Here is a 72089-nt window from a genome sequence, read left to right on the forward strand (position 1 = left end):
TTTCTTCTCACATAAGGGTAAGTATGTTGTTTGTAAGAAATGCAGCATATGATGGTAAAATAGATATATACTGCACCTTAATTAGCATTAAATAAATCTGACTCTAGTTAATTGATCTTTAAATATTTACCAGAGAAATACTTCAGTAATCCAAATCACTACATAACAAGCAATCTGCCATATGTATAATCCGACACTTTGAAGTAATATAAAAAATGATACAAAGCACGTAAGATGTTCCTAACAGCATGGACAGGGTAGACAACATAATACTATATCATTTTGAAACTAATATATTACATATAATAAGCTGTTAAATGAAACTTACAGTTCAAAGTCAATTACTCAGCTGTTCAGAATGCCAAACCTGAGGTTTCCTGTGCAACATTCTTTCAGACACTAACCTCATTCTTGATAACAGTGGAACCATTTTAGCTAAAAATTTACCCCTGCCCCAATAATAATAATTAATGATGAAATAATAATAATTAATAACCAATAAAGAATTAACACATAATTAATAAATGATAATTAGTCATAAAAATCTGAGCCAAAATAGTTAAAGTTTGGCAAAGTGATAACCAATTGAAACAGTCTTATAATGGGAAATTGTAAGCCTTGCCTACCAGCTGATTGAAAAATGAAATGTCTGTCCCATTGGGAATTCTACATTTTTATTTTATTTTTTTATTTTTTTGCTGAAGCAGGATTAAAAGTCAAAGCAACACTTTTCATGGAACAAAATCTTCAGGAACTTTTGATTCAGACTTCTTTGATCAAAACAACAGAAATCAACATTCTCAAATCAAAACATTTTATTTCATTTTGTTGACTCAAATTGAAACATTTCATCTAGTCAGGTCAACATTAAGCTCAGTCTCTGCCTGAGTTGCCTCAGTGGACTCCCATGAACACTGCAGAGTCTCAGCCACAGGCAGAAATGCAGTTTTCATTTGTTCAAGAAAAAGGATTCGTAGGGAATAATGACAGCATGAGGGACCTGAAACTACAATACTAGTGACTCAGGTGCACTCAGACTAATGTTGACCTGACCAAAAGTTAACATTTCATTGTGATTTTCCTGATGGAAAATTCCACTGAAATTAATATTTTCCAGTGGAAAATTTGATTTCAATGAAACCTCATTTCATGATGGAAAAAATGTTTTACTCAAAATTTTTCACTCAGCTGCATTCTTACCTATAAGTGTAGCTACCATATTCACCTATAATAATACACAACTTCTCAGGCTTATAAAACAATAAAACAACGACAATGATCCTTCGGCTTCAGTTGTGTGTCCCAATTTAGCTACAAACATTTTCTAGCAACATACTGACCTATAACATTTATGATTCTATCATTGATCTCCACTCTTGCCAGCCATATCAAGAGGAATGTCTCATATACCTAGCTTTTCTTATGTGTTTTTGACTTTGAGTAAGCAAGATACTTAATCACATGCTCAACTTTAAGCGTGCTTTTCACTTCATTGAAATCAATGGGATTTAAGAACATGACTGAAGGTTAAGTGAATCCTTGAGTACTTTGCTGAAACAGGTCTCATAGCAATAACTACAAATATAAGTTCTATCCTTATCTGCACACACACACATGAGTGAAATTTATCCATCTTAGGTTTCTTAAGGTTGTTTTTTTTTAACATAGTACCATTCAGCACGTATTCAAAAAGAGTATAAAATACCCAATATGAAAAGAGATTGTTGATATAAATGTTTATGAATATCCCATGTATACCCAAAGTAGAGATGGTCAAATAATACAAAAATTAATTCATTACTTTTTTTGCACATAAAAGCATAAAATATGTGAGTTCAGCTTGCTTTTATTTCACTCATTATTGTGTATTTGGAAAACATTCCGAAATCCAAAAATTTTCATGAATTGTATCCTAAATTAGTGTTTGTCTGAAAATTCATGCTTGAAGACATTCTTTTTTCACTTGTTATTCTACTGTTTAAAATGTTCAGCTGTGCGCTAAGGGCTGCATTCAGCATGGGTGAGTAGTCTGCTTTACAATTAAGCCCTTTATTTAAGATAAATAGTACTACTCTCCTAAAGTGTGAGATTAGCAGGGCTTTTGGGGCTTTTCTATTTAAAGATCTAAAATAAATAAAATATGCTAGGGTGCTCTCAAACTGGTTACCTTTAACTATTAATGGTAAAGTTTTTAAAATTTGACTTGAATTGGTTGTAAGAAATGGCCATCACCTACAGTACATGCTGTAAAGCATGAGAAAATGTACTTTAGAGAAAAAATTTGCACTGATGGGGAATAATCTAGATGAACTATTGCTACTTGTCCATATCTTATTTTATTTGATTCTATATAACTAAGGAAGAAAAGGTCAAAGAGAGTAAATGAGTGGGCACAGCAGTGGGAAGTTATGGAATGTAAAAGCACTTTTCTCTCTTGTTCTGTATGTTGGCATAGTTCTGACTTTACCAAGTATGTTCAGAATTCAGTTCTTATTCATAGTGAAACTGGTCAAAAAAGCAGACAAGTTTGGGGGACTTCTTTTTTGTAAAATATTTCTCATCTGTTGTCCAAAAGATTATGTGATAATATTTTTCTGACCAAATCTTTTCATCAGTGTATCTGAAAAAGGAGAGGTAGGGACCCTAAGAAACAAGACGTACTAAAGCACACATTTTTATTCAGAAGGAAACAGGCTAAAACAGGATATTTAACACAATTGAAACAATTTTTGAAGGCAAACTAAAGCAACCATTTTTATTTGCAATATATTTGCTAACCCTCTCCTAAAAATGTAATGTAATAAGGACTGAAAGGTCAGCAACTGCTCTTTATTTTCAGTCCCCAGTCACATGCTCTGGATCAAAATGAAAAAAGTCAATACCCCAGTCACATGAGAGGGGTCAATATTTACCGACTTCAGCAGTGCTGCTACATTTAACACTCTTTTCATCAGGTAGGCAAAGTCATTCTTTTCCAGAATGTTACAATCTCAACTGAGGCCTCATCAGGTTATTATGTTGACCCTGATCATCAATGGAGCTTGATGTAGGCACTTTACTCTTCCCAGCGTTCATTCAAACACAGCTTTCCTGTGTATATAGCTCACATCCCAACCTTTCCAGAAGAGTCTAACAAATTTCTGTAAGTGACTGTTTTCAGTTTATTGCAATAAAGTTTTTCTCGGTCTCCCAAGTGAGTGTTTCTATGCAATAAAATGTGCTGATTGGAATGTCAATTCATTCATTGGCCATTCAGTCAAGTAATAGTTTGTGGGACCTGTAAAAGCTTTCAGGGAAATAATTTTCAGGGTTACTGATGGCAAGATATGGCCCATAGTTTTTTTAAAAAATACTTGAATGTTTTACATTATTTATTTCTTTTATTTCCATATCACTGTAACAGTGCATTGCCCATCATGGAACAAATAAAGACAGATTACTGGCCTGTAAGAAGTTGCTGGCTAGGGCCCTGATTCTGCAAAGGCTTATGCAAGTACTTATTTTTATGCACTATGAGTAGTCCCATTGAAATCAGCAGACCTACATGAGCTAAATAGTCCCAGTGTGTAAAGTCAAGCACTTGCCTAAGTCTCTGCAGAAGTTGGGCTGAGGTAAAGATTTGGATTGCAGGCAGACAATATAACAAAGGAAGGGGATGCAGAATAGGTGGAACAATGTTGAAGAGGATAAAAGCCAGTGCATATGACCTGGTGGTTGCAAAAAGTTGTGTATTTTGCCTTATTTTTTATAGACTAATAAAAATTGTCCTGATTACATCAGACCTACAGTTTATAAGAAACCTGACAGTAGTGAATTTTGAAAAGGAACATAACTGAGTAAAGGAAGAAGAAATGGAAGACAAGATCAGGAAGACACATTTCATCTGCACAGAGTCTGCTAATCACATGTTCCGACTTCCACTGGGATATACAAATTGAGAGGATTCTATTGTACCAGGACAAATCAGAACAATTATAAAGTTCTTTTTTTTTGTCTTTCTTGTTTTTTCACTAGTAAAGCTTAAGTTAAGCTTTTTGTTTACAAATTGGTAAGCAATTGTGCTTACGAAAGAGACTTTGTATGCTAAGTTCCAGCCCCAAGTGAATTTTATACATGCTAATTATAGTTTCATGAAAAATGAGATAACAAAAGTGCTGACATGCTCTTAATAAAAGTATGTGGAGAACTAAGATGTCTGAGTTTTACAACTTAAGCATTTCTCAAAACTTTGCTCAAGCATGCAAACATTATTAGCTTTGAATAATCACAGGCCCTTTGGGTCTTGGTAATGTCACCAATATATCTAATCCTATTATGATGATGATTTATATTACAATAGCACCTTCTGATCAGGGCCCACTGGACTAGGTATTGTACATGATATAGTAGCAGTCAGCCCTCCCCTGAAGAGATTAAAACTAAATAGACAAGACAGAAAAAAGGACCATTGTCCCCTTTTTACAGATGTGAAAGAGAGGCAGAGAACATACCCAAGGTCACACAATAAATATGTGGTAGAGCAAGAGACTGAACTTAGATCTCCAGAGTGCCTAGCCTGTGTCTTGACCACATAACAGTCCTGCCACTCTTCATCACTTAGCTGCTATTTTTCTCTTTTGGTGTTTGTAAAAAGTTAATTCTTCAAACTAAGTTCCTGATTCTACAACCTTTACTCTTGATGAGTAACATTGACTCAAACAAGTACTCCCATTGGCTTTGGTGGAAAAACTGGGTCCTCGGTGAATTAAAGAAAGCAGTAAATTAGTATTTAATAAAGCATAATTAGTAGTGCTGTTAGTGAAATTATTCAACATTGGGAATGATGAAACACAAGACAGAACAAAGGCCTTTGCATTAATCATAGCAAATATGATTATTTTCATTTTTTTAAGTTGAATTCAAAACAGCTGCTGGGGTCTGCTGCATGGTGAAATAATGATGTAGCTGTAGAAGGCTTCAGCTGTACAGATGAGGAGACCAGACAGATATAATAACTTGGGATAGGAAGGAACCTATGACTAGAATAAGAAGTCCCCAATTCTATACCTGAGAGATCCCTTTTGCTTGGGAGGATGGGAGGAAAGGAAGCTACCAGTGACCATTTGCAATAATATTTGATCCAGATGAAGCAAATGTGCAAGGGTATCACCCTAGCTATCTTACTGATATAAAGAGTAGCCATTTCTACTGAGATTTATGCTACTTGAGAGTAGGGATAAAGGACATCAGTAACTGCCACTGAATAGTCTGCTACCACAAGTGGGAAATTAGCTGCCTGCATATTCTGTTGTGCCGGAGCTGGAGGCTGCTTGTGTGCAGAGTGTATTGTTTGTTTTATGTCATGGAGGAAAATGTGTTTACGTGAATACACCCATCACTTTGCTACAGATGCTTTATCCTTGTAATCTGTGTCTTTGCACTCATGGATAAGATCTGGAATAGATGTAGCCATAAAAGCAGCACATATTTTACTTCCTAACACATACTTATTTCACTGCCTCTTTAGTGACTGGACGTGGCTTTAAGAGTAACAACAAGCCATACAAAACTAAATATTTATGAGAAAGTCTCATTTTCAGAATAGCATCTGCTTTTTTATCATGTATGTTTATGTTAGATAAGAGGGAACATGTTTACAGTTAGATGGAAAAGACTCAAAATGTTCTATTTCCCATAAGGGGAATATATTCTTCCTTTTAAATACAGTAGATGGGAGGCTCTCAATGCCTCCAAGATCACTTAAACAATCACCTTTCTGGCACATCCGCCAGCCCTTACTCAGCTTTGAAAGAAGTGGCTTGCTATTTCTTCCGATGCCTAATCTTTGCTAGTTAGATAGGATGGAGACACATTCAAACATTTTATGCTCTCAAAATACTTTTCTACTTCATTGTGTTTGTAGGCGTATAAATTGGAGGTTCTCCGATCAGCAATATCTTTTTAAACTCCTGGGATTCACCCAAAACAAAAGAAAACCAGAAATAACGTTACATCTGGTAAATGCTAGTCCTTTATTACACATACCGATTTATACTACTTTAGTCAAAGCAAGTGCAGGCTTTACAAATCATTATGTGGTACATACAAATATTGGTCCCAATGCTGCAAATACACATGTGCTAAACTTAGCACACATGACTAATCCCCCTGATGAGAATTGTAAAGTTAAACGTTGTGTGTAAGTGTTTGTGGAATCTGGGGGGAAGGGGATTGTTAACAAACATGTTTCATAACCACCTTTCTAATGTTTGATTTCTGACAATGCTGCTGCTTCTTCTATGTGTGAGGAAAAACGTGAGAGACTCTGAACCTGAATACCTATTCCAACCCTCACCCTTTAAACTTTGTGGAAGTTTACAAATGGGTGGCAAAGAAGTGAAAGGAACAAATGAACATCCACTTATGAAGAGAAATTATTACAGAAAAATCACATTGAAATGACAAATGGCGTCTGTTTGTACTACAGCATTTTTATTCTGAGTTCATGATAACATGTTAATTATAAATAATAGTTATTTCTAAATAATAGCTGCTCCTCACTCTACATAAACACTCACTGACAAGCATTTCAGTTTAAACAAAGACCATAGCTACTTATTTCTTCACATCTTGCTGTAGGCTGCACCATTTACTTAAATCTAACTAAATGTACAAAACAGAAATGCTCCCAGAAAGTGCATTTTAATTAAAAATGGTTAAACAATCACTGCAAGCACACAAGCGAAATGCTTCTGTGTATGATTCTCTTTGTCATTGAAGAGGGTACATCCTGGTATTAATATTCCACACCATGCTTTCAGTGGCATCTTTCTTGTGCTCTACATAAAGTTAGTATTTGGTAGCAGAGAAATGTTGAAATACAAAAGTAGGACAAGAATTTTCTGTCAACACACGCAAATAGTTAATTCCTAGCTACCTAAGGTACACCTCTATCCCGATATAATGCTGTCCTCGTGAGCCAAAAAATCTTACCGCGTTATAGGTGAAAGCATGTTATATCGAACTTGCTTTGATCCGCCTGAGCACACAGCCCTGCTCCCCCCGGAGTGCTGCTTTACCGCGTTATATCTGAATTTGTGTTATATCGGGTCGTGTTATATCGGGGTAGAGGTGTATAGGGAACCTTGAGTTAATGGGCAAGATCGGACTTCCATTAAAGCCATGGAAACATGGATACATGGAAAGAAGGACCAAATGCCAGGGATGTGGTTTAATTAGCCACAACTTTTTTACTTAACTAATCTGAGAACTAACCAGCAATAACTCGTAGAGTGCAGGTTCCTTCCTGAATCATTTCCACATGATGGACAGCTGCTGTCAGTCCCCCAATGTTGCACATTGGTCCCAGGCCATTTCTGGGATCCCACTTTTTTCCCTCTTATGAGGATTAAGTGGCTGTAGAAAGGGGCTTGTCTTCTCACCATACAGACATTAGGAGCGGCAACCCATTCTCTAGCTTCTTTAAGGGATGCCTTCCCCTAAATCCACTTCCAATCCCAGTTTATCAGGGAACCAGACCCCCTATGGAACAAGTAATGGTACTGGGCACCTGTCACAAGGGGGCACCAGCTTGACTGCTTCCTACAGCCATGTTCCCAGATAGCTAACATTCCTTCCCTACCATCAGCCAATATCGAATCTGCTACCTGGTTGGAGAGGTGTACTCCATCATCCTTGAATAACTCAGGTACCAAATATGGCATTTTGGGTGGGTAATTGCATATCCTCCCCATTCTCATATATCTTCTTGTTAACCCAAAGAGGTCTGGGTTCAATTGCAGCCTTTCAGACCAGTTTAAAGTCAAATCTGCCCTAAATCTCTCTGTGCTCTGATGATTTAGACAACACCCTTAGAAAATCTCAAATAATTTTACCCAGGTGTACAATAGTCATTTCAGATGGCTGCTTCCTGTCTGCCAAAGACTGCAAGAAGGAGCTTCAGCTGGTTCCAAGGCATGCCACTCTTGCTAAGCCAATTCAGATTAATCTTTCCACCAACTCCCAGCTCTGAGCCTCCAGGGGAACTGGCTGCCTATGTGTGGGCCCAATGCCCACAGATCCAAACAGCAATTCTCATTACCTGTTTCCTTGCTCCCTGTAAAGTGCCCTTCCATCCAGACCAGCTCAGAGCAGCTTCACTGCTGAGAACATCCAGGGGGAACCAGCCTCCACTGACAGGCATAACCCATTGGACTTCTGTTCCTAGCAATGCTGTGGATGTAAGCACTCAACTGCCAAATGAATGGAATCTCACTTCAGCAGGGGGACCTCAATAATACATGTTCCTTGACATTGCCACAAAATGAGATGTCCTTTCCCTGTGATGCAAGAGTGCCACCTATACTAGGCAACTCTACTGCTCTGATTCAGCAAATCCCCGCCTCCCCACATGCTTGTAGTATTATGACTCACCTTGCGATCCCTTCATTATTTTATATCACTTGGAAAGTCAGGGTGTCAGAGCTCTCTCCCATTGCAAATCCCTAAATTCCAAAGCCCTACCTAAATCCTTCATGGCTGAATGCCTTATTAACCCTGATAGAAACCAGTCCTCCAATCCATGCCACCACAGATTGTAGTATCAAATTCTGAGAGGGCGTGCCCTCTGCTCTCAAGTGGAGTAGACTACATTCCTCCACGCTCCTAATATACACCTGAATGATCAAGATGCTAGTTGTTTTGCACTAACACAAAATTGGTCAATCACGAACCAAACTTCCAGAGGTCTAATTTCATGCCGGATCCCAACACAGGTCTCATATTCTACCCAGCTCATACTCTGAGTGACTTGAAGAACTGGCCATTATCAGTGCAGACCACTGTCAGAATTGCTTTTCTCACCCAATTTCATCTTTGCATGTAGTCACTGCCATTAGGACAGGAAAAAAGCTTCTATAAGATTAAGTTCCTCTCCCAGATACAATGAGCATAGCTTGCCCTGGTGGAAACCCCAAACATATTCAAAACAGCTTTCAGATCCAACTGTGGCATCTGATCCTCCCTTCCCTTATGGCATTGTCCAACACTCAGGAAATTCTCTATGTCTTAATTTTACCATCTGGCAGTGAATGAGAAGGCTGAAAACTGCCAAGTGCAAAATACCCATCCCTAGAACACCTCCTGGAGTATGAAATTGAAGATGGCCAAGCTTGTAGTTCATGCAAACTGTTATTCTTGAATGCCCCAGCTCTCCTAGCCAACATCTGCAATCCTGCCAATTTTTTTAACAGTAAGTAGAGATACCTGCCTGTCTCTAAGTCAGTTTCCAGACAAGCCAGTCTGATGAGGGGGATGGGGCTCTCTATGTTTCATTTGCTGGCAGTACTCCTAGTCTACCAGCCAATGTGCAATGAAATCGATAGGCTTGTATCCCCTCTTGAATCCAGCCGTGATATGTATCCAGGTGGCTCACCATCTGTAAATGTTAACCAAGCTGTAACACATGGACTCCAGTTACCCGGTGTCAGATGGGGAAAGGACTTATGGCATGCCCCCTCTGTGGGTCTGTCTCTACCCTTAGGCTGTGAAGAAGGAGGAAGGAGAAAACCATCTCCCCCCTTTGGGATAACCATATATTCCTTCCCCAGGGATAAATTCCTTCCTCTGCCTTCTCTCCATGTGGGCTGCGAGTCAGCACCGCCCCCCCCAATCTCTCCTCTCCCAGTTTCGGAAGTGGGGGAGACTCTTAATGGAGTGTCGTAGAAAAAGTCACCCACGCATTGATTTTAGTTCAGAGACTCAAGCCTGAGGCCAGTTTATTGCAATACATACCAACGCGTTGGGGGTTGCAGTCAGAAACTACACCCCCGATCTGAGCTCTCAGGCTCCTTTTTATTCTTACAAACCACAAACATATTACAAGTTACACATCATTTACGAAAAATAAAGAGTTAGGGTTTGCTTTCTTATTATTTTCCAAGAATTATTAGGCATATTAGGTGGAGGGCTTTTGGTGGTTTCCGATATGGACAGTACTTGGCACCAGTTAGGGTGAATTTTCAGCAGGGTGCATGTTAGTATGGCCGGCGAGGGGACACAGAGCACCCAAAAGAGAGACGCGATTGGCTAGTTTTGCATTTAGCTGGAATTACAGGAGAAGTTTGCATTTAGCTAGAAATTCGGGCGGCGGGGGGGGGGGGGAGAGTTACAGAGCACCCCACCCAAAGGAGAGGCGTGATTTGTCAGTTTGCAGCTAGCTAAAGTTACTTATTGCTTCACACAAGCGGTTATTATATTTCAACAGCCATGAACATATTTCATTAGTGCTGCTGCTGGGGCTTTTTATTCTTTCCCTCCTTGGCCCCCCCTCCATCCTCTGGTCATGACCCTTGACCGAGACTGGCAGAGAACATGACACTTAGTTTGGTTCAGGCTTGTGGCTTGCAGGGCGGGCCTATATGATGAGTCTTCACCAATGTTTTGATCGGTGCAAGGGAGGCCAGCCAGGCTTATTCCCCCACAGGAACCACTGCCCTTTTTCCCCCACCAGTCCAAGCAATCTCCCCCAGCCCCGCTGCCTTGAAGTTGCAGGGTTTGCATTTTGCCATGTTCTTGGGTCAGACTAGGATCAGGACCACTATATATATATATAACTATGTGCAGGAGAAGGCCAAGAGGAAAAACATTAATGTTCAATGAACTGTTTGATTTGTATAGTCCTATGACTTTAAATCTCCAGGCTTAGGTTCTCATTACAGGCAAAATAATCACTAATATTCTCCTCCTATATCAACTGATCAATTCTAGGTAATAACTTGTCTGTCTCAGGCAAGGGTTCATTTGATTCCTAGTGTCAGTATCATAGTTACTATGCAAATACAATAAACTATCATGTTTGATATTTCATAAATATTACTGATAAACTATGTAATATGTATTTTGTAATCTTTTCCTGTGGGAGCATTTCTTAATCTATTCATCCTGCCTTTTTTTTTCAGTGCCAAGGAAAGGACAGCAGCAGTCTCTTATCAAGACACTGCAAAGCTACATTTGCTTTTACAAATGCAGATGCAAAGATTATTTGAATTCATACAGTAATAAAAGGTTAAAAAAGTTAAACCTCTAATGAGCCATTTAAAGAAGGATATGAGTAATATTTAAAACTTTGCTGTATATGACCTTGACAGACAGCCAATGCAGAAAATCACAGAGGAATGTACAATGAAATCAATGTGGAAAGGAGAGAGGGTTGGGTATTTTTTAACATATATTATTGCTAGGAGATTTTTCTGTTGATTTCCTTCATTCTCAGTGGGAAAACTGGTTCAGATCAAATAAAAACTAAGGCTCCCATATCCATGTGGATAGACCCTGGTAGACATGCAGGGCTCTATTGTCTTGAGTAGGACGCTAAAGGCATCAGGGAGGATCTGATTGCAGCTTTATGGCACCTACCTTCACCCCAAATTCAAGCTCAACAAAAACTATTTGCAGTTTGAAAAGGATCTGTTCACTTTTAGAACCAAAGTGATATTGTCATAAGAAGATATATTATGTTTGCACAGCTCTCTTCTTGCAGACTGGGGCCAGGACTAAAAGCAACAGTGATAAATATTGCTCTATGAGGAAAGCTGTTAAGATATCTATCTAAGGGACTTATATGGTTCCCATTACCATAGTATCTGAGCACCTCATAATCGTTAATGTTACACCCTCACAACACCCCTGCGAGATAAAGGTCACAAGGTTCTCATGTAATTTGTGGTTTGAACCCAATATAAATACAGAAACAGTCACTATGTATGAAATTTATTCATCATGGTACCAGGGGCTAGAACAAGCTCTTTCCCACCATGTAAGCCCCGCATAGGGCTAAGCCAGAGATACCTTAATTGAAGTGACAGCACAAGTACAAAGTCTACAGAAAAGTTGGCTTACTGGCACTGCAGGTGGGAGGCCGGGGGCAGGTGGGGAAAGGGCCAAAGGATTCATCTTTATGTAATGGCTGCTACAGGTGGCATGGAGGGGCTGGGATTGCTGTTTTCATCCAGCCAGCTGAAGTGATGGTTCTGAAGCACTGGAATCCCCCATAGCCTTGCCTCGGGTTTTAAGAGGCGAGGTTCACTTCTCCAACTCACCCACTCTTGTTTCACATGCCACCTGACTACTCAAGACTTTTGTGAGAGAAATAGATTCAGCATAAATGAAAAGATAAAATGTGATGCAGTAAACTGGAGAGGAATATTTATGAGTACATTTGATTTCCACTCACACCCACCATATAATAGCTTCAACTATGAAAGTCTCTGTGAAGGTCTAATCTTTAAGGTCCTCAAAATGCTCTCAGAAATGATCAGTTACAAATTTTAAAAAGCACCTTGTGTACTTGTATTAGCAACTCACCATACACTGCAACAAGAAGACGTTGCTATAGAAACACCCTCCTTAATACTTTAACCATTCACTGTTGGCTCTGAAGAGACACGGAGGAGCCTGAATAATGACTACTAACCCATATGTCGTTTAAAAATTACACAATTTCCATTCAAAACAATCAAAACTTTAAAAAAAAATCTATCAAGGATGCAAGCACTTTGCTACATTTCAATTGAAACCTCTTCTGACACAGTCAAAACTCTACTGGTTTTCATTATTTTTCTCTGTACCTGTTTTATGTGTTCAGATGCCATGGTAATGGGCACAGTACAAGAGACCAAATAGACTAGAATAGAGTTAGTTGACTGGCCAGGCAAGTCTTATTAATGAACTTATAAAATAGTTTGGGATCATTTGCTTTAGCGTGGGGCGTTCTCTTTGAATAAAGAGAACATTTTGTTTCTCATTGAGATAATTTTTATATATAGTATTTCCTTGCTTGCCTCTTGTTCTACTTGTTGAAAAGTTCACTGAAATGTAGATGAATTTAAAGGGCTGAATGTTGCTTCCTTTCAAGAATTCCTTCTTGAAACTGAAAGAAGTGTATTAACTTTTTTTGATTCCCTAAACAGTTGAAGGATTTTTTTATTCTTCAGATTCCAAATAAAAAAAGTGGTTTGATGGACACATATTTTGAAAAATTGCACCTCAAACTTTTCTGTAGAGTATACACTTTATAGCATCAAATTGTTCCTTCATCAGTAAGGATTTTATTTATTATTATTATTATTATTATTATTATTATTTGTAATACAAATGCCTAGAAGTCCCAACTAAGATTTGGGACCTTCTATTTTAGTCATTGTATAGATGTATAGCAAGAGTAAGTCCTATTTTGTAATAGATGCAATAAACACAGGATGGGAGGAGAAACAGGCACAGAGATTTGCCCACAGTCACACAGCAAGTCAGAGGCAGGAACAGAACTCAACCTCTCTCAGGCCCAGGTGATTATTCTATTCAGTAGACTATTAACTCTCCCTCTCCAGATTACCTCCTCCTTTTCTTAAAAGGGTATGTTGTACTTTTAAGCATGCGGAAGAATATTCATTTTTGTCCTCAAAAGGTGTATGGAGAAAAGCATCGATCTACAATCAACCTGCTGTAGGCTTGGTGCCTGCAGTAGGGATTTTAGGCAACATTTTCCCACTTTTGCTAATACCAGTGCAGCTTCACTAGAGGTAAGAATGTTGGAAATCCTTGTATAGACAATGCTAGTGTCATTATTTTTAATAGTGTGTCATTTAATACCTATTCAAAGCAGATGCAAACAATATGGGTGTTAAAAATGAAAGCAGCCACAGGATCTCTGGGTAGGCTAGCAGCCCCAGTATGGTTACTCCTTGGGAGAAATATTTTCCCCAAAACCCTAATATAGATCACCAGGAGAGCCTTTTTTCTCTTTACTTGTTAGACTCTGGAAGCAGCCCTTATCTGATGCAACAGAAATACTCCACTAATTTTTCTATGCACTCTCCTTATATTTTTCCTCTATCTCTGTCTCTCTCTCCCTGCATTCCTGAAATATAAGGTATGACTACACTGCAAAAAAATACAAATATGTGTTTTTATCTGCTAGCTCATTTGGGTTAAAATAGCAATGAAGACAGGGCAGCTTGGGTTAGAGGAATCTGGAGTTGAACATGAGCTGCTAACCCAAGTTAAGAGTTCAGTTGCTGTGTCTTTACTGCTGTTTTCACCCATTAGTTAACATGGGTTAGCTAACTCAGTTAAACAGCTTTTCTGCCATGTAGACATACCCATACTAGTGATACAAGATGTTTTATTTTGTGACTACCTATACCAGGGGTGGGAAAACTACAGCCTGCGGGCCACATCCGGCCCATCAGACCATTTAATCTGGCTCTCAGCTCCTGCTGGGGAGTGGGGTCGAGGACTTGCCCTGCTCCGCGTGGCTCCCAGGAAGCAGCCGGCATGACCGCCCTCTGGCTCCTACATAGTACGCAGAGGTGTGGCCAGGCAGCTCTGCACACTGCGCCATCCACAGACGCAGGCCCTGCAGCTCCCATTGGCCATGGTTCCCAGCCAATGGGAGCTGCAGGAGTGGAGCCTGTGGATGGGGCAGCATGCAGAGCCGCTTGGCTGTGCCTTGAAGCTGGAGGGGGGACATGCTTCCAGGAGCAGCTTGCAGTAAGCGCCGCCTGGAGTCTGCACCCCCAATGCTCCCCCCCACCCCAATCCCCTGCCACAGCCCTGATCCCCCTCCTGCCCTCTGAACCCCTTGATCCCAGCCCAGAATCCCCTCTTGTACCCCAACCCCTCATCCCCAGCCCACACCCCCAGCCAGAGCCCTCACCCCCTGCCATGCCCCAACAGCCTGCCCCATCCCTATTGGTCCCAGACTGGAGCACCCTCTTGTACCCCAAACCCTCATCCCCGGCCCCACCCCAGAGCCCATACCCGCAGCCAGAGTCCTCACACTCCTCCCACCCCAACCCCCTGCCCCAGCCCTGAACCGCCTCCCGCCCTCTGAACCCTTCGTTCCCAGCCTGGAGCTCCCTCCTGCACCCCAAACCCCTCATCCCTAGCCCCACCCCAGAGCCCTCACACACACACACCCTCACCCCAACCCGGAGCCGCCTCCTGCACCCAGAACTCCTCATTTCTGGCCCCACTCCAGAGCTCGCACCCCCAACCAGAGCCCTCTACCCCCAAGCCGCACCCCTACTCCCAATTTTGTGAGCATTCATGGCCCGCCATACAATTTCCATACCCCGATGTAGCCCTAAGGCTAAATGTTTGCCCACCCTGACCTATACTCTGCTCTTCCCTGCTGAAGAGTTGTCTTCTGATAGGAAACCTTTTACCCAGCATGGTTTTCTGGTGAGTGGCCCCTTACAGTTTTCTGAGACAAGCAGCTACAGTATTCTAAAGTGGGCAGTTTGTAGTTGGCTGCTGCTAGCTGCCTATTGATTTCTTCTAGTTGTCTAGTACTTTTATTATCAGATTAATCGATCTGATAAATAAAATTATTCTTAACTGCTGTTGTTTTCAGCTTTTTTGTTTCTTATCCCTGAGAGGATGGCACATTCGCACAAGTCCTTTATTGTTTCTCTTTTCTCTTGTTATTGTGAAAAGTTCTGGAAATAAGAAATGGCTATCCCCCACCCCATATTTAATTAAAAATGCCAAATGAACTATTGTTCTCAAAGTATTTTTGCCAATGCATAGACCTGGAACATCAAAATGTATTACCTGGATCAGTGCTTTTAGCAGACCTTGCAAGATTTACAGGATGGAAGTCTTTAATTTAAAACAGACCATTTACCCACTTATAATGTGTCTCCTAGTATCACAAAGTAACTCAGAAATTAGCTGGTATCCTGACAGCAACTGCTTCTATAATTTCATCTTTAAATTTGTTTCTTTATATTAAATAAATAACCTCCACACAGAACATTTACAGGATACATGGGTGGGCATAAGAGGAAAGAAGGAGCTTTTTCTTTAAAAAAAATAATTTCTTTTTACATCACTAAAATTACTGTATGTCTAGCTGGTTATTATATGGTAAATAGGACAATACAGTGTAGCTATCTATGTAATAATTACATGATTGTGAAGGTTAATTGGTAATAAAATTTGAAATGTCCAAGCTGTTCCAATCATAATTGTTATAATATTTTCAGAATAAAGATCTCATAAGTAGTGAACTGCAACAGACGTCCCACTTTTGCTGCAGTTCGTCTCAGGAGGTCTGGCAATCTCTGTTGGGCCATCTGTCGTATTCAGATCAGGTCAGATACGAATTTTTCACAGAGAGCTGGGGGAGAGAAGTAGGGCAATGCATTCTGGGGCACTCTGGAGTTGGGAAAGTCAAAACCTGTGAGAGATTGGAAAAGGGCAGGTGCAGAAGCAGAGGAATTGCCAATACTGAAATTCCTCACATAAAAATTTACCACAACTGTCTATGTGTTGAAGCCAGATAAAAGGAGCTGTGGATTATGGGTCTTGACTGGGATTTGAGAGGTTAGGGGGCTAGCTTGGGAAAAGGCATTGGGAGTAGTAGAGAGGGAATTGAGGTTCCTTGTAATGAAAGGACCCCCTCAAAATAAGGGAGAAAAATCTAACTGGGTTGAGAAGAGAGAGTGAAGTCTGAAAAGGAATTGTGAGGAAGAAAGAATTCAGAGGCTTGGATGACCTTCAGATAAGTATTCAGCGTCTTCTGGTCTTATAAGAGCTGACCTCTCTCAACCTTTTGCCACTTGCCCAGTGCTAATTGTTACACTGCAACTTCAGAGACAGAACCAATTAGACCTTTATCCTGTTATTCCACAGTGTTTATTATGTAATTACATGTTGAATAGTGACAGTGTGAATATTTCACAATTTAACATGGCTATTGTAGATTTGGCTTCAACTAAAGAAAGAACTTCTCTAATAGCCACATATTCAGTAATTTTTGCTCTAAGATGCACTACTGATGTATAACATTTAGACCACAAGCACAAGAAATGTACAATATTTACACTGCCACTGGAAATTATAATAATGAAATAATTCCATTAGCTAAATTCCAATAATGAGAAACTAGAGAGCTCTCTTTAATTGGGAGTATGCATTTAAGAATAGTTTATGAATCCATTTTTAATGGCCTTTTAGATGCCTGAGGGGAACCATTTTTTTTATTGGATTCCGCTGTCCAATAATAAAAAGCTACCTTTTCAGACTCTATTAATGACAGTGAGTTTGAACTGTTATCTTTATGTGCATGTACTTCTTTTTATATGTGCCATCTCTCTGCAAGCAGTATTATCCAGCTCAGAAGAAGCACTTTTATTATTTCAACTAAAAGCATCAAAAGTTTGCTCTTATCTTTCACTTCTTCAACTTAGTAGAAAATAGTTGGCTAGTAGAAGACCAAGGAATGCCTTAGACATAACAAAAAATAAAATAAAACCACAAACCCTGAATAGCTGAAGGAGTAAAAAATCTGGGCATTAGCTGTTAGGGATGCTTCATAATGGGATTGTTATGTTAAGCCATTGGGGGTATGTCTTCATTGCAGCTGGGAATGAACTTCCCAGCCTGGGAAGACAAACTTGCACTAGCTTGCCTTGATCTAACATGTTAAAAATAGTAATGTGGGTGTTGTGGCTCTCAGGGAGACTCAGGCTAGCCACCCAAGCTCGGACCCAGGCAGTCAGGTCAGCTCAAGCTGAGCTAGCACAAGTTTGTCTATTCAGGCTGGGATGCTCGCTGCCAGCTACAGTGTATACATATCCTGGGTTGAATAAACTGAAATGTGCAACATATCTTGACTTTAAATATGTTCCGCTAAAGCAGAGGTGGGCAAACTATGGCCTGCGGGCCACGTCCAGCCCATGGGACCGTCCTGCCCGGCCCCTGAGCTCCTGGCCCGGGAGGCTAGCCCCCGGCCCTTCCCCTTCCCTCCTATTTCCCCTCCCCCGCAGCCTCAGCTCGCTCGCTCCGCTGCCGGTGCAATGCTCTGGGTGGCGGGGCTGTGAGCTCCTGGGGCAGCGCAGCTGCAGAGTCCGGCCTGACCTTGTCTCTGTGCTGCGTGGTGGCGGTGGCGGCGTGGCCCGGCTCCAGCCGGGCAGCGCAGCTGTAGCACCACCAGCCACCAGTGCTCCAGGCAGTGCGGTAAGGGGGCACGGAGCAGGGGGGGTTGGATAGAAGGCAGGGGAGTTCGGGGTGGTGGTCAGGGTGCGGGAGTGTGGATAGGGGTCGGGGAGGGAACAGTGGGTTGAATGGGGGCAGGGGTCCTGAGGGGGCAGTAAGGAAGGAGGGGGGGGTTGGATGGGACAGCAGGGGGCAGTCAGGGGCAGGGGTTTTGGGAGCAGTCAGGGGACAGGGAGAAGGGGTGGTTGGATGGGGCAGGGGGGCCGTCAGGAATGAGAGGAGGGGTTGGATGGGGCAGCGAGGGTCTGGAGGTGGTCAAGGGATGGGGAGCGGTGGGGTGCGGATGGGGCAGGGATCCCAGGGGGGCCATCAGGGAACGGGGGGCAGATAGGAGGTGGGGGCCGGGCCACGACCTCCTCCCCTAACCAGCCCTCCATACAATTTACGAAACCCGATGCGGCCCTCAGGCCAAAAAGTTTGCCCTCCCACCCCTGTCTTAAAGTCTGAATTTGAGATACTTGATTCCATAGTCTGGGTAACCTCTGTTTCAGGCACAGTTACTACAAAATATTCCAATTCATATAATTCTATTCTACTAATAGTTGTATTGCTCATCTGTGAACGGCTGAACAAAGTCAGAAACAATATTTAAATAAACTTTTTCCAAAATCATTCAGATAGCCATCCATCCTGATGAAACAAAAGAAGAGCAAAGAATGAAATAAACCTTAAAGAAAGAGAGGTTGCCTCAGCTAGACTTTACTGCCATTAATTACACTACTATGTCAGAAATACTGATTCCAGAGTTCTTCTAAGCATAATTTCCCCACAGTGTCATACTTACACTGCTCAGAATTACATCATGACTGAATGGGCAGGCAGAAATATGGGTACTGTGCACAACCACCTATAGCAGTCTTTGTAATTATAGCTATAATTGTTCTTTGACTTTAAGAAGTGAACTCAATGATGTCAATAAAATGGAAAGATTTCCATTGATTCCAGTAGGCTTTGGATCAGGGCCTGATTGCCCGATTGCCTAAATCTGCTGTCAGCCAACAGTGTAAATTCCTAGATACTTGAATGTTTTTCAGAGTTTCTCTTATCATTGCACAGGGAACAACCATGCTCTGTTGTAAGAGAAAATATTCAATAATTTCTAAGAAAATGTGTGATCTCTCTACATCATCTCAACAGGTGCTAAAGCATGCACAATCCCAATGTAATATTCTTCTCACCTTGCAAGTGACATGAATAGGAGTTCAGTGCAGAAAAAGTGAGAGAGAGAGATACTGGAGATGACACTTGCCAGACAGATCAAAGAGGATAGTTTGGTCTGTAGTCTTCTGATTTTGCAAAACTCACATTAAATGTGCCCGAACGCTCACCCAATGTGTGCAAAGAGAAGGTACATTATTGATGGAAACAAAAAAGAAAAGAGTAAGGGTTAAATTGTGACATATGTGTAAGATGGTGCAGACTGCTCCCCAGAGTGTTTGGTGACTCTGCCTTGTTCCAACCCTTCACTACTTCCTTTTCAGTATCCTAATCCATGGAGCAAGGATTGTGAACAGGAAGTCCTGCATTTTCCACAGTGCCAGGGCAGTCCTGCCAACCTTGTGATTTTATCATGAGTCTCATGATAGCTAATGTTATTCTTCAAGATCCTGGAGTCATTTCTTTCTTTCTTTCTTTCTTTCTTTCTTTCTTTCTTTCTTTCTTTCTTTCTTTCTTTCTTTCAGTTTGTAGTAGCCCTCAGGGTTGCAGTGAAAAGCTTGAAAACATGAACCCTAACTATTCAAAAACTTAATAAATTGGGGGGGGTGTTCTTTATTTGCCTTTATTTTCAGAGACTCATCATTTTTTAAAGCAGCCTCATGATTCTGAGGCCTGATTCATGATTTTTTTAACTCATGGGATTGACAACATTGGGAACTACAATTGTGAATGGCTCTTTCACAGCTTTGTACAGTATGGAGAGACTTCTTGTGTATCCCTGCCTTAAGTAAGGGCATCAATTGGCTCCCAAAGAAGTAAAAAGTAAAAAGGTAAAAAAGTCTAAAACCACAGTCCACACTTAGACCCCAATCCTGCAAGCTGCTCCATGCAAATAGACTCCTACATTATGCAGAGTTCCATAGTGCTCTGCATAGGCTCAGGGATCAACCCATGAGAGGCAACTTGCAGAATCTAGGTGATTGATTGAGGGGAAAAATGGAATAAAAAGATGGATGAAAGAAAGTGTGGAGCTTGGAGATTCTAAGAGCAGAAGTAAAAGAGGAAATAATAGAATAAGAAATTTGCATGGCAGAGAACACAGCTAGTCCACCACTTTAGTCCATTGTGGGAGAGAGGGTATGGTGCCTGGTATATAACCACTCACAGTTTCCATGGCAAATCACCATCAGAGCGATATCAGGACAACATTGTAGGATTCCAGAGCTTTCATAAATTTTCCAATCCCCTCTCTTCCTTTCTCATCTTAACACAACAAATGGCATCATATCTTAATTTAATATCAAGCTGACATTGGTCCCTGGTGACATTTACTCAGTACATTAAACTACCTGAGTGATTAAAACCACAGAGACAGAATTAATGCTGCAATGATCAACATCCAACTATCTGTCCATTTACGATGGAATTCAGGGTTCTTCTAACTGACTGTATACTATCCAGAGCAGTTCTTCCATAGCTATACCCACATCTCCCGAGCCAGTAGGAGGAGACAATAAATGTTATTACTATTGAGGGGCTGTTGTAGATAATGCAGAAGGGGAGAAAACTGTACCAGTTCCTATTACCCCTTTTCCATGCATTGGTAATGCATGGAACCAAAGTTTGTGCAAAGGCTCCTAGAAAGGCATAACAGAGGTTTTTTGGCACCCAGAGCAAAATCTGAAACTAAAGTCCCCCACCCTTCCAAAAAAATTACCACTGAGGGAAAGCCCCAGGGCAAAAACTGTTGAAAAACAAGTCTGTCCTGAACTCACCCCACAGTGGCTGTGCCTGTCCCCTGGAGGTGGGCCTGGCTTCCCACTCTGGGTGTTGCAACCTGGCATGCAAACAACACCACTTGGTTTGGGGGCCCTCTTAAATAGGGTCTTGCAGCAAACTGTCCCCTCACACCACCCACACTCTGGGGCTTCTAGGTTTTTATGAAGTATTTTTTTTCCTTTCCCCCCAGCTTTTATGCTCCCTCCCAACAGTTCCAAGGTCTCCCCTTTTGTGATAGTGCAAAGTGTAGAGTGTTTACATACCGGCCCCCAACAAAATAGTGGAAAGACTAATTTCACCAATTCTGCTGTATTTGCTGGAATTTTTCACACAGCTCTAGGGGGCAGTGCTGATAAGGACCTACACTCAACAGAGACAGATTTTAACTTCTGTGAGGGACCCCAAGTCCTAACCTTTCCTCTACTTACTCCATTTCCTATTCTACCACCTGCAGCACTATAAACAGCAAAGACTTGCGTGACGGAAACCATCTGTACAGTAACTCATCTTGTCAAAGTGCTGAAGAGCTGTTCCGTTCAAGTGTTATCAACATCTTCCAACTTACTGTGTATTTTTCTTATTGCTAAAAACAATCCCAAGCATTCTTTTTGGCAGATTAGTAAGGAATTCAAGTAGCAGATGTTCAAATCACTTTTTTATTTTTTGCATATTTCATCTCCATAAGGATATCATGATGAAGATCTGTTTGTTAGGTCTTTGTGCTAAATGTTGTAGTTCTATCATCTCAGCATTATAGAAAGTGACTGTGATATAAGGAAATGACTGTGAATATATTATCTGAAGAACTATCTACAATACGTTTATTATGCTGGGTTCCTCTGAGGGCTACCAAAATGCAATTGAGGCTGATGCCCAACCTCATGTTTGCACCTCAAAGTATGAAACATATGCTGTAGGCAATACTCAGCTACTTTTATATGAGTGGCTGCCGAACAAATTTCTTTTAATCAAATAACTACCGAAGATAATAGAAGTAGCGACACCACCTCCTCATTCCACTATAGTGAAGCCTGCACTCTACCTACCTATAAAACTTGAATTTGACTTGAATTTACCTACCTACATGACTTGAATTTGACTGCTGGCATAATCAAAAAAAGCCTACTGGCTTAGTAATGCTATATGGAAGCCCTGTTAAAAGGGCTTGTTTCTCATTTATGTTGATATGTTACTATACTCACAAACCCATCAAAACTTTTATTGCTTCCAGTGCCCAATTGTAGCAGTAAGTCAAACCTCTCACTTCTGTGAATTCCCGGGCACAGTAAAGTATGATGAAAAGAGAAAGAAAAGAAAGAAAGAAAGTCAATGTGATTGATCAGTGCATATCATCTCATTCCAAAAGAGCAATAGGTATTTCTAATGGCAGTCAAACTGGTAGCACATTAATATGTTTAGTCCCACTATACATATAATAAAATAAAGTAATAATAATAATAATTAATAATACCTTGCTTGTATATAGTGCTTTTCCCCATTAGATCTTCACATTCTTTAATGTATTAATCCACATGTTATGACTATATAATTAGTTGCGTTCAAAGCTTTGTGAGGAATACATAATACTCATATTGGGAAGGGATGCAGGGCTGGGACTTCTGAGCTCTATTCCAATCTCTACCACTGATCTGGCACTGATATTACCAGTAGGTGAAACATTTAACTTCTGTGTGCCTCAGTGTACCAATCCGTAAAATGGCTATAACAGTACTCATCTGCCTCGCAGGCCATTGGGAGGCTTAATTAATTCATAATATTTAAAAAAAAAATTGAGATCCTCAGATGAAAGGAACACTGCAGTGTAATTGCAAGGTGGTGTTACTTTTTATTGATTTCATTTATTACTACCCTTACAAAGTGCTACCATACTATTGCTGTGCCACAGTTTGGGTTATGTCATCATGTCACATCATTGATATGAGATCATGGGTTGACATTTGTCATGCAAAACATATAAAATCTGCATTACTTGGAAGCAGTTTCAGGTTGGGAAACAGTCAGTTTGATGCGGTTTGTATAATTAAATTACCAGCCTAGTTTCACAGAGGAAATTATCCAAGAACCTATAATCAGTAAATTGTATAGGTATTTTGATAACTATATGTAATGATGGCAATATATGACAGAACTGTCTCAATTCCTTCTGCTCCAGCAAAAGGCATAGATGCCAAACTTTTGAATATAAGAATGCATTTTAATCAGAACATGGCAAACTACCTAATTAACTCATAAATAATACAATGAATCTACAACATAATATAATATTTATAAAGTATTGCTGCAATGTATAACCCAGGCCCATTGAAGATGGGTATGAGAAGGTGTGATAGCGTGCTGGAAGCTAACTGATGAACCAGCCCTCTGATCACTTAGGTACCAATCAGTTTTCTGGAGAAGAATGGTTGTGTGTGTGTGACTAATTAGCTGTCAGGCTGGAACCAATTAGCCATCAGCTGAGAGGTATAAAAGGTATAAAAGAAGACACAGGAAGGTAGTGAGGGAGGAAGTTCTGGGCTACCTGAGCATAGTGTATGCTGAGATGTTGAGGAAGAGAGACTGCTGTTCCTCGCTGACCCTGTGGGAAAGGGCCAGAAACACTGTAAATACTTTGGTGCACAAGACTGTAGTGGTGTTGATGATGAGAATATAAATAAAATCACATGAAGTTCCACCTACTGTCAAAGTCTGAGAGGCTTCAGGGGCATCAGAGGATGGGGAGAGAACAGGCCCCAATATAGGAGGTCAGAGCCACTGTCATTTCTGTAACCCTGTTAACTGATAAAAGCCATTTAGCACATTCTTGGCTTTTATTACTGCTGCATAGGAAGATAATCCTAGTTCTAATCATTCAAAATATTTGGCCAACTAAGGATCATCTGAAAAAAGGGGTTAGGACATATTTCAGGGTAATGTTACTAGAGCTAGTAGGAGCATTTTCAACTAAATGTTTTCCCTTCTAAATAGCCAAAGCCGAAACATTTCATGGAGATGTATCCATTTTGATAATGGTTTTGAAAGAAGGTTTCTGAAGTCCTGGTTACAGAGAGAAAATTTAAATTAAAACCAAATATTTTTTTCTCTGAAAACCAAATGTTTCAACACAAGTCCATTTTGTGAGATCATTCAAAAGTCCCCCGCCCAATGTGAAATAAAAACGATTTTTAAAACTTCAAAAGTTGTCACAAATCAGAATTGTTATTCTCTGGCCATTTTTAAAATATAAATAATTGCAGAGAGTAAAACTATGTTTTAAATGGGAGTTTCTTGGGTCAAATTCATCCTTGGGTTAACCCAATTAACTTAATAAAGGATAAATTTAGCTCATTACTTTTCTTATTTACTTTAGTTTGGGGGATTATTTAACAGCTGGATGAAATAGATTTTCATTTGTCTCTGAAAATATGGATTTTAAGATTTAGTAATCTATTCTTGTTGTTTTTCTATAAGGGAAGTTTATATTGCTTCTTAGATTAAGCTCAATCATCCACCGTTAACATACAGCATCAGACTAACAGTTCCAAACAAATAGCAACAGAAATATGATTGCAATGAACTCAGCACACACGCGCGCACACACACACACACACACACACACACACACACACACACACACACACACACGTTTATACAGAGAAAGGGAGAGAGAGAGAGAAACTAACCAAGATGTAGGTTGACTAAACAATTAATTTAGAATGGCTCTCTCAGCATGAACCACAATCAGGAAATCTATAGGAGCAAGAAACTACAATCAAGATATAAATATGGTGCATACAATCTTTTATAATAAAGAACTTATTGAAGATACAATACAGTTTCATTAGTCACAGATTTTTACAATTGGTGACTGTGCTACATCATTGATACTTTGCTATTCAATAGCCCTTTTAAAAAATCTTACCTCTCATGTTATTTGGGGGCCCAATTCTGCTTCCATTAAAGTCACTGGAAAAAATTCCCATCAAATCCTGTGGGAACATTTGCCTGTTGAAATAATTCATGATTGCTTCTGAAATACCCTAACTAGAATATGAATAAAAGTGTGAGGATTGTAAAAGATACATACTGGAGCTGTGGGGTTTTTCTTTGGAAAAATCCAACGTTTTGTTCAAAAATTAAAGAAAAATTGTATTTTTGACACAAAAAAATCAAAACTTATGGAGGGAAACTGAAAATATTCTAGAGCTGCCTGGAATTCCCGCCCTTCCCCAATGACTTTTCTGTTGAAATGCTTTGTTGTTGTTGTTTTTGATCAAAAATAAAAATACTTTTAGCAAAAAAAAAAAAAAATTAATCAAAAAACAAAATGAATAAAACCCTCAGTTTTCAAGAGCGTATGTGCACATAGATTGACTGATCTATTTTTCGTTCTTGATTCTGCATAATTGAAGTCAATGGGAATTTTGAACAAGATCCGGCCTTTCTGAACTAAATAGTCCCCATTAAGGTACATGGAAGTTTCCTCAAAGAATCATAGAATAACCCCCTACATTAATTCCCTGAGATATGGGTACCAAAATATAGCTTTGAATATCTCCAGTGGTGACAATCACATAGCCTAAAGTGGCATCTTAATTCATTGTTTAACTTCATTATAAAAATTAAAAGATTTTCTTAACAGTTACATTTTCTGGTTAGAGCTAATGGCTATTATTTTGTATTCCGTCCTTGTTGCCTAATGAGAATGATTGGTCCCTTTCCTCTTATAACATTCCTTTATGTACTTGTAGACAGTTATCATGCTGCCTCTATGGTCATTATGTTTGGGTACTAAACATCTGTTCAAAAGTTTATCGATGCTAAAGATAGCACCAATTGCTCATGGGAGTTATAGCATACTGCACCATGCAGCCATTCTGGAAAGCCTACCTGTTAGAAGGTCACTTCATTAGAAAACCAGAGACAAAACAAGTTCCTGACCCAAGAAAATATATTTTTTAAATATTGAATTTCCCAAAGGTTTGGGTTAATTAAGTCATTGGACTCTATGTGAATTTTCTATTCAATGGGGCAGGTGGAATAATTTGCTAAAATATATATTTTTGTAATACTTATTAAACAAAAATATGGATCTTCCCTAATCTACATTTGATCTCTATATTTTTGACATCCCAGTATGCGAGTAAAGTTTTTTGTTTATTTATAGACATTTTGTTCCAAGCTCCCATGAGGGTTTGACATTTCTATATTGCCTATCATGCTTGATAGGGAAGTATTACAAACTGGACAGGTGCTAACAAGGAAGGCATTAGTTAATGAAGCAGGGTATTAATTGTAAAGTTCATGTCCCTTTGTTTTGATCCCTGCTTTGTCTAAAAGCAATTTGCAGGTAAGAAGCACTTCTTTTTGAAGTCTAGAAAAAAATAGATGAAGTTCAGGGCAAGATTTAAAAAAGAAATTACTTCAAGCTAGAGTACATCCTGATGTACAGATCATTTTCTCTTTTATTAAATAATTAATGCCAGCTACACTAGCATATTTAAATCCTCTACAGATAAGAAATAATTAAGTTAACACCACCCAAAATGATATGTAACATCTTACTCAGTGAGAATTTTAAAGTGAGAACAAGGAGAATGAAATTATTAGAAATCACCCAGTCGTTTTTTTGAAAGTTTTAGTCAGACATGTTCACACAGATGCAAGTAACACCACACTTTACTGAAGCTGTTGTATAATCTGTTAAAATAAGTACCGTAGCTTCCAGCAAGTTAATGAATTCTAAGCAGCACCCACGCACTGCACTTCTGTCTTTTCCTTCTTCACTTCAGGCCCCAACAATATACTCGCAAATCTGATAATGATTAAACAATTCCCATTAGGAGTATATACAAAAAATTGCATTAGAATATCTAAATGAATATCTGCCATCATCAACCAAAAAGTTTTTTTAATGAAAGTATTATCTCTTTAACCTTCTCGTGAACCCCAAAAATGTATGTGCTATGATAAAGAAGTAACTCTTAATATTGCAATATGTTTGCGTACAAATAGAGCAGTATAGTGATGTGTCACTCTATCTAAAAGCCACTGGAAGTTCAGCAGCCAGAATGCAGACACCTTTCCAACTGGCATAGGGTGGGCCAACTGGCACAGTATTTATGAAAGGTTTATTCATATATGCACAATGCTAAACTGCCCACTGTGAATCAGAGAAAGAGAGACAAGCAAAAGCATTATTGAAGCAGAGCCTGGAAAAACAGCATCAGAGAGATAGGGGCAATGAAGGGCTGTTGTCAGAAAAAGAATCACTAAAGCCTGAAGCCCTGTAGCAAGGCTGGCGGATGGACACATACTGCTGCAGATAGCAGCCCAGGACAAAGTATCAGGATATTATTCATAGCTGGAAAGGTTGTTAGAACCCAGTTAGGTAGATTAGAAGAGCTGCAGAGAAAGGATTAACAACTATGAGCAAAGTCTAGACAGCAGGCAGGTGGATGGAAAATCTACAATCCACTAGTATCTATCTATTATCTATTTATACAAATTTATAATACCCCAGTGCACAAATAGTGCCATAGAATATAATCCTGGAGATATCATGCAGGTTTATTTTCTTTTTAATTTTCCATTACATTATAGCAGAAGCATCCTGTTAATGTGTTTATCCATCATTGTTGGATGAAAAGACAGACAGTGGTGGAGGGGGGTCATAGGCAGCTGGTTGTGGTTGAGGTTTACTGGGGCTAGGAAATGGGAGATAAACCCTGGCAAAATTTTCAAATAATCTTTCCAGACCAGATCAGGTAGGAGGAAGAAAAAGCGAGACATGTATTGTGTCCCCGGTGTCAAAAGCCTGAAATGGCCTCTGACTATGGAAACCCCTCTGCTTTCCTGGATATCAAAAACCCCTAATGATTCTTTCCCAGCTACCTAAACCTCCAGGTTTTTCCCTCAGCAACTTCTGTATTTAAGGTACATATTGTCAGTTACAAAATTCTTACTGACATATTGCAGAGGTTGGGAGCTGTGTGAAATGGAGAAACATTCCCATTCTTAAACATCTTGAATTTGCTCTCAAAATAGATACTACAGACAAATTATCATGAGTGCATTGTTAATGTAGCCATATGGGCACTAGAAGGGAGCTCCCCACAGGTCATGGTTAGCCCCTCTGCAGGAGCCCAAGGAGAAAGGCTGATATCTTCTGCACTGTATATGGGTTAATCAAGATTCTAACCCACTAAGAGGTTAAAGCAGGGAATCCTTTCTCAGGTCTAGGAAATGACATGATGTTCCCCTCTCTGAGTTTATTATGTATTATTTTGTCAAGGAGAATTTTGCCTGCCTTTTCCACAGAAGAACCTGGACTTTATCCTACAAAGCCTGCAGACCTGCTAGGGTCTCAGGGTCAACCACATGAAGGTCCTGTCTTTTTGCATGGGGCGTGAGCCCCATAAGGCTCATCTCTTATTGGTGCTTGGACCTGAGGAAGTTAACCAATTTTTTGCTTTGTTTGTGTAACCCACTGGTGAGTATGTGTTAGTCTCCTCACGATGCCTGACACTGGACACTGGAAGGTGGCAATGCAAGCCTTGCTCATCCCAACTATTCTACTCATTCTCCATGTCTGATGCACCATCTCACCAAATGGGAATGATGGTAGGGGGTGGGAAGCAAATGCTGCTGTGGAAGGAGCTGACCCACATTCCCATGAGAAGAAAAATATCTGAGAGTGGTACCGTCAGTGGAAGGTCTCCTCAGCTTGTGAATTCCAAAGGCACCACACCATAGGCACCAACTTCGTGAGTACTTGGGGCTGAAGCACCCATGGAAAAAAATTAATGGGTGCTCAGCACCCACCAGCCACAGCTGTTTGGGGGTGCTCCCGATCAGCGAATGGGGGTGCCACCAGTTGATTGGGGACACCACCAAACAGCTGTTTTACGGCTCAGGTATGGGCTTGGGGGAGAGCGGAGACCAGCGAGTGGCAGGCGGGGTCCTCAGGGAAGGGGGCGAAGTAGGGGTGCGAAGAGGCAGAGCAAGGGTGGGACCTTGGGAGAAGGGCAGAGTGAGGGCAGGACCTTGGGGGAGGGCGGCAGAGCAGGGGTGGAGCACCCCCAGGGAAAAGTAAAAGTTGGCACCTATGCACACCACGGCCCTCACTTTTAATTCAGGCAAGTTCCTCACAGAAGACAATGCACCAAACTTTGAGGTCCTTACTCAGCTTTTACGCAGACAAAATCCAGTTGCAGTTTATTATCTGACTTGTGTGCATGAGGTAACAAGACAATATCAATAACATTTAAGGTTTTTATTTTGTGAGACATAGGAATCATCATATGCCATTTTTTTTCTGTAGCTTGTCTGCTGTTACTGGGAAACCCTCAAAAGTAGATAAAATAACTGTTATGTATGTTCTGAACTGCATACACTTTACTGTCTGCTCTTACAGTAACAGTATCTGCCCTGAACTATATAAAAAGAATTACATAAATGTATAATCTTTCTCACAGTGGGGCTGAATCTTTACCTGGTGTAAATCATTACAGATCCTTTGATTTCAGTGTGTTACACTGATAATATTTTAAGCACATTCTTCCTATCCAGCGTGCAGATCATTGCACAGTTTTTGTAAATAAACATCAAATAGTTCTGAAGGAATTGGATAACTCCCAAAAATATGACAATCTAAATATTGTGAAATATGTCCCTATTTTTACTCTGGCTTGAATCAGAAAACACTTTGACGTAGAGATTTATTCCTTTGCACCTAGCCTGATATATTACTCTTCTCTATATCTTCTGCTGACTTTACCTTTTACAGCAGTTCAATAGACCTCTTCTTAGCGTCTTACTCCCCTGGTGATTTCAGTACCTGAGCTGTGTTCCTGTGTTTCGTTTCCTTCTTGGTAAAGCAGAGAAAAATGTTTCAGCCAAAATTTTTTATTGACAAACATGCAGATTCAAGTCAAATGTTGTTAATTTGTGTCTATTTCATCAAATTGTTTCTGGGAGAGGGGTAATCTAAAAAATTAAAATATACTATTTTGACATTTTTGAAGACAAACATTTTGATTTTTTTCAGTTTGAAACAAATTTTCAGTTTGAAACGTACTTCAAAGTTACTTAAAAATATAAAAAGTTTTTAAAAGCTCAATGAAATGAAATATTTTATTTTAGGTTTTGCTTGATTTGAATATTTTTAAATATTTTCAGTACACTGAAGATTTAAAAAAAATGTTCATAGTGGATGAACCAGAAACACACACACACACACACACACATATATATATATGTTCCAAAAATATGTTGGATGTTCCAAAAATACATATATATATATATTTTTTTGGAACATCCAACAAAACAAAAAATCTGTTATTTGTCTAGATGTCCTGAACAAACGTCTGCATACACTCCACACCAGCCCCTCTTCTTTATTAAGCTGGCCCTCAGTTTCATTATGGTATCCATTGCTCAAGCTGTTTTGTTCATTCCAAAGAAAAATGAGTACTAAATGTGGAACTATATAATGAACTAAGTTTAAACTTAATTTAAAATAAATGTTAAAAACCAGGACAGCCAGGAATAAGATGCTAGTGAAAGTTGTGGCTGCCCTAAACCTGATAAGGAAGAATGTGGGTTTTCAAATTGAGAATGCTGCTAGTATAGCTGCAGGTTTCCTCAGTGACAAACTGTACTTAGAATTCCAGCAGTCCCTGATGAAAAGCCTTTCTCATTCCTTAATGCTTCATGGGAGTGCTGCAGCATCTTGGAATATTTTTCAAGTAGAAAGCCATCATCATGACAACAGTGTAGTAAAGGAGGGCAAAAAATTCTTTCTGGTAGGGAAATAAAGACATCTTAAGCTTGACTTCAAAAGCTCTCTACAGCAAACAGTAGCTGTGGAGATACTGTTTCATCTTTGCCTCTGGGATATTATTAAGCCTTTCTAGTAGCTCTAACTGCAGGAGAAGGGATTACAGAAGTTGCTGCTGTGTAGCTGCCTGCCATACAAATATCTGGAAAAGCACTGATCACTTTTTTTTTTACAAGAGCCACTTGTTAGCACAGAAAGCTTAACTTAGAATGAATAACACAGCATACTGCGCTAGCCACACACCAACAAAAACATGCAAGACACTCACAATTCATGCTGGCCATTCAATTGCTCTGGAAAATTTTCCCTTTTGTCATTACTGTGTACACAACAATCAGTGCCAGTTGAGGCTGCGCTTCGCTGCTACATATATCCTAGCAATGCCATTCACCCTGCTTCAACTAAGGTTGTGTCAGCATTTCCATGACAAATCCTTACTTTCAAGGGGTTACAGCTCAATCGTAACAAAATCCACAATTGGCTGAAATGACACACACTGTTGCAATGTTAAGAGCTTTGTGTGTAAGTGCCAGGAGTCCAGAGATGTAAGTAATTACAGGTGGTTGTATTTATCTGGCACTCCTACTGCTCAGGAATAGCTTTATATTTAAAAAAATGGACAGTGCAGAGTCACAGTCCTTAATGTGAGCTAATGGCCTAGTTAGTTTGAAAATAGGACAAGCAATTTTCATTGTTCAGTGCTTTTCCACAGGTCTTTAAAGATTTGTAACACAGACACAGTGAAGAAGCTGTTAGAATGTATTTGGCCCCAAACAGACCAAGATTTGTTTCGGTAAGCCCTGACACAATAAATCTAATAAAGGTTACTGAGTATAATTGATAGATAGAAAACAAACTCATTTCCTATAAATACTGCTGAAAATTGATTAAGATCCCAGAAGTGGAGACTATATAAATGAGAAGGCTGAAAGTGTGATAGGCTACCTTTCAACTGCAGGTGACTGATTCAAATTGGTCTTTGGTAGTAGTGGACCACGGACATAACCCTTTAATGTGACTATTTGCCAGAGTAAAGCACATCTATGAGTTCTTGCACGTTCAGGTCACAAAGCTGTTACCATCCGACAGCTGCCTGTGTAACCCAAGTGTTTGCTTTCATTCTGGTTCCCAATGGGCAGGTATTCGCCAGCATAATTTACACCAAATGAAACTGTGATGATCAGTCCCCACAGGGATTGACCAAAGATGGGCTAGAGTTCAGGAACATTGATGGTATGGTTAAACTTGCATTGTTACAGCCCATGCCAACCAATTCCATGTTTAAATTAATGACTTAACTTTTCAATGTTTTAAATCTAGCAGTAGTCACAAACATTACATCCTGGGGTCCATTCCTCTTTGGAGCAATTGTGTGAGTTCAGATCTGAGTTTTAGCTCAGAGGTTTTTTTAGCATTTTAGTTCAATTCCGTACCTTACTTGCATATAAACTTTTAAGGTAGGATTTTCAATTACAATTCCCATTTTTAAAAATTATTTTAATAAGACAATAAACTATAAAATAATGAGAACTTGGCATTCAAATCAAATAGGTGGCTTTGAAAATCTTAACCTTCTACTTCAACGTATTTAATCTACATGTGAACTATTGTTGAGCTAATCCATCTATTTTAGGAATGATAATAGATAGGAATGTTTTCAGTCTTGTTGTAGTCAATCTGTTTCATCTTGTAGTAACGTGTGACACTCTGATTATCTTTCCCAGACCTGAAGAAGTTGGACCAGAATTTGGTCCAATAAAAGATATTACCTCACCCATCTGCTCTAATAGACAGGAATATCTTTAATATGCAGATATTTAAAATGCAGATTGGATTGAACAGGGAACATTGTCAACTCTTTAACTGAACAGGGCAGAAGCCTGCTGGAGACTGACTTCCAAAGAGAACCAGTTAAAGCTGGGTCCATAAATAGCTGCTCTCAGAACAGGTACTTTAATGCATTTATCATTAGCCTTCTTTCCCTTGAAACAGAGCTTTAAATATCAGAGTTCTTTTGATGAATAATAAATACAAATATAAATGAACAAACAATTTTACTCTAGGCTAAGAAGCGGGAAAAATATTCAAGGGACGTTTTCTTTTTCTTCTTTTCATTAAGGCAATGTCTTTCACATTTGGAACAGTAAACACATTAATGAAAAGTAAAACAAAACCAAAAGCGTATAAGGAGGAAAGATGTCTTTTGTGAGAGTGATCCATGGGATGTATTTGCCATTGGCATTTATTGATTATACTGGGAACATACACATTTCCCATTGATTTCATTGCACTCGTTGTTTTTAATTTTTTTTCCCTTCCTTTTTCTGCTTCTTAGACTTCACACTTTCAGAATACACAGAACCTTGCTGGACACAACTGCCCTTAATGTTACAATAGCAAACAGGCAGTATATTCAACTGTTAGATTATTCTCATCATAATATATGTGTAATGAAATAGTTGGCACATTCCTCAGCTCATTTTGAGCATGTCTGCACAGCTCTTTCTCAGGTTGATGATCATTCACTCTCATAATTAACCACGACATCAACCCCAATGGGACTTCGAATGAGAGTAAGTGATCACCAGCACAGATAAAGGTCGCACAACTGGGCCTTCTTTTTGCCATTGACTTCAATGGGGCAGGATTTCACCCTAGGTGTTATTAGGTCAGAAGTGATGCCTTGCCCTGGAACTGTTTATTAATAAAAGTATAATTAGGATCCCATCTCAAGAGCTGAAATATATTTATATTGAGGTACATTTTCTAATACAGTTAGGACCATTATACTTTAAACCTAGGAACTTGCCAGGACTTTATTTATATCAGTATTGAATGTATTAGGAATTAAAATATGTCTCATGTGCTGCAGCACTGTAGTATACACTGCAAGTTTTCCACTTTTCTTCTTTTAAGATTTTTAGAACCTTCATTCAACCCCTGGCTTAGGCTTTGGGGAAAACTACCATTCATATTCCAAGATTTTAGTATCATCTGAAGAATGCAGCATGAAACTGCATTCTTCAGTGGTGGTAAAAGTAAGAAAAACTGCCAACAAATTGTGCTTATTATTTTAAACTATTTCAAATCAGACTAGAAAATTGTGCTATGAAATGGGGGAAATAGCATGACAAAAATGATAGCACAATTTTATGGCTCGTCACTGTTTTCCTGTTTCATTTTAAAATAATATCTCAAGCTGCTGTGATGTGAGCATAAGAAATGTATTGGGGGAAGATTTTCAGTACACCATAATCTGCTGGGATTAGAAATCCAGTGCAATAGAGTTGTTTGAGTCCAGGATCACTTGTGCATTGTATCCCATGTTGGGAAACCACTGTGCATCACACTAATCTTCTCCTTTGGCCCAGAGATCTGGTAAATGGGAAGACTGGTATCACTCATTTGAACCTTTCCCCCTTTACTTCCTGATATAAAACAAAAAAATCAGACTGCTCTGTATACTCATCAGTACTTACCCCATCACCTTGTGTTCAAGAGAGTCCTATTGAAAGTTTCATTTTTTAGGCTTCAAGTACAGACACATTTCTGGAAGTTATGCTTTAGTTAAATTCAAGTTAATGAGTTCAATGCTGTGGTAACTAGGTCAATTTCTGTGGCCTATATTATACAGGATGCCAATTGATAATAGACCCTTCTGGCTTTGAAATCTATTAATCTAAATAAAACCTCAAAAGTAAGTGTAATTGGTTACCGCATAGTTTAGGAAAATTAGGTACACCACATGCAAACTTTATGCTAGTGCAAGGAAAAGTCCTCTGAAGAACATGGTCAAGTTTAACACACTCTGGAAAATGTATTTCCACAGCTGTGTTTTCAGCAGCAAGTATACCATCATGTAGGATTTACTTGAAAAGGAGAACTATTTTCTTTACAATGTGTGCTGAAAAACATAAAGCCTGTCTGGTCATAGTAAGCACAGCATAGTGCAAATATAGTCATTATTTTTCATGTTTAAAAATATCACATATTTTGCATTTGGTGTATATGCTCTCATGTAAAAGTATATCAATGTTATTTTTAACTTTTCATGGCATTAAGTCTATTAACATGTTCAAATATTGCCAAAATAGATGTAAATTGCTGAATTACAATAGTTAACTTTCATTTTTCAATGCACAGAGTAAAAATAATAGAATTTCAATAAATATTCATGTTTTACATTAACCATATCAAAGTTAAATGGTTGCAATTTATTTGTCATAAAAAATTTCTAGCTACAGTTGTTGATGTTGCAAACTGAATAAGGAAGCAGACAAATATAATACACTAAATTAATCAAGCATTCACTTTTTCAAGCCTTGAATAAGAATAATGTCTCACAAAATTCCATACTCTGGTTTTATTTCAACATCAAATTCTCAAAATGGAATTATCTGGTAATTGTAGCTAAACAAAATCTACAGTGCAATTAACTGTGGCAAATCACCTTTGAGGATTTATCAAGATTTTAAATGTCCTTTTTATAACCATTTAAAATTATTTGATTTATTTCATTCCTGTTTGTTTACAATACATAATTTATTTACAATAACCACAATATTTTCAAGAACTTTTATAGATTAAAACTTTTTTCATAGCACAATAACTGGTTTTATTCTGCTCAAAGATTTATTTTGGTAATAACATCTGATGATTACCTTTGGACTTTACATTGTTTCTCTGATCATATGTCCTTGGCCATGGAAATGAAAGTGGTAAAGGCAACACCATTAGAGAAGTTAAATCTCTTTTTTAATGATTTCATCTGTGGTTGCTGATTGAAAGCTGAAAGTGACTTTTTATTTTATTTTTTTTAAGCCGCAACTATCCTTTAAATAGTTCAATGAAACCAACAAATATATTGAAACATGAAACCATGTTTGTTTGTTTTTAAAGAAGGTATTCTAAGAGTATTTTTGATTGAGATAAATTTATATTTTTAATTCAAATGTTTCCCTTAATTTGTAACATTAAAAGATTAAAACAAATAAAAGAAATAAACTACTTCAAGAACTTTGGTAGTTTTGAATACCTCCACATCTGGTGTTATTTGCATATCCAGAATAACAATATATCTTCTTTTCTCTAAATAAGAAGAGGAAAATGAAGAATCCCACACCTGGAAAAAGACGAACTTCTGGGATTCTTGTGTTTTGTTCATATTTAAAATGCATATACTTAATGCTTCTTTAGCATTCTGTACTACAATCTTACATGTGACATGCCCCTATATTTGTAACGAATAAATATTTTATACTTAATTCCTTTTTTTTGTGAAAAAAATAGAGATGATGAAGACATTATCTGACAGGAGCAATGAAGGCAAAAGCTAGCTGATTATAGGAAAGAAGAAAAAAGAAACAATGTAAGAGAAAATCTCAGTACACAGATTAATGTTTAAAATCAAATTTAACACTTGGAACAAATACTGCTAGAAAATTAAGGGTAAATGAAACGATGGATAATTCAGGGGAATGATCCATGTAGGAAAAGAAAACACCTAAAAGAAAGCAAAGTTTATAAAAGCCTCACTCTCTTATAAACTGTAATATATCTTCTTGTAGTTTGGTCATGCACTGTAACATAAAGCTTTGTTATTCTGTATTGTTTAAATTATGGCTTTTTTGAGCCAGAAGTGTGCTGGAGGGAAAGCAGCTGAAGTTCCAAATGACAGTGCTGGAGGCATTATGCTAAGATAGAGAAGAGATGGCACAATGCCTTCAGAGGCACTGGAAAAAGCACGCTCAGCAGCAATACTTACTACACCCTTCAAAAAGGCACTGCATGTGCTTTCTCCAGCACTGGTCTCTAGGCACTAGTCACTGTATGGGAGGCAGCAGGTGCGGCACCAGGGTTTTTGCCGCCCTAGGCGGCAGCGCTCCTCCTCTGAGCATTCGGCGGCGGGGGTCCTTCCATTCCACGTCTTCGGGGCACTTCGGCAGCGGGTCCTGGAGTGAGTGAAGGACCCACTACCGAATTTCCGCCGAAGACCCGGAGCGGAAGGACCCCCTCCCACCGCCGAATTTCCGCCGAGGGCGGCAAAAAGCTGCCCCTCAAATCCTTCTGCCCTAAGCGACTGCCTAGGGTCGCCTAGGACAGAAGGATTTGGGGGGCAGCATTTTGCCTAGGGTCGCCTAGTCGAAGCGCTGGCCCTGGGAGGCAGATAGTATCCTGACCATATACTCAACTCCCCCAAGGTAGTTGGCCTTGATGCATGCACCACTGATGACTTTAGATATTTCCAGTTGCGGAATACAACCAATTCTTTTCCAATAAGCAGGGCCGGCTCCAGGCACCAGCTGAGCAAGCTGGTGCTTGGGGCAGCAGACTGTTCGAGGCGGCATTCTGCCTAATCCTAGGGTGGCACGGCCACTTTTGTTGTTGTTGTTGTTCTTGTTCCGCTCCGGCCGCCCTGTAGGGGGTGGCGGTGCGGAGAACCAGAGCGCCCTGCAGGGCAGTCCTCTTCCTTCCCTCCCCGCCGACCGGAGCGGAGCCCTTGCGGCAGGCGGCAACGCAGCGGGAGGGGCCGCATGGCAGCGCCCCTGCTGTAGCCCTGGCTGCCCCCTTCTCTCTCTCTCCCGCCCGCTCTCTCCTCCTTCCCCACCCCCCCAGCCAGTCCCCCTGCACCCGCACTCCGGCTGCGCCACAGTTTTTTTTTTGCTTTGCCTTTCTGGCCGCCCCCTTTTTTTTTTTTTTTTGCTTGGGGCGGCCAAAAAGCCAGAGCCGGCCCTGCCAATAAGTCATATCTTTGACTATGTGGTTCTGTTGGTCACAGTCTCCCATTTACAGTGAGTACAGGGGGCTACTGCATTTCTTAGGCCTACAATATAGCAGTTCTGAAATAGAATTATTACTTAGAAGTAGGTTCCATCCCTCAGGAGTGCTGTGGAGAACCCCTTTCCAACTTCTTTTTACTTATATACTTCAGTTGGTCCAGGATTCAAGGATCTGGCCAAAAATATAAGTACAAGGGGAATATGATGGGAATATCTAGAATCAATGGGTACTGACCCCTGACATGTCAGATGACTGGATCCAGGAAATAAGGAACAGTTTCTTAACAGCCTGCTAGTACATTTCAGCTTTATTACAGTAATAGAGTTAAGGTTGCATCTGGAACATGAAACTTCGAATTTCCTGGCTTTAGTTCTAATCCTCGCGTTGTTCTGCATGCAAGTTTCCCACTGAGATCAGAAAGCTTTTGCCATTTTAAAATTTTAACTTTAATCTTACATTAATATCTTTGTGTGTGAGAGAGAGATGTAGACATACACAAGTGCACAAGTGAGACTTGCGGGTTAATAAAATCAATGTACACTCATCATGACTCACTATATATAATCAGTTTCAGAGTAGCAGTCGCGTTAGTCTGTATCCTCAAAAAGAACAAGAGTAATTTCTCCTGCTGATAATAGCTCATCTTAATTAATTAGCCTCTTAGAGTTGGTATGGCAACTTCCACCTTTTCATGTTCTCTGTATGTATATATATCTTCTTACTATATGTTCCATTCTATGCATCTGATGAAGTGGGCTGTAGCCCACGAAAGCTTACGCTCAGATAAATTTTGTTAGTCTCTAAGGTGCCACAAGTACTCCTGTTCTTTTTATATATAATCACTTACTCATGTGGTGTCCACTTGTGGCTTCACTTAATTAAGAAGAATCCTAAAATGTCCTAAATACCTATGGAAGTAGTAAAGTATTAGCAGTATAAACTCATCTTGATGAAAGATGTGTATAAATTTCCGTGTGTCAAAAGGGGAAAATGTACCTTAGAATTTACCTGACTACCCATCTTGAATTTTAAAATAGTGTGGAAAATGTGCGTGTGTGTGTGTGCATGCATGTACATGTGCGTTAAAATCTATATTTGAACATATCTCAAATATATGAAAACATGCATTAAAGGTGTGTTCTAAAGTCTGTTGGATTCAATGGGGATTTTTCTATTGACATCAGTGGTCTTGGGATCTGGTCCTTAATGATACAATGAAAACATATATTTGATTAATAAATACAGTTAAAAGTTGCATCCTTTTCTTTCCTTATGCAGTTTTCTTAGTGTTTGCTCCGTATACTGGATAGCTTCTCCTGTCACTTAATGTACTATCTCTTGATGTTTCTGAATTGAAGGGATTAATTTTTGTTCTTTCCAATAGAGAAGTTTATTGATTCCGTTAAAAGAATATGGATGACAAAACTGCTGTGGAAAAGTACTGGAATTCTATTCAATTCATATGATTTTTCACCTCATTAAAACTACTACAAACACATCACCCATATCATATTTTTAAAATCTGTTACCAAATAAGTTAGCTTGTAAAAGCGAGTATTGTTCCTAGTAGAGAGAGTTTTAAAGATGTTCTTGTACCATCAGTTACATTTTAAATGGTTTCCCTCTTCTTATCTCTGAAATATATACTCTGTTTATATTTTTCCATTTACCTTTCTTTTGTTTGCAAATTTACTTTCATCAGTTATAACCAATGACTCAGATCATTCATTTCTCATTCTTTATGTGTTTCCCCCACCTGTTTTCTTTATTACTGATGCACATATAGCTTTTCAACCCTTGTGAGTCATTTTGAAACATGTGAGAGACTGCTGCAAGCAATATCTTCCTTGATCATACCAATTTTATGTAGACTCATTCTCTGTGCAGATCTAAAGAGGAAAGTAAATTGGAATTTTTCAATTGGTGATATAGCAGCAGTGCTGCTACACTGGAGACCTGATTTCGAAGGATGGCCTTGGGATTTAGGAACCCAGGCACCAATCCAATTTAGGAGACCACTGCAGAGGAAACTTGTTCACTCACCCAGGGGTAGTGGCTACCAGATATAGTGGGACCCTGCAACAGACAGTGGGAAAGTAGCACAATATAAGTAAAAGCTAAATCAGCAGAAGTATCTCTAAGTTAGTAAAAATAGTGCTAAATGTCTCTGAAAGAAAAACATCTATTATATTGTTTTGTAATTCTTTAGGATCACTTGAAGAATACTGCATATATTGTGCTTTTAACTCATATAAGTAATAAGAAGATATTTTTCATTATTTATATCACATTATAAAAAACACAATAGAACTAATGACAAAGTAAATCATAAAACTTAGCCAGATTTCCTGAACTAATTGCATTCTTCTTAGTAGTAGTAGTAGTAGTAGTAGTAGTACTGTTGGTGTTGATGGTGATATTGTGCTGGTGTCTAGAGATCCTAACCAAGGATCAGGTCCCATTGTGTTCCTATATATCATAAAGCCAGTCCCCACCCCAAAGAGCATACAATGGAAGTATAAGATGAGAAACAACAGGTATATACAACAAACAAAGAGGGGGTGGAGAAACACAAGGTAATTGTGAAGCTATTGTGAAAATGTAATAAGCAACCATCCAGAACATCAACTGCCTTATATAATTTTTACTTTAGTATAATCAGCACTTATTTATTATAGCAGTTAAAATGTACCCCGAGCTTTATGATACAGATAGAAAAACAGTTCAAGCCCAAAGGCCATAGCTTACCCACTTAGTTGTATTTAATAAATTCAGAGACTTAATGGACATAGTTTGAAAGTATGCAACATATTTAATGGAAGAAGCAACAACAATGGGCTTGATCCAACATCTACTGAAATCAGTGGAAAGACTCCCATTAAGTTCACTGTACATTGAATTGGATCCAAAATGTGTTGCATTCTTCAGCTGTAGTGGATGACAAAATACCAATCTGAAGGATTTACAATCTAAGGGTCTGATTCAAAGGCCATTGTAGTCAGTGGAAGGACTCCCATTGATTTCAATTGGCTTTATATCCCTTCATCAGATGGAGACAATACAGTGCAAATATGTTATTGGGAGAACTGGTAGTGAGCCCTATATTTAGGCTGCCTAATACATTTCATTATAGATTATTCTTGCAACTTTCTTTTAAATGCAATAATGTCCATTGTTTACATCAGTCCTTTGGCATTTGTGGGGAGAAAGCCCTAGTATGAGAGAAGTGCATTTTCTTTGTCCCATGAAATTCTATTGAGGGTTAGCAGTGATACCAACTTTTGGAAATTGCCATTTCCATTCTGTCACTTGATTGCAAATTTTTGGTGGCATAGAAAATTAATAAGTGAACATGTATAGTCTAACCCAGGGGTAGGCAACCGTTCAGAAGTGGTGTGCCAAGTCTTCATTCATTCACTTTAATTTAAGGTTTCGCATGCCGGTAATACAAGTTAACATTTTTTAGAAGGTGTCTCTCTCTAAGTCTATATTATATAACTAAACTATTGTTGTATGTAAAGTAAACAAGGTTTTCAAAATGTTTAAGAAGCTTCATTTAAAATTAAATTAAAATGCTGATCTTATGCCGCCAGCCTGCTCAGCCCGGGGTTCTGTTCACCTAGGCCTGCAGCGGGCTGAGCAGGGCCTGTGGCCGGGACGCCGGCTGGCAAGGGGCTGGCAGCCGAGACCCCAGATCTGGGGGGGGTCAGGGGTCAGGGCAGAGGGTGCAGGGCAAAAGGCTGGGTGTGTGGGGGGGGTTCAGAGGTCAGGGCAGAGGGCAGTGGGGATGTGGGGGGTTCAGGGCAGAAGGCTGGAAGTGTGGGGGGTCAGGGGTAAGGGCAGAGGACTGGGGGTGTGTGGGGATACAGGGCAGAAGGCTGGGTGTTGGGGGGGACTCAAGGTCAGGGCAGAGGGCTGGGGGTATGTGAAGGTGCAGGGCAGGAGGCTGAGTGTGGGGGGGGTTCAGGGCAGAGGGCTGGGGTGTGTAGGGGGGTGCAGGGCAGAAGGCTGGGTGTTGCGGGGAGGTCAAGCCAGAGGGCTGGGGTGCTCCACTCGTGGGGTTGCTCCCAGCCCCCTGCCCTGAGCGGCTCAAGGCAGGGGGCTGGAAGGGATATGCCCTGTTCCACCCCCTTCCCTCAGGCTCCGTCCCTACCTCTCTCTGCCTGCTCTACGAAGCAGGGAGCACACTGCGCTCGGCTCGGCTCCGCTCTCCCTCCGCCTCACAAGAGCCATTGCCGGCAGGGAGAGGGGAGGGGAGGAGGAGGGGCCGGAATGCACCATGCTGTGGGAAGAAGCGGGGGAGAAGGGAAGCTTGGCTGCCACAGGACCAAGCTTCTGCCTCCTGCACCCACAAGAGAGAGAGGTGGGCGGGGGGGGCTGAGTGGGGCTGGGGGCCGGGACCCCCCCACCGCTCTCCCCTGCCAGGGCAAGAGGCAGAAGCTTGGTCCTGCGGCAGCCAAGCTTCCCTCCTCCCCTGCTTCTTCCCCCATTGTATGCATTCTGATCCCTCCACCCCTCCTCCTCCTCTCACCGGGCAGGCAGCGTGTCACTCAAAATCAGCTCGTGTGCCGTGTTTGACACGCGTGCCGTAGGTTGCTGACCCCTGTTCTAACCTCAAGTCAGTTCCTTGGTGTCACCAAAGCAGCACAAGGAACCCTGTGAGCGGGCAGTATCTCCAGGATATGCAGAAGAGGGAGTCAGGCTGGACCCTTCCCGCCCCCCAGCCCAGTGCATAGAAACAATGGCCCATCCCCCAGCCATGGGAGTGCCACTTGGGGAAGGAGCTCTCCCACCATCTGGACCAAGGATATGTACCCAGCAGTCCATTCCTCACCCAGGGATATGAGCATCCTGCTGCTGCCAACTAAAATATAGTTAATCCTGTTGCTCAAGTTGTGCTCCCTCTCCTAGCAAAGCAATGCATCATAACAGTGCTGTTTATAGCTGTCTATATTGTAATTTGGTTTTGTAGTTTTTTCCTTAAAAAAGAACCAGGAAATTACTTACAAAAACTACATTAAAAAAACATTATTTAGGTTGCAAAGTCAAGCACTCAGATGTTAAGAAATGTCAACAATTTAGATTGCCTGTGCAACCTTAATTCTACCACCCTGTGCAGATGCATGATGATCTCTAACTGCATGACTGTGGCCATGGTTGCTTAGCAAGAGAAGAGTCCATGGTACATCACTGGAAATGTAGGGCAGCCATGGAGCAGAGACCATAGAGGAGAATATGAGATGCCCAAACTATAACTCCCATGATGAACTGTGATACCACATCCAAATTGAAATTTACTGCGTTTTAACTCCAACATTTTCCTTTTTTTTTAGCTTTCAGGTGAAAATGGGGGGTGGGGACACAGCGGCTGATTTTTCAACAAAAAGTAAAAAAAATCCCCAAGTCTCATATAGGTTTGTTTTTGCAGTTGATTTCCAGTGCATTTTTAGTTGTATTTCTTTAAACGTTGTTGAAGACTGATGTTTTCTCAATACTAAAGGCACCTGAAAAGCTGATATCCAACTTTCAATTTTTTTCCATCTGGATATGTGCATGCAGAGAATAACTTCTGATTATCTGCAAACACTTCAAAAAAATGAGTGATGTAATTTGCTGCCTACCCATCTGTAAAGTGCTGCAAAGTTGGAAAACTCCCATAACATGAGGTATGCCCTGCTTTCTGATGTGCTTTTTCATAATCCTTTTTAGGATTTGATTTAAAGAGCCCTTTCACTTTCTCTCCTGTTACTATGTCTTAATATCCAAAATGATCCACTCTTCAGAATATATGAAAAATATAACAATCTCAATAAATCAAACATTAGCTACTATTCCTTGCAAATAAACTTCATTCATAAAAAATAATAATAATAAATGTTATTCCACACTCATAGCACCATTACAAACACAGTTTATTCACTTCTTTCCACATATTTTCATTGTTTGAAATTTATGCTTTATGAGAACATATTCATGACAGAAGATTGCTTATGCTCATTGTTCATAGTTCATTATGGATATTGCTTCAAGTAATGAATATTTGCAATTTAGAATGTGAGTTGGTTTGCTTAGAAATAAGCCACATGGAATTTTTCTGTTTTCTGGTGGGATTAATGTAGCTTTTAGATTCTGGTTTCCAGTTTTCACAATTATGAATTTAGCTTTCCTGCAATTGTAACCCACATGCCTCCTTGGTGTGGTGCTCTGTACCATCTAGTGGCACGGAGATCACTTACAGCCTTACAGCTCTACAGCCTTAGCTAAGGGCCATGTGGCTTTTAGCTCATGCAGTAGAGGCTCATGCACTAAGCTTCAGAGGTTCCAGGTTCGATCTTACCTGCCAACGACCAGGGTCTGTCGCTGTTACACAATATCAACAGAAAATCTGCTGGTTGAGCAGACATTCCTGTCAGTAAACTTGTTAATTAGAATACGCTTGGGAAGCAAACAGAAAAGAGGCGTGAAACGGCAGCTAGTTTGAATGCAGAGAGCACTAAACTTGCATTGAGAAATTCTTGATTCTATTATTCCTGGTGCTGCCATTGACCTCCTGTGTGACCTGAAGCAAGTCACTTCCTGTTTCAGATTCCCCATCTCTAACATAGACACAATTATAATTACCTCATTGTAAAGTGTTTTAATATCTATGACTGAGAAGTACTAAAGAAGAGCTACTATTATACTGCTCTACAGCCAAAATGCTTCTGAAATAAATGTAGTCAAACTTTACTAATTCTGGGTCACTGAGAACGAAAATGATGCTTAAAATTGTTGATTGGCTCTAGTTTCAAGATATGCTATTGGGTCAGTATATACGACCCTTGACTTGGGAATGGCGGAGGATAAGTGAGTTATAAAGGGAAGGGATCTCAATTTAAACCAGAAATGACTAAAATACTTCTTTGACTGGATCTATGAATAAATCTATGACTGGGTTTGGACAGTACTTGCTTTTTAGGCAAAACAATGAATGATGCAATCTGAAGTTGGTATTGCGTCATACATGATATGAATTGCATCATGTTATTCCTAGAAGTCATGGATGGTGCAATCATAACAAAGCTTACATCACTCTGCTGAACAAATTGCCCTATATCAGCTCTAGAAATCATACAGTGTCGTGCTCTCTTATTTGTCAGTGTTTGATTTTGCAAAGGGACACATTTCTGTTTATCCAAAGTGAGCAGAGATGCCTCGTACTTGTGTGAACAGTGCAGATAACTTCTGCTATGTTTGTGGTGAAGTGACTTTTGCATCACAAAAGCGCAGTATAACCACTATGGTTAAGAAAGCCTATCACCTTTATTTTGGCTGCAAAATTGGAGATCAGGACAAGAGGTGGGCCCCACACATATGCTGCAACACTTGTGCAACAAATCTTCACCAGTGGTTGAACAGGAAAAGGAAATCTATGCCTTTTGCAGTGCCAATGATTTGGAGAGAGCCAACAGATCATACCAGCAATGTTACTTCTGCATGGTGCCTCCAGTTGGGAAAGGTGTGTCAAAGAAGAAAAAGTGGACTGTGCATTATCCAAACATTCCATCAGCTATATGCCCAGTACCCCACAGAGAAGGACTGCCCGTTTCTGATGCACCAGAATCATTCTCACTTGAGTCAGACGAGGAAGAGGAAGAGGATGAAACTTCTGGTCCTGAACCATCAATGTCACAGGACCCACATTTTCTCCCATCCTCCTTCTCTGAACCACACCTCATAACACAAGGTGAACTGAATGACCTTGTCAGGGATTTGGAACTACCCAAGAGTAAGGCAGAACTGTTGGGCTCCAGACTACAACAGTGGAATCTCCTGGCAGGTGATGTTAGGGTCTCCATGTTCCGTGACCGTCAAAAGGATCTTGTCCCATTCTTCTTCATGGAAGATGATCTTGTAGCCTGCAACAACATCGATGGTGTGATGGCAGCCCTCAACATCGTTCACGATCCAGATGAGTGGAGACTGTTCATTGGTTCATCGAAGACGAGTCTTAAAGCTGTTTTACTGCATAATGGCAATGTTTTGCCATCAATTCCAGTTGGTCATGCAGTCCATATGAAGGAAACCTATGACAACATGAAACAACTTTTGAGGTGCATAAACTATGACCAACATCAGTGGCAGCTTTGTGGCGATTTGAAGGTTGTTTCTCTCTTGCTTGGTGTGCAGACTGGATACACAAAGTACTGCTGTTTGCTCTGCGAATGGGATAGTCGTGCAAGAGATTCCCACTACATCAAGAAAGATTGGCCACTCCGACAGTCATTGGAGCCTGGGAGGAAAAGTGTTCAGCATCCACCACTTGTTGAATCAAGGAAGATTTTGTTACCACCCTTACATATCAAGCTGGGTCTGATGAAGAACTTTGTCAAGGCCATTGACAAAACACAAGCAGCTTTCAAGTACCTCCGTGGAAAATTTCCAAGGTTAAGTGAAGTTAAGATACAGGAAGGTGTCTTTGTTGGTCCTCAGATTCGTGAACTTCTTCGAGATGATGCATTTGACCATGCACTGCGTGGCAAGGAAAAGACGGCATGGAAAGCCTTCCAGTTAGTGGCAATACATTTTCTCGGAAACAACAAGGCAGACAACTACAGGTTGTTGGTGGAAAACCTCCTCAAGGCATACAAAAGCCTTGGTTGCAACATGTCACTAAAGATACATTTTTTGCACTCTCATCTAGATTTTTTTCCACCGAACTGCGGAGCAGTGAGCGACGAGCAGGGCGAGTGATTTCACCAGGACATTGCAACAATGGAGAAACGCTATCAGGGCAAATGGAGCCCATCAATGCTCGCAGACTGTTGCTGGACAGTGACAAGAGATGCTCCATTTAATGAATACAAGAGACAAGTCAAGAAGCGCCGAGTAGACACTGAATAGGACTAAATTATGTACATAATAGTTTTTTGCCTTTTGTTTCATAATAAATTTTATTTATATAACCCTTTTGCTGATTTTTAAAGTGTTACATAAACAGGACAGGTGAAATATTATCATGTAAAGCAACCATAAACCCATGAAAAGACTTAGGTTTACAATTTATGGTTAAAACTCTACTATCTACACAATATACATAGACATAAAATGTAAAAACTTAAATATCTTAGAAACAGTAGCCAATCAGTTGTTTTAATTGTCATATTTGAATTCAGCACATCAAAATATATAATAAATAGCACATTTTATCTCTGAAGCAGACGACGTCTCAAAAATTGTAGACCAGTGTTATTAGTGCAATGACTGTCTAAAGCAAAAGTAGTAGACCTTGTCACTCTGCAGTACATCATAGCTCAAATATAGCCTAGGATATTGGAATCTCTTTTATCAAGGAACTAAAGCCAGTGTTACCCCTATTTTATATTATGCTTTATATATTCTGGATCTTTAATGTTTTCCTGCACACTATTAGAAATAGACAAAAAAAGCTTCAGCTTAATGTCTACACAAAGGAAAGCACCTTTAAAACTGCAACATTCCCTAGTACTCCACACTAACTGAGAAAATAAAGAAGTTTTGGTTCCTAGAATATTTGGGGAAGTACTGATATCTAGGGGTTACATCAGCAGAAGTGGAGATAGGAGACCTTAGTTTTATTTCTAACGTTGTCACTGATTTGTTGTGTGGCCCTAAATAGGTCACTTAACCTAATTCTGGGTCAAATTCAAACCAAAGACTAAACAGGCTCAACTTGCCTTGAATTGCACCTCCTCAGACCAATGCTCAGTTTGGTCCCCTATTTCATATTCCACATGTGAAGAAATGGGGGTGATCATACTAACTTTTATACTAATCTTTAGGCATTAATTTCAATGCCTCTGAGGCTTGCAGAAAAGTATTAAAAACAGGGAAGGAGGAGAAAGTAAAAAATGAAAGCACTCAAACAAAGCACACACAAATAAAACATAACATAGTGTTTGAGTTAAAAACAAAACTAAAGGAGATAGATGCACTGTGCAACCCAGCCTGGGTGGGCGGGGGGAGGTGACAACAGGATGCTCCAGAATGTTTGCTTTCCAGTTATTTTGAAACAATACAACAAAAGAGGTGATGGAAATAACGATGTCTGACGCACCAAAGAGAAGTGTTGTGAGTATCATTAAGCTGTGCTAGTCATCAAGAGATCCAGTTCAGATTGAGGAGATTTGAAGATGTGCTGAAGATAAGGAAGAGAACGAGTTACCACATAACTGTACTTTTCCTAGCCTTGTTTCTGAATATTATTGAATTCCAAGAGCGAGTCGTGACATGGTGCACTCCCACTGGCTCTCAAGGGGCATGACATCACCCACACTAGCTCTGCCCCTGACACAACAGCAGAATCTCCTTGATCTGTATTTCAGTATTTTTATTATTCTTGGTGTGAATGACCTCTAAGTTTGACCACTATAATGTGGTGTAGTTAGGGTGGCCTTTGACAACACTCCCAAAACTCCATTTGAGACCCAATCAGAAACCTGTTGAAATCCATGGAAAGATTGCTATTGACTTCAATGGACTTTGGATAAGGTCAAGTCCAGTGGCATGACTTTTGACTTGTATGGGTTGCTCTGAGCATATACCCCTGATATTTAGTGAATTCCACTGGCTGCTGATTTGACCTCAGGAAAATATGGGAACATTTTCCACTAAATTTTCCATGATCAATTTGTCTTTATTTTTTTAAATGTGGGACTAGTTATTTAGAAGACCGTGTCTTTCCTTATGTTGCACTCAGACAAATGAAATATACAACACTTCTACTGTCTGTGCCTGGAACTTAGTGTTCTAAGGTCAGAGCTTATGTTTGCCAAGGTTTAGGTAGCACTGCAAGCCTTTTTTGTTTAGTCTCTTTTGACTGATTATTTTGTTCTCTGTTTTTCAGTCAGTTGTTTTAGTGAGTTAAATTCTACAGCCTGTGTTATGTAGGAGGTCAAATTAGACAATCACAATGGTCTTTTCTGGCCTTAGGATGTATGAATTTGTAATAGGTGAAGATCTATTCGAAAGGCAGAGTCTCTTGAGTCACTTTCATTTCTGTATATTTCGATACCCTTGTACAGTGACTACTGTAGAGACTTTTGTTAAACATTTTTGGAGGCTTAAAATTCACCATAGTCTGCATGAATTGAGAGGGATTTTTTTTTTTTTACATTAAATCAGCGTTATTCAATGGAAATCCTCCTTCAGGGCAGGTGGTGTTTTCTGACTTCAGGACTCTACTATGTATTTATTTATCATCTATAAATACCCAATAAGTACTCTATTAGTAGGTATTTATAAAAGATAAATAAGCAGTTGCTTGAAGCAGCTACTTTTTAATGAATACTGATAATAAAAGAGATTTCAATTAAAGATTAGGAGAAAAAATCATTTTCAATAAATACCATGCACCACTGTGTTTCTCTTACAGAGCTATATTATGCAGTGGTATTAATCACAGATATTCTATATTTACAGACACTTAGATCTCTTAGTAGTTCAGCACTCAGTCTAATTTTACCACCCAGCCCAAACAGCAAATGGCAGCATGAGTTTCTTTTTGTTCCAACAGTCTTCTCTATTAAATTAGTCTGTGGGATGATAGGGTTTGGTACAATTTAAAATGACTACCCAACTTTCATATCACCTCTGTTTTTTAATATGACATTCACAAAGCTACAAAACAATAACATATATGAATAAACCTATCCTATTTAGATGCAATCTATCTAACAATCCATATATGATTTGTATTTGGAGTTGCAAGACTTTTGGAAGACGTCAAGAAAATCAAAATGCGGGTAATACATGATATATTAATATTGTACTTTTTTTATTTTGAAGATTGCCCAGTGAAACCATCTATGCAGTAACAGAGAGAATGTTTCTGCTGCAGCATTTTGCTGAACGTCAGTCAATGTCTCCGAAAGAAATATTACCTGAGACTGACACATGAAGCCAGAGAGAACCATTTGAATTCTCTGCTTCAGCTACACAAGCATAGTGTATGAGAGAAATATTTTCATGTTCATTGAAACTAGAGAAATCAATTGAAAAAATATGGCTCTTCTGAAAATAGTGAACACATTTTAAGTTACAGGAACGGCAGCACCAAATGTCCTATTTCAGAGATATTAAATTTTTCAGATGTATACTAAAAGTCAGTGGCTAAGCATTTAAAATATATACATCCAATAATTTACCCAGTGCAGTTCTTGGGAGCTTCTATCCATGTTAAAGTTGCAGTTTTAGACAAGCTTAATTCATTTTATTTGTGGATGTTAGTAATTAATTAGGCTATAATAGTAGCACCATGCTGTTTCATGGAATAATCATTTGTTTTCAAATGTATAAACTCTGAAGGCAAAAGGAAACTGGATTACAGTGAGTAAAAGAGTGGAGCTTTCCTATCATTATACTGCATATCTTTTGATTTAAAAAACAAGTTTGAAAACAAAATCAAATTGTTCATCAGCAGATCAGGACAGGGATGAGAGGTGGGAAAAGGTCACACTGAATGTTCTAAGAAGAAACTTGTATTTTATATATTATTTAATATATTTTCCCCAAATATAAAGTTGAAGACTCCAGTGAGGGGACTGGATGGCTCACTGAGAACAAGATACAGAGCTTCTCACTTCTAGGTCACCACTTTGTAAACAGGGGAATCTCAAGTAGGTGTAGAGAGGTTATTTTACCTCTGTATTTGGCACTGATGTGACTGCTGCTGATATATTGTGTCAACTTCTCGTATCCACAATTCAAGAAAGATGTTGATAAATAGGAGAGGGTCCAAAGAAGAGCTGTGAGAATGATTAAAGGATTAGAAAACATGCCTTATAGTCATAGACTCAAGGAGCTCAATCTATTTAACTTAACAAAGAGAAGGTTAAGGGGTGATTACAGTCTGTAAGTACCTACATGGGGAACAAATAATTAATGACAGCTTCATCCATCTAGCAGAGAAAAGTATAACATGATCCAATGGCTGGAAGTTGAAGCTTCACAAATTCAGACTGAAAATAAGCCATATTTTTTTAACAGTGAGAGTAATTAACCATTGGAACCATTTACCAAGGATCATTGTGGATTCTCTCACTGACCATTTTAAAATCAAGATTTCATGTTTTTTCTTAAAAACAAGTCCTAGGAGCTATTTTGGGGAAGTTCTATGGCCTGTATTATAGAGGAGGTCAGACTAAATTGTCACAATGGTCCCTTCTGGCCTTGGAATCTATGAATTTCAAGTTGGAGCTAGGTCTGTGGTAATTGGGGACCAAATTAATCCCTGCTGTAAATCCAGTGAAAACAATGAAGTTATGTCATAAAGGATTTGGCCTTAAAAGTTGCTTAACGCTGGTGGCTGTTCAGTGTTCTATCTGAACTGAATTGATCATTTCCAATTCCCAGTGTATATATATACATCCGTAGTACAGAATTATGATTCACACCAAATGACATCATTGTTGAAGAAACAGCCAAGGACTGACTTGTTATTTATATTTTTGTTATTTATTATTGGTTTCCAGTAAAAAAAACTTGTCTGCTAGATGCTGTGCAATGCCAAGACAAGGCAAGGTCCCTTCTCCAAAGAGCTTTAACTCTAAAAAGACTAAACAAATGGGCAGAGAAATGGAGGTTAAAGGAAAAAACAGCAGAACATAAAGTACTCAGGTGGTGATTGGCTATGTATTTATATCATATTATCATATATGTCTAACCCTTCTGCCAGGTGGTGAATGGAAGCCAAAAAGGGCCAGGTTCAATATACCTAGAGTACCTCTTGACAAACAACTAAACCGGTTTGAGCCCCAGCCAGGAACTTGGGGAAATTAAATGTTCTTTCCCTGGAAGCTCCCACTGCCTGTTCTTTGAATAAATGTGTTGCAAGGCATTACACAGAATCCATCATTGTACTGTATGTTCACACTTTACGTGGCTTAAATAAAGTCAACACAATTTTCTATGTCAAGAAGCAATTACCCAGTACCCACCCTGCTCCTTAGCACCATGGTTTTAGAAGGACAGAAAGGAGGAAGATTTTTGCCAAGGATAATTTGCTGCCCATGATCAATCTCTTGACTGTTAAATTGCCACATTTCACAAGCAGTAAATTAAGTAAAAAGTTTCAAATTAGATTTTTTTAAAAAAAGATTGCAGTAGAAATGGATTTTTTCTGTATGTTAAGCATCATATTTTTAAAAATTAGGAGAAAGTGTTTGTATAGGATGTTGTAATGATCATCAATTAATTTCAACACAGCATATTATTCACAGTGCAATATGATCATCAGGGAGTTATTAGACTGGTGTACAATGAACATTTTGATTGATAGAAGGGTCACTGTAAGTATAATTCATTGCAGATTATTAGAGAATAAAAGATTTTAATTAATAAAGATGTGGGTTTTAAAATGAATAGACAATTCCTTTCCCCAGAGTTTGTGTTTGCCTTTGTGAGTCTCATGGCTGAACAAAGAAAAGTAACAAAATCATTTTTAAGGTAAAACACAAACATGTTATACCACAGTCTTCTAAGCAAGTTTTTTTCAAAGTTAAGTTTCCCTTGTTTTACCTTTTCAATAGAATGATCTAATACTAGTCTATTTAAGTTCTTATTATGTGCAGTTATAGATAATGTAATGAGAATGTTAACAGGGAAGAGCTTCCCCAACTAGGAGAGGTATCTGACCCATATTTACGCAGTGTGGCTCTCTGTCCCCCTCTTGTGGTTTGACCACCTATGGCTTTAGGAGTTTGTACAGCTTTTGATATAACATAGCTGGCTCTGTTTTAGATCCAGAGGTCCTGGGTTTGACACCTGATGGCTTTGACCCACCTAGGGATGCTGTGTTACAAATACTTTAAGACTTATTTACCTAGAGTACCTCATAGGGATGTTTCAAGATCATTGTTTGTACAGTGCAGAACACAGCAAGGCAGCACTGCTCCATCTGCTTTGGTGATACAGAGTTGGGTACAGCCAGGATCTGACTCAAAGGAACTAACCAAACATTTAAAAAATTCAGCCAGGAAATGATTTTTTATTTTTTTTACAAATGATAGACTCAACTTGGGAGAAGAAACAACTGTCATTTGTATTGAATAAGACACAAACGATTCAGTAGGCTTGTGAGTCAAATCCTGAGATCCGTAAAAAGTTTTGTTCAAATACTCCCACTGAAGTCAGTAATGTGCTCTTTACTTAATATATAAAGTGCATTAACTGTGACAAGGAAGTCCTGAGCACTGCCTCCAAGGACTTCAGAAGAACTGAAACAGTGAAAATGTTTTTCTAAAACAGAAGTTTACATCAAGGTCCCAATCCTGCAAAGACTTATGCCCATGATTAATTTTACACACTGTAAGTAATCTATACAGGCCTGGGATTTAAGAGGGAGAAAAGAAAAGTGCTTTAACCTTGACTTCTCTTCAATTTTGTTAACTGCAGCAAAATATTGTTTTGTATGGCCAATATTCGCCCCTTCTCATCACTTCACTCTATCTATTGTTAACTACCCATTTGATTATAATCCTGATCAGAAAGTGTTCTTGGGAGTGGCAGTGGCCTCTGTTCAAGGGAAATAAGAAACAGGTTGGAAAAACATTAATAAAACTTGGGAAAAAACAGTGTATGATGTCAACACAACCTCCAAGTCCATGGACTGCTTTTATTAAAAAAAATAAATATGCACTTATGTCACATTCTTGTCATTAATGTTTAACGTGCAAGGACGGGGTGCACATTCTATATTTAATTAAAACACAAAATTACGCCTTCCATCTGTACATGTAGACATGAGAAGGGGCCTAAGGTGCACACAAATTTACATCTGGTATTCAAATACTGACGGGGGGGATATATTGACCATATCAGATATCACATCATTCCTCTAGTGTGGAATATATATGATACTTTATTTATTAATGTTTGAAGAAGTCTTCAATATTTTTCATTTCCCAGGCTCTGGCACAGATTATAAATCATTTGTTTGTGCTTCCTCGGAAGAAGAAGTGTTCCTCCATGAATTTCACTTTTTATCCCCTTTAGAAAACTAAAGAACATATCTTTCTTTCAGCAATTCTTTTTCCATTTTTTCTGTCCTAGGTTCAGGGTTGAGCAAGTTAGGCTCAGATCCTCACAGGTATTTAGGCCTCTAGCTCTCATTGATTTCAATGGAATTTAGGCACCAACATAACTTTGAGGATCTGGGCCGCAGTCCTTATTCATTCACACACAAGCTGCAAGCTCCTAAGCTGTTTGTAACTTCTACAGTGGTTCATCTATAACTATGCTTTTATGATCCAAATTCTCCTCACCTTGCCCTCTTGTCACTCTGCTTATTTATATTGGGTTGAATCATGACCCTGTAACTTTGCAGCCATAGAATCCAGCCCCCTGCTAGGAACCCTAGCCAGGCTCTGCACTGATAGACCACTAAACCAGTGTTTCTCAAACTGGGGTTGCCGCTTGTATAGGGAAAGCCCCTGGCGGGCCGGGCCGGTTTGTTTACCGGCCCCGTCCGCAGGTCTGGCCAATCATGGCTCCCACTGGCCGCGGTTCGCCACTGCATGCCAATGGGAGCTGCTGGAAGTGGTGGCCAGTATGTCCCTCGCCCCGCACTGCTTTCCACAGCCCCCATTGGCCTGGAGCGGCGAACCACGGCCAGTGGGAGCCGCGATCGGCCGGACCTGCGGACGGGGCAGGTAAACAAATGGGCCCGGCCCACAAGGGGATTTCCCTACACAAGCAGCGACCCCAGGTTGAGAAACACTGCACTAAACAATCTCTTGGGCATGGGGGAAGATCCCCTGGGGCAGTAGGCATAGACTAATAGCACCCTCCAGGGTGTCAGGGACTATATGTAGCACTGGGGACACTGGGGAGTCACATCAAACAGGGATGGCAGGTTTGTATATTTTTTGGTGGTGCCCAGAACAGGTCCAAGTCCCCCCCCCCACATACCTGCCTAAGGCTCTGGGATGAAGTTTGGGTGCGGGAAGGGTGCAGGCTCTGGGACAGAGTTTGGGTGCTGGGTGCGGGGTGTGGACTGGGGCAGGCGGTTGGGGTGCAGGAGGGTTTGCGGGGCATGGGGCTGGGCTGGGGATGAGGAGTTGGAGTGCAGCAGGCAGTCTGTCCCAGGGCTGGGGTGGGGCGTCAGAGAGGAGGACTTTCCCCAGCCCTCTCCCTGCTGGCAACAGTGAGCTCCGGGGGAGTGGGGGCCTCCCTTCCTGGCCCAACACTCACCCCCCCACCCCCCTATACACACACAGGCTGCTGCTCAGGAGGTCCTGCCAGGATAACCCTCTGCCCTCCCCCCGCCCCGATCTGACTCAAAGTCTCCTGCTAGGGTGTGGGGGGGTACCATATGCCTCATCCTCTCCTCCCTCAGCAGAGGCAGCAGTCGCCTCAGCCTGCCCTTGGCGCCGCTCCCTTGTAGCCGGCAGCAGCTGGTGAGGGAGTGCAGCATGGAGCTGCAGGGGGCAGCCGCCTGCTGTGCGCAGCTAGGAGGGATGCTCCGGGGGAGGCGCGTGGGGGTGGCATGCGGGACTGGGGAAGAGACACAGCCCCAAACATTGATGGAGCCAGACCCCTGGGCCCTGAATTTGCTAGAGCCCAAGCACTACAGGCCCATATAAGTCGCTGCCCCTGACAGCAAAGGTGCCTCCCTTGATGTTCCAGCATGCCGATGGGGGGTTCCCCACTTGAAATACCAACCCCCTCTTCCAATCCCACCTAGAAATGTCCAGAGCTTAAATACTGCTCCAAAATGGGGCTGTTAGCCAACAAGGGGCTCTATGAAGCAAAGACAGGCCCCATACCAAGGAAAAGGAAAGGGCAGTGCCATAGCATATTGCCAATCCCACAACCCCACATAACAAACACCTGTTCTCAGTGTGCTCACACACAGCCCCCTGACTCCTAGGTCCATTCTTTCTTGCACATTAAGGTGGTTTGAAGGGGGCTACTGATGCCCCAGGTCATACGAGAGGCCTAGTGGTCAGGACGGGTAGCTCATTTGCATGAGCTCTCCAAGGTCTCTTGGGCTTTCATTGGTCCTCACCATGTAACAGCTGAGCAGCTGCTCCACACCTCATATTAAGGAGCCTTCCTGTCTTCTATTTTATGAAGCAGCCCTTTTGGGAAAGTCATATAGAATATAACAGGGAATCAACCAATAGAATGATATATAAATATAACAGGGAGCTATTTTAATTACTTTAAAATCCTACGGCATTTAATGGAGAATGATAGTGTCTCAGTAGGTATTGAACCTTCCTCTAGAATTCTGTTTCAGGGATATAATTTCCTCTTATATTCAATAGATTAAAATATATATAGAAAAAATGTTTTCTTCTATTAAATTCTATAGCACCTTTCCCATCAGGGAGAGCTGCTTTAGCATTCTACAGAAGCAATACACCCTGTACTCATTTATTCTTTTTCTTCTAGATACATTCTTTCTTTTTTGTTCTGCTGTTGCTTTTAATCTGAAGCAAAATCTTGAATGTATAGCAATTCTTTGTGAGTAGAAAACAAAAACTCTATGTCTGCTTGCAGGTAGCATCTGAGTTAATATATACACTATATGTTTTCAGGTTTATGAACAAAACACACTTTGTCAGTGCAAAGACAACAGATTGGTCTTTCTGTTTATAGCTAGCAAGGGGTAGTTGATCTGTTTCCCCCTACATAAAAAGTTCAGTATTTCAGTTTATTCAGTTTTGAATTTATATGCATTTGAGTCACTAAGCTTAAGTCTAGACTCATATTGCCTTCTCTTTCCTGTTGTCTAGTTTGAATTGGATCATACACCAAGGTTCACTTTTATGAGAATAATCTCACATGCTATGAGATTTTAAATAAAACACAAACAGAAAATAAAACATTAACAATCAAAGGAGTTCTCCTGTTGCTTCCTATTTCCTATTTTCAGAGACTTTTTTGAAAAAGCAAATACTTGAAGAAATATTCCTCTCTTGGATGTCTTCCCTCCCCATCTCTCAGATGCATATAAAAGGGGGAAAAATCCCCCTCATCTCTCTTTCAAAGTATATTGATCTTTTGTGGGGAAAACAGTGTGTATAGGGGAAGGGAAGAATGCTTGAAAAATTCTGTGAGATTAAACTCTCAGAGATCCCATGGATTCACTCTTCAGACAGAAGGGATTTGAAACCTCTCTGTTGGGACAGTATGTGCAGCCTGGGAATCCTAGATCCGAGGGAACTTAGTGACTAACTCAATGCATTCCAAGGGGTGAATAAGGAAAGCTGCCTCTTCTTACCCAGGAAGGTAGGTTCCCATAGGAGCCATGCTGTCACTGGTTTCCATCATTCTGCTAGTGTTCCCTTCATTCCACCCTAAGGAGTGTAAAAGCTGCATAGATTACACTAATGTGTTAAGACTTTGAAATCCACCAGATATTCAGGATAGAGCAGCTGTTCTTAGGCTTCACTCCCTTGGCCCTTCACATTCCCCACAGAGTACAAGGAACCCAGACTGGTGTCCATCGGGAAGGGAGTCCTGGAGAGGGGAAAAGTACAGTACTGCCAACCCAAGCCATTCAAAAATAATGAGTCAGGCATCAAAAAATTATGAAAGTGGGTTAAAAATCCCAAGATTTGTTATAAAAATAGTATAGTTTAGATTTTTTTTTTTTTTTTTGCCTTTTGATTCTGAGACTTGAGGTTACCCTCAGGTTACATTTTCAATTTTTACTCTGCAACCATGAGTGTGAGAAACTTATTTTTTAATGACAGTTGAGATTCTCACAAAATCACTTTACTCTAGGAACTGGGGCTTCAAGAAAAACACCAGCTTAAATATTATGAGATTTGTGATAAAACCATTAGAATTTGAATACTGCAAAGCATGCTGCTGAGATGCTGCTCCTAACTTTAGTGAACATTTGGGTGGACTGTCTCCTCCTCTTTTCTCTTCTTCAGTCTGAATGGAGGAGATATTGGGTTGCTAAAGGGGCAAACTTTGAGCTCCACTTTGAAAGAACATTTCTTAACAATCTGAATTGCTTAAACAAGATAGAAAATGTCTATATTAGAATGTTAATGCTTAATTCACACTCTCCTCCTATATCTACTTCCTCATTCTCTTAGATCAATTTAACAATTTGGTCTCGAGCTTCATTTGCTACTCCATCTGCAGCCTAAAGTCATGCTTAAAAAAGTAATGCTGTCAACTTACCATCCAACTGATATTTCATTTCCTCAGCTCCATCTGAACATATGCACAAAAACTTTAAGGCTCTCCGTTCATTGATAGGGCAAACTGTTCACTTCAGCCTTAATGCAAAATAGCCAAGGTATGTTTTAGTCTCTTCAGCCTTTGCACATGAGTAATTCTCCACGGATGTAAATTGGAATTATGTGTGCATATTAATGGGACACCAGAACCCTAACTTAATTCCTTTTTGGTACATTAGGAATTGACCATTTTGGGTTATTAATAGCATTTTTATTTTCAGTATTTTAGCCACAAAATAAAAATCAGTTCAACACAGAATAAAGTTGTCTTCTCAAAATAAACACTAAGGAGATCGTCTTCCTGTGTATTGTGAGGTCATACTATTACTCAGCATGGGTCACTAACCTCTCCTTCCCCTGGTGCATTCCCAGATTTATTGGAAATCTGTTCTGTATAGAGTATATCCCGCTGTAGACTGTTCCAGAAAATGTTCTTTAATGCTGCATATAAGATTATCTTCTACTATATTTTATTCCCTATCCTTAGAGATCAGAACAAAAAAAAAGTCTTCTGAAGTCTCTCATTCTTCAAATGAAATAGATGAGCTGGGAATATAAGATGAAATACCTTCTGCTGCTCTTCTTTTGTACCATTTCACTAGTTCAGAAAACACCATGGGAGCAATTCATGTCAGCGTGTGTCTGTATTGCTTCTTACATTAGTGTGAAGGCTCTAAAACTAATTCATATCAATGATTTGATTATTAATAAAGAGCAACATAAGAAATAAGTCAAACCTACAGTGCTTTATATTTATCAAAGGAAGGTCTGAAAGCTAGAAGCCTCTGGTAAATGGCTGAGCCTTAATCAGTGGGCGGGGCATTCACATAGGCCAGGGCTTTCTAAAGCAGCGCACAAGCGACCAGGGAACTTTTGCGAACAGGGGCTGCTAACAGGGAGCTTCGCAAGGGAGTTTGGAAGGAGAGTGGGAAGGGAGCGGGGGTCCCTTTATTCCCCTTAAAACCTATAAACCAAACTACATTCAAAACCTTGTGCTTAAACAACCCTTTCATTAACTAGGAGACAATGCAGGCAGAAGCCCAGCTGCAGAGTGGGGGCTATCCAGTTTATTGCGCTGAGTCTGGCATGTATGATTACCTGCCCTGTGGGCGGGTGGCGTATGTGTGCATTCGGTGCAAGGAGCTCCTGGCCCTCAGAGACCACGTACGGACTTTGGAGGCCAGGGTAGCGGAACTGGAGGAGCTAAGGGAGGCAGATAAGTATGTTGATGAGGCTTTCCGGGACACTGTAGAATTGTCCCACCTCCGGTCAGACAGCCCCTGTGCTGTTGAAGAGGATGAAAGGCCCAGGGAAGCAGAGCAGTCAACAGGAGCAGAGGGAAACCTTCCCATAGTTGGGACCCTCCTTCCAGATGGTGCTCGAGTTACCTCTCGCACTGAGGTTGCCTCTCCGGGGGAGGGAACTCCAGTTGCTAGGAAAAGGCAGGTGTTAGTAATGGGAGATTTGATCATTAGAAACGTGGATAGCTGGGTTTGTGATGACCGGGAGAACCGCATGGTGACTTGCCTGCCTGGTGCGAAGGTTGCGGATCTCTCGAGGCATCTAGACAGACTTATGTGTAGTACTGGGGAGGAGCCGGTGGTCGTGGTACCTGTAGGTACCAATGACATAGGGAAGGATAGGAGAGATGTCCTGGAGGACAAATTTAGGCTGCTAGGGAAGAGACTGAAATCCAGAACCTCTATGGTGGCATTCTCAGAAATGCTCCCAGTTCCACGCGCAGGGCCAGGTAGGCAGGCAGAGCTTCAGAGTCTCAATGCGTGGATGAGACGATGGTGTGGAGAGGAGGGGTTTACATTCATTAGGAACTGGGAAAACTTTTGGGATGGGGGGAGCCTAAACAGGAGAGATGGGCTCCACCTAAACCAAAGTGGAACCAGACTGCTGGCACTAAACATTAAAAAGGTTGTAGAGCAGTTTTTAAACTAGAAGATGGGGGAAAGCTGACTGCTGCAGAGGAGCATGTGGATTGGACAGAGACTTCTCTTCGGAGAAAGTCTAATGATAGAGAATCTCCAGGTTATAGTCAGGAGCAGAGAACGAAGAAGGATAATGTAAGGGCCAGATCAGATGAGAAACATTCACATAAAAAAGAATCTGACACAGAAAAGGGCAGACAAATAAACAGTGACAAGTTTTTAAAGTGCTTGTACACAAATGCTAGAAGTCTAAATAATAAGATGGGTGAACTAGAGTGCCTCGTGATAAAGGAGGATATTGATATAATAGGCATCACAGAAACCTGGTGGACTGAGAGCAATCAATGGGACACAATCATTCTGGGGTACAAAATATATCGGAAGGACAGAACAGGTCGTGCAGAGGGGGAAGTGGCACTATATGTGAAAGAAAATGTAGAATCAAATGAAGTAAAAATCTTAAGTGAATCCACATGTTCCATAGAATCTCTATGGATAGAAATTTCATGCTCTAATAAGAATATAACATTAGGGATCTATCATAGGCCACCTGACCAGGACAGTGATAGTGATGATGAAATGCTAAGGGAAATTAGAGAGGCTATCAAAATTAAGAACCCAATAATAGTAGGGGATTTCAATTATCCCCATATTGACTGGGAACATTTCACTTCAGGACGAAATGCAGAGATAAAATTTCTCGATACTTTAAATGACTGCTTCATGGAGCAGCTGGTACGGGAACCCACAAGGGGAGAGGCAACTCTAGATTTAGTCCTGAGTGGAGCGCAGGAGCTGGTCCAAGAGGTAACTATAACAGGACCGCTTGGAAATAGTGACCATAATACAATAGCATTCAACATCCGTGTGGTGGGAAGAATATCTCAACAACCCAACACTGTGGAATTTAATTTCAAAAGGAGGAACTATGCAAAAATGAGGGGGTTAGTTAAACAGAAGTTAAAAAATACAGTGACTAAAGTGAAATCCCTGCAAGCTGCATGGACGCTTTTTAAAGACACCATAATAGAAGCCCAACTTCAATGTATACCTCAAATTAAGAAACACAGTAAAAGAACTAAAAAAGAGCCACTGTGGCTTAACAACCATGTAAAAGAAGCAGTGAAGGATAAAAAGACTTCCTTTAAAAAGTGGAAGTCAAATCCTAGTGAGGCAAATAGAAAGGAGCATAAACGCTGCCAGATTAAGTGCAAGAATGTAATAAGAAAAGCCAAAGAGGAGTCTGAAGAACGGCTAGCCAAAAACTCCAAAAGTAATAATAAAATGTTTTCTTAAGTATATCAGAAGCAGGAAGCCTCTTTGCTTCAGTCTTCACGGCTGAGGATGTTAGGGAGATTCCCAAACCTGAGCCAGCTTTTGTAGGTGACATATCTGAGGAACTGTCACAGATTGAAGTGTCACGAGAGGAAGTTTTGGAATTAATTGATAAATTTAAGATTAAAAAAGCTAGGACTCTTCAGCTTGGAAAAGTGGAGACTAAGGTGGGATATGATAGAGGTATATAAAATCATGAGTGATGTGGAGAAAGTGGATAAGGAAAAGTTATTTACTTATTCCCATAATACAAGAACTAGGGGTCACCAAATGAAATTAATAGGCAGCAGGTTTAAAACAAATACAAGGAAGTTCTTCTTCACACAGCGCACAGTCAACTTGTGGAACTCCTTACTTGAGGAGGTTGTGAAGGCTAGGACTATAACAGTGTTTAAAAGAGAACTGGATAAATTCATGGTGGTTAAGTCCATGAATGGCTATTAGCCAGGATGGGTAAGGAATGGTGTCCCTAGCCTCTGTTTGTCAGAGGATGGAGATAGATGGCAGGAGAGAGATCACTTGATCATTGCCTGTTGGTCCACTCCCTCTGGGGCACCTGGCATTGGCCACTGTTGGTAGACAGGATACTGGGCTAGATGGACCTTTGGTCTGACCCGGTACGGCCGTTCTTATGTTCTTATGTTATGTTATCTTCCTTTTAATGTATTTCAGTATTAAACTGCTGTATTAAGAGTGAAATCATTATTATCTATCTATCTATCTATCCAATCTACCAGCTTGAGCCCTGGTGAAAGCAGCTGTAACTCAATAGAAATAAATAGCGTTGCTTATGCATCCACCAAGGCTGGATTTATCCTATCCTCTCAGTATATTCTGGTATAAACCAACACACACAAACTAGGACTTTTATTGAAATCTGTTGGTTAAAGTGTAGTTCTTCTTAACATATGTACAACATGCCTCAAGTGGCACGTGACCAGGATTCATCACTGAATTTGGTCCACTGGTTGGATCATTAGCTACCTTGGCTTGGGTGGGGGATAGTGACTGACGGGAGAGTGACGTGAACTCTGGTCCATGCCCCCAAAGTAGTTTCTAAGGTATGAAGGGTTTTTATCTTTCTTTTCCCCAACACTGATGTTCTGGTAAGATAATATGCATTCACAACACTGATATTTGTCTGCAACCTTAACTTTTCCTTTGTGATGTTTTTGATGTGTGAATATCCTTGATCGCTCCTATCCACCACAGACATTGTGTTATTGAAATCCTGTGATCCCTAGGACATTGTGGATGAGCAGGGCTATGTAGATAGACAGGTTTTGATAGATGGCTAGATGTGATATGTAAGAAGCAGCACATTATTACAGGAGAGAGCAGTCGGAAGCATTAGAGCTCCCTGGACTTCTGAAACAGAGACACATCCTGTGGTTCTCAACAGGAGAGCTTAGTTTGTCAAAACACTGGAGGTGTATTGAGGTGGAGCTGGGAGGAAAGTGTTATCTTCTACCTTCTCCTATGGCAGACCTGAGCAGCTCTGGAACCCTCCTTCCCCATCAGGACTTCTCTGCTTCTAGAAACCTCCCCATGCTCTCCCCTCCAAGATATCCACACCCCTATCTCCTACTCCCTTCAAAGTTGCATTCTCCACCCATGTACTCTTCATGCCCTCATATGTCCTCCACCAGACACCAGTGACTGGGGGGAGCACTTGGGACAGGAGCACTCAAGGGTTCAAGATCAGAAGACATAAAAGAAGCACTAATGCCTCCCTCCCTTTCCCACTTAGGAAGCCTTTTGTGGTTTGCAAGAATGGGAGTGCCCTCTCATGCATCACAGACTGGATGGACATTTTGTGGTAGTGCTTCTCTCTGCCTCTTCCTGAGGGGCTGACAGGGAAAGAGTGGTCCAGGTGTGGCCTGTGTTACTATGCCCTGTCAGCCCCTCTCATTTCCCCCAAAGATACCCACACTCCACAACTCTTTCATGCTTCCATAGACCCACTTTCCTCCATCCATCTTCCCAAACACCTGGGAAGTGTTGTGAGGCTTAATTAAGTAATTACAGTGACATTTGTAAAGTGCTTTGATGTCCACTGTTGAAAGGTAATATTGAAGTCCAAAGCATGACTAACATAGAGGCCCAATTTTCACACTAATACAACATCTCTCAAACATGTTCAGTGAATTATCCAGATTTTTTTTTCTTTTACCTTTTGCCACAGATGCTGTGTCGCACATTTCAGAGATAGTAACTGTAGTTCTATTAGCAGTGTTGGAAACTATTTGTGAGCTGTGTGATGTTCTCTGTGTCAAGGGGAGTACGTTCCTCCTGCACGTGCAATCTGCATCCAGAGCCATTTTGACCACGATGAGTTGTCTATTCTCATCGATGTACACACATAGCTCCCACTAAAGGTAATGAGAATTCTGCACATGCATTGACAGCAGAATGGCACCTTTAATTTTCACTATTAATCCAGACTACTGAACCCTTCAGTAGCAAGTAGGTAACACAAATGTTGTAAATTTTCTTCTCCATCTACAGGCTGGCAAATACCACCATGAACCCAGAGTATTCTAAATCTGCACAAGCAATTTAGCTCCTCTATATTAGTTCTTAGTTCTAATGTGTGTCAATCATCCCCACTACTGTGATTATTTACTCCTCCTTTTTCCCTCTGATACGCACCCATTCCAGATATTTCACTAGTGTGATGGTTTGGAGAAGCTGTCTATATATAATTTAGAGGGACAAGGAAGCAGTTACAAGACAGTCAAAGAAATTGTTAATATGGAATGACTTTGCCCTGACAATACAATGGATATCGTAAAGAGATTGGCCAAGATGAAGGAAATTGGTTATCCCAGGTTGTCTGCAGAGAGGGGGAATTGAATCAGTGGAAATTTCCCAGCAACAAAGAAGGAACAAGAAACAAGGTATAAAAACTCAGACTCTGAAATGTTCAGGGAACACAAAGGGATATGCTTTTTTTATTTGGAGGGGACTATTTGACTACAGGACCCAAACAAGCTAATGAGAGCTTGTTGCACGGGCAGAGAGAGAGAGAGAGCCTGAAGTCTGAGCAGAAGGAGAGGGTTTGGGGAACCTGAAAGGACTGACCAAAAACTCAGCAGGCTCCCCAAGTGGGGAAGACACTACTGGGAGGGCTTTTGCATGCAGGTTTTTGTGAGTGGCTAGGCTTTCTCTAGGAATGAAGTGTGTGTGTGTTTAAGAAATTATTTTTCAAAGCCTCTGGGTTACTTACCATAACTGCCATGTGTCCCTGAAGGGTTACACTGTAAACCAGTGCTTAAACTACTAGCAAGACTTTGGGGGTTCAGTACTGGTCTTGGACCTAGCACAGCTGGACTGTGGGTTCTGAGAAGAGGTACCAGACAGGGAATCTGCACTCTGGAAATGGCAGAGTCAGAGCCAGTGCCTGGATGCTGGTCAGGCTCCATGGACTTAGAAGCATGCAGGATCCAAATGCAGAAGCCTGGTGAGTGTCCAGCATGGGACACTCGTCTGTGACAACTAAATTTTGTGCATTTCACAGAGCAAGTGTCTTGTAGGTATAGCACAAAAATAAATATGCCAGGATGAATTACTGACAGAATGACACTAAACAGCTTAATAGCTACAGTTTTCTTATATTTATTTACAGTTCTACTTATAAACTGAGCCAACCAATAAGTGCTGAGAGAAAATAATACAAATTAAAACAGAATGTTTATTGATATGGTCAAGCTAGATGAATGCTAAACCCCTAACAAACTTGTTTCTTCACAATTTACCACAGGATTTAGTGGATTTTCTGTTAGGCAAAGTCTTTAAATCAAGACTAGGTGTCTCTTTTTCAAGAATATGCTGGGGCACAATAAAAACATATGGACTTCAGGCAGGAATTACTGCAGTGGTTCTCAAAATTTTGTACTGGTGACCCTTTTCACACAGTAAGCCTCTGAGTGCAACCCCCCCCTTATAAATTAAAAGCACTTTTTAATATATTTAACACCATTATAAATGCTGGAGGCAAAGTGGGGTTTGGGGTGCAGGCTGACAGCTTGCAACCCCCCACATAATAACCTCATGATCTGCTGAGGGGTCACAACCCCCAGTTTGAGAACCCCTGATTTACTGGGTGAAATTCAATTGCCTGTGTGCTGCAGGTGGTCAGACAAAACTATCACCATAGTCCCTTCTGGCCTTATAATCTATGAATCTATGAATAATCACCCTAGATGCTTTTGAAAATTCCACTGAATTGAGTAGATGAGTCAGTTATCATCTCCTAATACCTGACAATAAATGTGTCAATGGCCACGAAGTAGCTACAATATTTTTAATTATGGTAATAAGGCTGCACCTGTATTTCACTGTTACTGCAAAATAATGTCTGTTTGTCTGTTCCAGGTGCCATGATGTAGAAAACAGGCAAACCTCAAAGCTTCAGAAATTTGGTTTGGTTTGATAAGCATCCAGAAATTCAGATGGTGATCAGTAACCTGATCAAACATCCGCTGGGGTCAATGGAGAAACGGATTTTGTGCAAATCAGATTGAGCTCATGGAGATTATCCTAAATCTATGAACATTTCTCTCATGCACCTCTGACAGTGTGTGGCTTACTCTCTGTGATGCCAGCCACAAAAAGCCTTGGCTTCTATAGCATTGGTGCTCCTTTCTGTTGATGATAGGATCTTCATCCGAAGGCAGAATATCTTTAGAGAAGTTCTTTGATTGTGTCCTCCCAATTTGCAGGTAACCCTCTATCTCTCTTTGGAACTGGCTGTTTTTTAGGACCACAGTGGTAAGAATCTTCATAAGGAGTCCACATATACCTCTCAGCCTCTTGAAGTAGGTTTGATAGCTTTTCTGATGGCTCTTCCTGATTCCCTGTTTAAATCTTATGCTACCCTGAGATTTTCCTTTTAACAACATATCAGAGTGCACTGAAGGTCTCTCAAGCCACAGAGAGTACAAGGTCTCAAGGATTCTGATTTATGACTAACTAGAAAGGGTGAGAATGGTGACACATTTTGTAGGAGAGGCTCTTACTTTGGGTTCTTCCATTATATTTCCAGTGGGAAGAAGTTACATTCCATTTCACCTCTAGAATCTGAATTCAAGTCTTTTCTTAGGTCACAAGTAAAACTAAGAGTATGTCTACACTGTGCCAACTATACTTGCATAGCTACATAAAGGAGGTTTTCCATCTGTGTAGATTCCATAGTTTCAGGGTAACTGCACCTGTATCCCTTTGTCTGTGGTCCACCCCAGGCATGGCCAGTCAGGTCTCAGGTCTCCAGTTGTCACCAGTCTCTGGGCAGGGACCCTTGTTCCACTACCTTCTGATGGGCTTTTTTAGACTGCACAGCTCCCTGCCTTCCACTGTGATATCCCCAGCAAGGCAGTCTGCCTTAAGACCCAGCTCCTGTGCGTTGCTCTCTCCCTGAAGGCTCTGAACAGTGTATTGCCACACATTTTTTTCCCTAAGCAAGCATATTTATTTTTAAGTTAAACACCTAACAGTGAAAACATAATAAAAACAATAAACTGATTTAAACACACACTAAACATACCAGGAGTCGCCCATCAGTCAAAGTGTTTCCAACCCTTCAGCAGAATTTGGGCTCCCATTGGAAAAAAAATTCATATGACTTTTCTGGATCAGAAATTAGGCCCTGTAACAGTTTAAACTCAGCCTCTTTATGTCAAAGCCCTTTCTTTGTCTGAGTCGCTGGAAAACCCAGGTTAAACCAGTATATGTAAACTTCTCCGGGGGCTGGTACCTCTCTAGGGTTGTTCAGTCTCAGTGATTCACCTTAATCATCACCACTACTGATTTTAGTTCCTGGAGGAACTGTGCTAACCTTCCTGCATGCAGTAGAACACAATTGTACATCAAACATTCATAAATGTAATACAGTTGTCCCCCAAAATACTAAATGGGGCAGCAATCTTTATCATAGTAGTAATACCATCTTCCTGAATTATGGTAGCTACTTTGACAGAAGCTACATCTACATTTCACACCCCTGACTGATGTAGCTATATTGTCCTAACTTTTAATAGGCCTGAGCTTGCCAATTTCATACTAGTCCATATTGACCATTGGTGTCTTCTACAAAACCATCACATACATTGTCAGCTTATAATCTCTGTTTGAGAGAGGCACGGGAGCTAAAGTATCCAGGATGTTCCAGGTCAAGCTACAGTACATTAACAAAACTGTCTGTGTGAAAGTGCTTAAGAGTATTAACTAATATCATACTTGCTTCAAGATAGCACTGCTAGTCCTTGAAAATCGCAGGCACTGAATTCACAAAGACATAACATTAAATATTGTCCCCTGTAGCCACACTTGTCTGACTCTCCTTCCAAACCTAAATATAAACTAGGCACACATTCTCATTTCCTTCCCATTTCAAAATCAAATGTGAAGGAAAAAGACCAGTTACAAGATAGAATGGAGATTCTCAACAATTTTGCATTTGTCTCTAATGTTTTCATACAGATATGACTGAATCTCATGCCATCTCCAAGCTCTTCCAATTGGCACTGCCAAACACAGGGGTAAGAAAACATGTTACTACTGTAAATTGATAGTGAACTTTCCTGTCTTATATGTGACCCATGTAAAATCACTTTAAGCCTTAACTACAACTATAATGTATTTAAGGTAAGAAAAAAAGTTTGAGACAGAGAATCAAAGTCTGGTCACCTTCACACTAATGTAAATCTGTAGTAATTTCACTGAAGTCAAAGGTGTTAGCCCAGATTTACACTGGTGTAAATAAGAACAGAATTTGTCCAAGAGCTTTTTAAAATTTATAGCTCTAATAGATTGGGTCAGGCTGTCCCTGGGCTTAAGTCACAAAATAACATATACAGTAATATCCTTCAAAGCAAGGAGACTGGGGTGGGTTTAAGCTCTACACTTCACTTCAGAGTGAAGAAAATACAAGTTTATTGTGCATGGGGAATCTTTTATTTTATCAAGACTGCGGAAAATATAAAGGAAACTAAATACACCGATACTGAAATTAACACCAGTAGCACATTTAAACAAGACTTACACAATATGGTTACAGGGAAAGAACAAGTACAAAGAGTGCCTGCCCTGATTTACTGCAAATCTCTCCCTGGGTGATTTTGATGACTCAAGACCTCAGAAGCTTAGAAAAATATATACAACAGAGTCAGCTGCTGTTAACTCTATAAATACAAACAATAAATTTTGCATTCCATCCATGAATGGAAATTATAGTGCTCTAAGCACTAAAAACAGCAACAACAACAGAATATTTTCTAGGCATTAGGTATTAACATTTTAAAATAAAAGAACAAACATTTTTCTTTACAAAGCTTTATATTCAGCAAAAGTGAACAACAAAATAAGGAGGCATACCTCATTACAAATGCTACTGTGATTTTTTATTTAGCTAAAAAATGACTGACTCATTTTAATATATCAAAACATACAGCAATACAATTTATTAGTCTAAAAAAAATAGAGCTAAATTTTCAGCTGGTGTAAACCAGCACAGTGCTGTAGAAATAGACAGAATGACACAAATTTATCAAATCTATAAACCTGGTCCTAAATCTATATTCTGTCCATATATCATATTTAGGTCAATCCAGAGCTATGGCTAAATAGGGCCCATTTTGCTATAGTTAACATTCAGAAGCCTGCCAGTATTTTAATTTGTAGATCAATGGTAGATGACTGATCCAAAGCCCACTGATTTAGTGCACAATCTCTGTGCCTCAGTTTCTCTATCTGTAAGGTGAGTGTAATGATTGTTACCGCCTTTATAAAGCAGTCGGAGATCTACTAATGGAAAGTGCTATATATGAAGTAGGTTCTACTGTTAGAAGTATGAGAACGAACAATTAAACACTTCAGCAGTTCCCCTCTGCCATATAATCACTATCACTCCACTTGACATACACAACTATCCAACCTTAACTTTGCCTGCTTATTTGGACTATAATAAAATCATATCATTGGAAAAATCCTATTGACTTTATATATCATCTAATAAAGATAGTAGTAAAGATAGTAGTAAAGATTTTGTTAGGAATATAGTACCAGGCTAGGAGTGTGCGATACGTTTTTTCACATTGCTGATGTAGTAGATTATTTATTTTTAAATTTGACGGATAGCAATGGAATGGAATTTGTTACAAAATGTATTGATTATAGAGACTTCAGTACAGCAATGCATTTCACCTTTTGCCTGTGAAGTGTCCCACTGAAGATCATTGTGGGATCCAGGGATCTGCCATTGTGCAATCCATTGCAGCATCAGGGCCATAGTGTTGGGGGGATGTCATTATATGTACAGCTTGCAAGTTTGCTTTTAGGAACTATATTATATAATGTAGCCACTAGCATAGTTTTTTGTAGTGACTGATATTGCAGCATATGCTTGTGTTCTAATGTTTTAAAATGGATCCCTTGACTAAGAAATGGGGATTTCATTTAGTATAGATTTTCTGTTCGTCTTTTAAAATATTTGTGCAAATTTTAGGGATCAAATTTAAGTCTGAGTGGATAGTGTACGTCATTTGTAGTTATAAGAAGTGAAGGAGGATTATAGGGCAGTGGGGGACTGGCTGCATCCCTTAACTATTAATTTGCCAAGATTTTAACTAATTTATTATTTTACCTATAGAGTTTTTGTAAAGAAAGTATAATTTTTTTGTACCACACTTACAATCTCAATTTTTAACACTGGTTTTGTTTGTAAATTTCTGGTTATGGTTTTTAAATAAGAACTGACAGTTTACTTGAAGTAAGCCTTTACAGTTGAAGCCCTCCTACAGACACCTTACATGAGAATAACTTTAAGAAAATGATTAGATCTAGGGATATCAATGGAACTAGTCATGTGTTTAAAGCTGAAGACATGCAGAAGTGTTTGCAAGACTGGGGCCCATATCCAGTCTGTATATAAGGCCTGCCATAGGGGAGGAGTGATCAGAGCAATCTTTTGAGACTCATCAAATCAGGACTCCCCCTTTCCTGGTGACTTTAATGGGAAAGTGGTGCTCTACTTTAGTGACGCTCATAAGAAAGGGATGGGAGAGGAGGTGTTTTATCTGGGTGGGATATGGAAATAGTGGTGATGGAGGGAAATGGAGGAAGATGCTTTATCAACATGGAAAACTTTATAAACTTGTAGTTTGATAGCTGGAAAATGTAAACCCTTATATATTCCTGTATCTTTGCTAGATCTCTCCATCCCCCCTCTATATTAATCTTTGTCACTTGCACACTCCTGTTCATGCCTCCCCAATTTATACCTTGTTTATATCTGCCCCAGTCTCTTATAAGCACATCAGCAAAGACTCCCCAATCCTTTTGAACACCCCTTGCATCCCCTTCTACGTACTTTGCTCCTATTCTGTGCCCTCCACTATGCCATTTAGTTCTTTTCCCCCTTTTATGTTCCCACTCCATGTGGTCAGATTCCCAGCATATCCTTCATCACCTTCCATGCCTTGTTAGTCTACTGCATCCCTCAGTGTCCCCACCTCTTGCTGCTTCTTCCAAAACCCACATTACAAGACCAGAGAGCACGGCCCTTTGGCACCTCTCCATGTGCCAATCCAGTTCCTAGCCTCCGCCGCTTAACCACTACATTCCCTTTCCTAGACTCAAGCCCACCTCCATTTCCCTCTGGATCTTCTATGCCACATTCATGCCCGCATCTGCACTCCCCCACATCCTGTGCCATTGTTCACCTCAGCACCTGCTATAGCGAAAGCCTGGAGTCAGCAAAGGGGAGTTTATACTATCCATGTTTTTCTCTCTCAGCCCTCTGCCATCTTCCCATCCACCCTTTCTGACTGGTGCAGAGCAAGGAAGCTCCACTGTATCTCTCTTTTTACTGTATAGGAAGTAGATGGCTCTTTTTCTCACCTTTGAGAGGATGAGTTTTTCAGTAATGCTCAGCTCCCTAACGTCCTTGATATACATGTATCTGTAAACAGAGAAAGAGTAAGAATTACAGAACAGTGGTCCAGCAATATGTGTAGCACTATCATGTTGCTGCGTAGGTGCATCAAAGGAAAGTGCCTGTATATCACATCCACACATACTAACACATTTCTGGCCCTTGCATGTGCACATGATAAAGTGGAGCTGAGCCTGAGTATAATATTTTTACTACCTATTCATCTCAAATGAAGTGTTTTCCTGCATTTCATTTTTGGCACCTGGAGGACTATATAATCTCATTAAAACTGTCCGTTTCACATAAATACTGCAGCATTTTTTCAATATTTTTTTTTTACTGCAGCTGTTGATTCGCAGCAGATTTAAGATATGATATAGCATCTGAAGAAAAACAGCTTACAGAGCACATTTACGACCCATCAGGAGGCACAACATTGCCAATGTACTGTCTAGGTAGGCTCAATGAGGTGGAGTGGGGATGTAATGGTATAATTCGCTTCCATTCCAGCCTAGCAGATTTCTGAAACAGAAGCATTACACTGGGTTGTATTTCTATTACTATTACTATTCCTGTTCTTAAAAGTCATATACACTAAAAATCCAGAGGGATGAAAACATAGTCACATGTATCTTTAAAATTAACCAAATTCCATCACTTGTGATACTTTACTTTTTTTAGTAGGCAGATGTGAGAGGGGTAATTTTTACAGTCATCTCCTTAAACAATTCTTTTCCATCCCATCTGCCACTTTGGATGCTAACTCAATGTCACTGGTGCACTACTTTTTTTTTGTTTTCACCAAAACAATGCATGTTGCTTTGAAAGCAGATGCTATCTTTGTATAAAAAGATATTTTGCACTGGATTCCAGTATAATAACAATGGACACATTGTAGCATTCATTCAACTGTGGTAAAATAGATTTCATTACGATACAAAAAGGGTTGCTTGTTTGTGAATATGTTTTCCTGGAGATGTTTAATAGAAAAGAACCTATCATTCCCATACATAAATTGATAGAGACACAATGCAATCACATTGAGTATGAGCACCCATTATTATGAC

The sequence above is a fragment of the Chrysemys picta genome, chromosome 3 (assembly GCF_011386835.1).
Source record: "Chrysemys picta bellii isolate R12L10 chromosome 3, ASM1138683v2, whole genome shotgun sequence".
Taxonomy (NCBI): domain Eukaryota; kingdom Metazoa; phylum Chordata; order Testudines; family Emydidae; genus Chrysemys; species Chrysemys picta.